Here is a 70154-nt window from a genome sequence, read left to right on the forward strand (position 1 = left end):
CATAAAGATGGGATCAGCAGAGAAAACTGACATGAAAAGATTAAATCTGAGAATGTGAGTGCAGGGAGAGTTGTGAGCTCTGGGAAGCCAGACATTTCCAAAACTGAGAGGCACTGATGGTGGGCCCTATGGGCTGTTTGAGAACTTACTGAGGGGAGGTAAGTGAGCTAGTTAGCTTGCACCTAACCACGTCCTTCTTGTTGGCAACTGCTTGCTTTTGCTGTTGTTCATTTGCTCAGTTGTTTCTGACTCTTTGCCACCCCATGGACTGGAGCATGCCAGGCTTTCCTGTCTATCACCAACCCCCGGAGCTTACTCAAATGCATGTCCAGCCAGTCGGTGATGCCATCCAACCATCTTATCCTATGTTATCCCCTTCTCCTCTTGCCTTCATTCTTTCCCAGCATTAGGGTCTTTTCCAGGGAGTCTGCTCTTCCCATCAGGTGACCAAAATATTGGAGCTTCAGCTTCAACATCAGTTTTTCCAAAGAATATTCAGGGTTGATTTCCTTTAGGATTGACTGGTTGGATCTCCTTGCAGTCCAGGGGACTCTCAAACATCTTCTCCAACACCACAGTTTGAAAGCATCAATTCTTCTGTGCTCAGTCTTCTTTATGATCCAACTCTCACATCCATACATGACTACTGGAAAAACTATAGGTTTGACTATAGGGACCTTTGTCAGCAAAGTAATGTCTCTGCTTTTTAATATGCTGTCTAGGTTGGTCATAGCTTTTCTTTCAAGGAGCAAGCAGGCTTTTTTACTTTCATAGCTGCAGTCACCATCTCAGTGATTTTGCAGCCCAAGGAAATAGTCTGGGTTTCCCTCGTAGCTGGGCTTTCCTCATAGCTGCAGGCAAGTAAAGAATCTGCCTGCCATGCAGGAGACCTGGGTTCCATTCCTGGGTCAGGAAGATCCCCTGAAAAAGGAAATGGTAACCCACTCCAGTATTCTTGCTTGGAGAATCCCATGGACAGAGGAGCCTGGCAGGCTACAGTGCATGGGGTGGCAAGAGTCAGACATGACTCACTGACTGAAACACCACCACTGTTTTCTTTGTTTCCCCATTTATTTGCCATGAAGTGATGGGACTAGATGCCATGATCTTCATTTTTTGAATGTTGAGTTTTAAGCTTTACAACTCTCTTCTTTCACCTTCATCAAGAAGCTCATTATTTCCTCTTTGCTTTCTACCATAAGGGTGGTGTCATCTGCACATCTGAGGTTATTGATATTTCTCCCAGCAATCTTAATTCCAGCTTGTGCTTCATCCAGTCTGGCATTTTGCATGAGGTACTCTGCTTAGAAGTTAAATAATCAGGGTAACAATATATTATATACAGGGTGGCAGCTGCTATCAATATGCATTTTCTTTTAGGTTCTTCACACATGGCACTAGTGGCAAAGAACCTGCTTGTCAATATAGGAGATGAAAGAGACCCAGTTTCTATCCTGGGTCTAGAAGATCCCTGGAGGGCATGGCAACCCACTCCAGTATTCTTGCCTGGAGAATCTCACAGACAGAGGACCCTGGTGGGCCACAGTCCATAGGGTCGCAAAGAGCTGGACATGACTGAAATGACGTAGCACATACATACAGGTCAGCACACACAGAAGTTACTCTTAGATGGCAATTTGTTCCAGCCATTTTCCTTGGGGCTTGGTAGCCTAACCATAATCCTATAGGCTTTTGTTCCAAGTATATTTTGATAATTCTGTTTCTTCAAAATTAGAGAAGTTCAACAAAAATTCTGACCAAAGTGATGCTATTCCCCAGAAAATAAAATTCTGTTCTTCTCCTCATAGTATGCATTGTTCACAAATACCAACAGCTTTCGCTACAAAATTCAGACGCTCTCTCTCCATATATGTATATTAAGGATCTGCCATGTACAGGGAAGACTCCCACCCCAGGCTGCATCTCACAGAGATTTTTTACAGTTTCAGGATGCAGAGAAAACAAGATTCTCTCTCTGCCCCCAAGAAATCTTGATGCCTTTCTTTCCTCCATTCACTGAGATGTCCAAATAATTCAGTTATAAAACAACCAAGGAAAGCTGGGGTTTTATTTTATTCATTCATTAATTTATTTTTGGCTGCACTGGGTCTTCGTTGCTGCACCACTCTAGTTGCAGTGAGCAGGGGCTACTCTTTGTTGGGGTGCTCTGACTTCTCATTGCAGTGGCTTCTCTTGTTTCAGAGCACAGACTCTAAGGCACAAAAGTTTCAGTAGTTGTGGTGCATGGGCTTAGTTGCCTGGCAGCATGTGGAATCTCCCCAACCAGAGATCAAATCCATGTCATCTGCCTTGGCAGACAGACACTTGTCTACTGAGATATCAGGGAAATCCAAGAATAGGCGTTTTGAATTGTGTTCTCTACCTTGGTATCCTTCCAAAGGATTCCTTTCACCATATTTCTACCATGAATATAAGTGGCCTTTGCATGAAGTAAGCTTAAATTGGATTGTACTCATTAGACATTTTAACTCCCAGGCTATCAAAAGCCTTTATTAATGACCTTCCATAGAGTGACTTAGTAACAATGATAATCATGAACATCTCTGTTTACTGAACACAGACTGGATGAGCAGGAGTGTCGGCACTTTTTGCCCACTACCGCAAGTAAGCTTCATAGGAAATGTGAAGTTCACTGCTTTTTTCCAAATTTTTAGCTTGGTAGATTCAGGGCTGGGCTTGGGAGAGGAAATTGTGACATCCATGCTGTGAATAATTGGTAGATTCCCTCAGTTGAAAGGTTCAGAAGGCCCCCTGTGTTGTCAGACAACCTAAGTTGTTAGGATAGACAGACTGACAGACTTCACGTGCTATCAGTGAAAACGAGTAAATAGCAGAGTCCAAACTGAGGATGTTTGTATGAGAGCCCAGCTTCTGTGAGATCCAAGGAGGTAGAAGTAGTCCAAGTGTTGGAGTATTCTAGAAACTATAAAAGCCCAGCCCTCTCCCTTCCCCCTGAGTAGAGTGTAACATCCTCTGTTCACCTCCACACAGAGCCTATTTGCTCAGGAGACACACTCTGTGTCAAGGAGAAGGGAGCCTATGTGTACAGAGGTACCATCCTTCCTACCCCAGTTCTGGGCCAGTAGGACTTCAAGAGTCTGGTGAGGAGCCTAGGTTTAGCATTTTTGTTGCTTCTCCTCATGGCCTTATTTGCTGCACAGGTCAGAGCAGCCCCTTGAGCCCATCAGGGAGTTGTTCTGTCCTGATCCCCCAGTCAAAGGATCCCAAGTGAGATTCCAAAACATCTGCTTCTGGCTCCCTGCTCTGGTGTTTAGAATGTTTCTTTCTGTGCATCCAGTTCCCTCTCCCAGCATTAGCCAGCTCAGAGCCCTCTCTCTCTGCAGCCTACCTTCTCCTCTCCTAGAACCTGGAGGATGGCTACAATGTTGAGACATCCTTCCACTGAAACCAGCAGTAATCAAGGAAATCCTCTCAAATTCCTCTGGGTTATTTGGAGTTTTATGACTAACCCCAAGGCATAGTCAGTTTGCATTGCTCTTCTGGATCTGTTAGGCACCTAGGAATGCTGGAGGCAACTCCACCTGGGTTACAGAGGAGGACCCTCACTCCTCTGCTCTTCCTAGAGGTAACAGCTTTTTGGAGACCCTTGGGACCAGTTCCCTGCAGAGGCCTTCTCCTCTGTGGCTCTCTTCTTCCAGCACTGGAGCTGACAAAGTTTTTCTCAGGTCCAAAAAGTCTTTTACTCTCCCAACTCAGATCTCTTCTTGCCCTGAAAGGCCTTGCCCTTTTTGCTTTTTTAAAAGGCCAGGTGTCTGGGTTGGTGGTCCTTGCCCCATGTAGTGCTCAACAGGCTTTTGTCCCACTTTAGATCCATTATCATCTTGCTGTAAACAAGGAGCTGTTTCTTTTTCAGTTCAATCACTCAATCGTGTGTGACTCTTTGCCACTCCCGGGACTGCAGCATGCCAGGCTTCCCTGTCTATCACCAACTCCCAGAGCATACTCAAACTCATATCCGTTGAGTCAGTGATGCCATCCAACCATCTCATCCTCTGTCATCCCCTTCTCCTCCCACGTTCAATCTTTCCTAGCATAAAGGTCTTTTCCAATGAGTCAGTTCTTTGCATCAGGTGGCCAAATTTTTAGAGCTTCAGCATCAGAACTTCCAATGAGTATTCAGGACTGATTTCCTTTAGGTTGGACAGGTTGGATCTCCTTGAAGTCCAAGGGACTCTCAAGAGTCTTCTCCAACACCACAGTTCAAAAGCATCAATTCTTCAGTGCTCAGCTTTCTTTATAGTCCAACTTTCACATTCACACATGATCACTGGAAAACCCATAGCTTTGACTAGATGGATCTTTGTTGGCAAAGTACCATCTCTGCCTTTTCATATGCTGTCTAGGTTGATCATAGCTTTTCTTTCAAGGAACAAACAAGCTCTTTTACTTTCATGGCTGCAGTCACCATCTGCAGTGATTTTGGAGCCCAAGAAAATAAAATCTGTCACTGTTTCCATTCTTTCCCCATCTATTTGCCATGAAATGATGGGAATAGACGCTATGACCTTAGTTTCCTGAACACTGAGGTTTCTAAAATCCACATGAATCAGCCAGAGGTGTACATCTATTCCCTCCTTTTTGAGCCTCCTTCCCATCACCCTCCCCATCCCACCCCTCTCGATTGATACAGAGCCCCTATTTGAGTTTCCTGAGCCATACAGCAAATTCCCATTGGATATCTATTTTACATATGGTAATGTAAGTTTCCATGTTATTCTTTTCATATGTCTCTCCCTCTCCTCTCCTCTCTGTATGTCCATAAGTCTGTTCTCTATGTGTTTCTCCATTGCTGCCCTGTAAATAAATTATTCAGTCCCATTTTTCTAGATTCCACATATGTGCATTAGAATGTGATATGTATCTTTCTCTTTCTGACTCACTTCGCTCTGTATAATAGGTTCTAGGTTCATCCACCTCATTAGAACTGACTCAAATGCATTCCTTTTCATGGCTGAGTAATATTCCATTGTGTATATGTACCACAACTTCTTTATCCATTCATCTTTTGATGGGCATCTAGGTTGCTTCCATGTTCTAGCTATTGTAAATAGTGCTGCAAAGAACAATGGGATACATGTGTCTCCTTCAATTTTGGTTTCCTCAGGGTAAATGTCTAGGAGTGGAATTGCTGGGTCATATGGTGGTTTTATTCCTAGTGTTTTAAGGAATCTCCATACCATCTTCCATAGTGGCTGTATCAATTTACATTCCCACCAACAGTGCAAGAGTGTTCCCTTTTCTCCATACCCTCTCCAGCAATTCTGACCAGTGTGGGGTGACATCTCATTGTAGTTTTGATTTGCATTTCTCTAATAATGAGTGATGTTGAGTATCTTTTCATGTGTTTATTGGCCATATGTATATCTTCCTTGGAGAAATGTCTGTTTAGGTTTTTTTCCCCCACTTTTTAATTGTGTTGTTTTCCTGGTATTGAGTTGTATAAGCTGCTTGCATATTTCAGAAATTAATCCTTTGTCAGTTGTTTCATTTGCTATTATTTTCTTCCATTCTGTGGTCTGTCTTTTCACCTTGCTTATAGTTTCATTTGCTGTGCAAAAGCTTTTAAGCTTAATCAAGTCCCACTTGTTTACTTTTGTTTTTATTTCCATTACTCTAGGAGGTGGGTCAGAGAGGATCTTGCTTTGATTTATGTCATCAAGTGTTCTACTTATGTTTTCCTCTAAGAGTTTTATAGTTTCTGGTCTTACATATAGGTCTTTAATCCATTTTGAGTTTATCTTTGTGTATGGCATTAAAAGTGTTCTAATTTCATTCTTTTACATGTAGCTGTCCAGTTTTCCCAGCCCCATTTATTGAAGAGGCTGTCTTTGTCCCATTGTATATTCTCGCCTCCTTTGCCAAAAATAAGGTACCCATAGGTGCATGGATTTATTTCTGGGCTTTCTATTTTGTTCCATTGGTCTATATTTCTGTTTTTGTGCCAGTACCATACAGTCTTGATGACTTTAGCTTTGTAGTATAATCTGAATCAGTAAGGTTGATTCCTCCAGCTCCATTCTTCTTTCTCAAGACTGCTGTGGCTATTCTGGATCTTTTGTGTTTCCATATGAATTGTGAAATTTTTTGTTCTAGTTCTGTGAAAAATGTAATTTGGTAATTTGGTAATTTGATAGGGATCACATTGAATCTGTAGATTGTATTTGGTAGTACAGTCATTTTCACAATATTGATTCTTCCTACTCATGGACATGGAATATCTCTTCATCTGTTTAGGTCATCTTTGATTTCTTTCATCAGTGCCTTATAATTTTCTGTGTACAGTTCTTTTGTCTCCTTGGCTAAGTTTATTCCTAGATTTTAATTATTTTTGTTGCAATGGCGCATGGGCTCGAGCCTTTAATTGCTTTTTCTGATTTTTTATTGTTAGTATATAGAAATGGAAGTGATTTCTGTGTATTGATTTTGTATCCTGTAACTTTGCTAAATTCACTGACTAGCTCTAGTAATTTTCTGATACTATCTTTAGAGTTTTCTATGTGCAGTATCGGGAGCTGACTGTGGCTCAGATCATGAACAATGTTTTTGTTATTGCCAAACTCAGACTTACATTGAAGAAAGTAGGGAAAACCTCTAGACCATTCAGGTATGACCAAAATCAAATCCCTTATGATTATACAGTGAAAGTGAGAAATAGATTTAAGGGACTAGATCTGATAGACAGAGTGCCTGATGAACTATGGATGGAGGTTTGTGACATTGTACAGGAGACAGGGATCAAGACCTTCCCCAAGAAAAAGAAATGCAAAAAAGCAAAATGGCTGTCTGAGAAGGCCTTAAAAATAGCTGTGGAAAGAAGAGAAGCAAAAAGCAAAGGAGAAAAGGAAAGATATAAGCATCTGAATGCAGAGTTCCAAAGAACAGCAAGGAGAGATAAGAAAGCCTTCCTCAGTGATCAATGCAGAAAAAAAAAAAAAAAGAGAGGAAAACAACAGAATGGGAAAGACTAGAGATCTCTTCAAGAAAATTAGAGATACCAAGGGAACATTTCATGCAAAGATGGGCTCGATAAGGACAGAAATGGTGTGGACCTAACAGAAGCAGAAGATATTAAGAAGAGGTGGCAAGAATACACGGAAGAACTGTACAAAAAAGATCTTCTCAACCCAGATAATCAAGATGGTGTGATCACTCACCTAGAGCTGGACATCCTGGAATGCAAAGTCAAGTGGGCCTTAGAAAGCATCACTGTGAACAAAGCTAGTGGAAGTGATGGAATTCCAGTTGAGCTATTTCAAATCCTGGAAGACGATGTTGTGAAAGTGCTGCACTCAATATTCCAGCAAATTTGGATAACTCAGCAATGGCCACAGGACTGGAAAAGGTCAGTTTTCATTCCAATCCCAAAGAAAGGCAATGCAAAAGAATGCTCAAACTACCGCCCAATTGCACTCATCTCACACGCTAGTAAAGTAATGCTCAAAATTCTCCAAGCCAGGCTTCAGCAATACATGAACCATGAATTTCCAGATGTTCAAGCTGGTTTCAGAAAAGGCAGAGGAACCAGAGATCAAATTGTCAACATCCGCTGGATCACGGAAAAAGCAAGAGAGTTCCAGAAAAACATCTATTTCTGCTTTATTGACTATGCCAAAGCCTTTGACTGTGTGGATCACAATAAACTGTGGAAAATTATGAAAGAGATGGGAATACCAGATCACCTGACCTGCCTCTTGAGAAACCTATATGCAGGTTAGGAAGCAACAGTTAGAACTGGGCATGGAACAACAGACTGGTTCCAAATAGGAAAAGGAGTACGTCAAGGCTGTATATTGTCACCCTGCTTATTTAACTTATATGCAGAGTACATCACGATAAATCCTGGGCTGGAAGAAGCACAAGCTGGAATCAAGATTGTCAGGAGAAAAATCAGTAAGCTCAGATATGCAGATGACACCACCCTTATGGCAGATAGTGAAGAGGAACTAAAAAGCCTCTTGTTGAAAGTGAAAGGGGAGAGTGAAAAAGTTGACTTTAAGCTCAACATTCAGAAAACTAAGATCATGGCATCTGGTCCCATCACTTCATTGGAAATAGATGGGGAAACAGTGGAAACAGTGGCTGACTTTATGTTTTTTGGCTCCAAATTAACCGCAGATGGTGATTGCAGTCATGAAATTAAAAGACTGTTACTCCTTGGAAGGAAAGATATGATCAACCTAGATAGCATATTAAAAAGCAGAGACATTACTATGACAACAACGGTCCATCTAGTCAAGGCTATGGTTTTTCCAGTGGTCATGTATGGATGTGAGAGTTGGACTGTGAAGAAAGCTGAGGGCCAAAGAAATGATGCTTTTGAACTGTGGTGTTGGAGAAGACTCTTAAGAATCCCTTGGACTGCAAGCAGATCCAACCAGTCCATTCTAAAGGAGATCAGTCCTGGGTGTTCATTGGAAGGACTGATGCTAAAGCTGAAACTCCAATACTTTGGCCACCCCGTGTGAAGAGTTGACTCATTGGAACTCACTGGATGCTGGGAGGGATTGGGGGCACGAGGAGAAGGGGACGACAGAGGATGAGATGGCTGAATGGCATCACTGACTCGATGGACATAAGTTTGAGTGAACTCCAGGAGTTGGTGATGGGCAGGGAGGCCTGGCATGCTGTGATTCATGGGATTTCAAAGAGTCAGACACAACTGAGTGAGTGAACTGAACTCACCTGAACTGATGTGCAGCATCATGTCATCTGCAAACAGTGAGAATTTTACTTTTTTCCGATCTGGATTTCTTTTATTTCTTTTTCTTCTCTGCTGTAACTAGGACTTCCAAAACTATGTTGAATAATAGTAGTGAGAGTGGACATCCTTGTCTTATTCTTGATCTTAGAGGGAATGCTTTAAGTATTTATTATTGAAGATGATGTTTGCTGTAGGCTTATCTTCTATGGCCTTTACTCTGTTGAGGTAGGTTCCTGCTATGCCCATTTTTTGAAGAGTTTTCATCATAAATGTGTACTGAATTTTGTCAAAGTCTTTTCCCCTACATCTATTGAGATGATCATATGGTTTTAATCTTTCAATTTGTTAATATGGTGTATCACATTGGTTGATTTGCATATATTGAAGAATCCTTGCATCCCTAGAATAAACCTAACTTGATCATGGTGCATGAACTTTTTGATGTGTTGCTGAATTCTGTTTGCTAAGATTTTGTTGAGGATTTTTGCATCTATGTTCATCAGTGATATTGGCTTGTAGTTTCTTTTTTTGTGTTGTCTTTGGTTTTGCTATCAGGGTGATGGTGGCCTCATAGAATGTATTTGGAAGTGTTCCTTCTTTTTCAATTTTTTGAAAGAGTTTTAGAAGGATAGGAATTAGCTCTTCTCTAAAGCTTTGATAGAATTCTCCTGTGAAGCCATCTGGTCCTGGGCTTTTGTTTTTTGGGAGATTAAAAAAAAATCACAGCTGCAATTTCAGTGCTTGTAATTTGGTTGTTCATAATTTAGATTTCTTCCTGGTTTAGTCTTGAAAGATTGAACTTTTCTAAGAATCTGTCCATTTCTTCCAGGTTATCCATTTTATTACCATATAGTTGTTCATAATAGTCTCATAATCCTTTGTGCTTCTGCATGATCTTTTGTAACTTTCCTTTTTCATTTCTGATTTTGTTAATTTGATTCTTCTCTCTTTTTTCCTTGATGAGTCTGTCTAAAGGTTTGTCAGTTTTGTTTATCTTCTCAAAGAACCAGCTTTTAGTTTTATCAATCTTTACTTTTATTTCTTTTTCATTTATTTCTGCTTGGATCTTTATGATTTCTTTTCCACTACTAATTTTGGGGTGTGTGTGTGTGTGTGTTTTGTCGTTGTTCTTTTTCCAGTTGTTTTAGGTGTAAAGTTATGTTGTCTGTTCGATGTATTTTTTTTCTTGATATAGGATTGTATTGCTATAAATTTCCCCCTTAGAACTGCTTTTGCTGCATACCATAGGTTTTGAGTTGTCGTGTTTTCATTGTCATTTGTTTCTAGAATTTTTTACATTTCCCTTTTGATTTCTTTAGTAACCTGTTGGTTATTTAGAAACGTATTGTTTAGTCTCCATGTATTTGTGTTTCTTACACTATTTTTCTTATAATTGATATCTAGTCTCATAGAGTTGTTGTCGGAGAAGATGCTTGATATGATTTCAATTTTCTTAAATTTACTGAGATTTGATTTGTGAACCAAGATGTGGTCTGTCCTGAAGAATGTTCCATGCACACTTGAGAAGGTGTATTTTTCTGCATTTGTATGGAATGTCCTGAAGATATCAATGAGAGCTATCTCATGTAATGTATCATTTAAGATTTGTGTTTCCTTATTAATTTTCTGTTTTGATGATCTGTCCACTGGTGTGAGAGGGGTGTTAAAATATCGTACTATTATTGTGTTACTGTCAAATTCTCCTTTTATGTCTGTTAATGTTTGTCTTATGTATTGAGGTGCTCCTATGTTGAGCGCAAAGGTGTTTACAATTGTTATGTCTTCCTCTTGGATTGATTCCTTGATCATTATGTAGTGTCCTTCCTTATCACTTGTATTCTTTATTTTAAGGTCTATTTTGTCTGATATGAGGATTGCTACTCCAGCTTTCTTTTGCTTCTCATTTGCATGAAATATATCTTTCCATCCTCTCAGTTTCAGTCTATATGTGTCTTTAGGTTTGAAGTGGGTTTCTTATAGACAGCATATATATGGGTCTTGTTTTTGTATCCATTCAGCCAGTCTGTGTTTTGGTTGGAGAATTTAATCCATTTATATTTATAGTAATTATTGATATATATGTTCCTATTGCCATTTTCTTAATTGCTTGGGATTGATTTTGTAGATTTTGTTTTCTTCTCTTGTTTTTCTTCACTATATAAGCCCCTTTAAGCCTGTGTTGTAAAGCTGGTTTGGTGGTACTGAATTCTCTTCACTTTTGTTTTTCTGAAAAAAATTTTATTTCTCCATCAATTTTGAGTGAGAGCCTTGCTGGGTAGTGTAATCTTGGTTGTATATTTTTTCCCTTTCAGTACTTTAAATATGTCCTGCCATTTCCTTCTGGCCTGCAGAGTTTCTGATGAAAGAACAACTGTTAAACATATGGAGTTTCCCTTGTATGTTGCTTGTTGCTTTTCCTTTGCTGCTTTTAATATTCTTTCTTTGTGTTGAGTCTTTGCTAGTTTGATTAGTATATGTCTTGGTGTGTTTCTCCATCGGTTTATCCTGCATGGAACTCTTTGTGCCTCTTGGATTTGATTGACTATTTCCTTTACCATTTTGGAGAAATTTTCAACTATAATATCTTCATAAACTTTTCATACCTTTTATTTATTTTTTCTTTTTCTGGAACCCCTATAATTTGAATGTTGGTGCATTTGATATTGTCCCGGAGGTCTCTGAGACTATTCTTAGTTGTTTTCATTCTTTTAACTTTATTCTGCTCTTCAGAAGTTATTTCCACCATTTTATCTTCTAGCTCACTGATTTGTTCTTCTGTCTCAGATATTCTATTGATTCCTTCTAGAGTATTTTTAATTTCAGTAATTGTGTTTGTCTCTGCATGCTTAGTTTTTAATTCTTCTAGATCTTTGCTAATTGATACTTGCATTCTCTCCATTTTACTTTCAAGGTTTTTGATCATCTTTACTCTCATTATTCTGAATTCTTTTTCAGTAATTTGCCTATTTCCCCTCCATTATTTGGATTTCTGTGTTTCTAGTTTGTTCCTTCATTTGTGTAGTATTTCTGTGCCTTTTCTTCATTATTATTTTTTTAAACTTACTGTGTTTGAGGTCTCCTTTTCCCAGGCTTCAGAGTTGAATTTTTCTTCCGTTTGGTTTCGGCTCTTTTAAGTTTGGTCCAGTGGTTTGTATAAGCTTTGTATAGAGTGAGATTTGTGCTGAGTTTTTTTTTTTTTTTTGGATGTTTCTTTGTTTTACCTCTGATTGGCAAGGCTGAGTGAGGTGGTTATCCTGTCTGCTGATGATTGGTTTTGTATTTTTGCTTTGTTTGTTGTTTAGATAAGGTGTCCTGCACAGTGTGCTACTGGTGGTTGGGTGCTTGGATGCAGGGTCTTATATTCAAGTGGTTTCCTTTGTGTGAGTTCTCACTATCTGATACTCCCTAGGGTTAGTTCTCTGGTAGTCTAGGGTCTTGGAGTCAGTGCTTCCACTCTAAAGGCGCAGGGCTAGATTTCTGTTCAGGAATGAAGATTCCACAAGTGGTTTGTTATGGCATTTAGTGAGATTAAAACAAATAACCAAAAAAGAGAAAACAAAGATGAACCCCAGACAAATGGCAGTTACAAAACCAGGCACATAATAACTAAAATAATGGAATATACACATATACATATATACTTATAGCAAAGTCAAAACAGTCCAACAAAAATAAAGTACAGTAGATTGACCCAGTGGACAAAGGAAATAAAAAATTATATTTACCATTTAAGAACAAAACTAACTAAAGCATGAACTGGAAAACAAAATTGAAGTGAGATGCCAAGTGGGCAATAAAGCAATGAAAACAAAACTAACAAACATGTTGAGAGGAAAAGAAAGAAAGTAAGGAAAGAAAGAAAGATTAGACATGTAAAGTTAAATAGAGGTAGATGAAGATTTATATACATTAAAGGTTACCTGAAAGGGAAAAATAGTAGGAAAGGCAAACAAAAGAATGAATATGGAAAAAATGTAATAGGTTTTAAAAAATAAATTATTAAAAAGAGAAAAGAAAAACGAACAGAAAGAAAAACATGAAAAAAAGAAAAACTCCATAGAACTGCAAGAGCCCAAAGTAGGGGCAGAATTTTATAACAATAATAAAAGTGTGACTGAATATACACATATACATATATACCCATAAGGAAAATGAAAACAGACCAACAAAAATATAGTACAATAGATTGACCCAGTGAACAAAGGAAACCAAAAATTATATCTACCAGTTAAGAACAAAAGTAACCAAAGCACAAACCAGAAAACAAAACTAAAGCAAGGTGTCAATTGGGGAATAATGTAATGAAAATAAAACTAACAAATGTGTTAAGAGGGAAGGAAAGAAAGTAAAGAAAGAAAGGATATGCAAAGTTAAACAGAGGTAGATAAAAAGATTTATACACATGAAAGATTAACTGCAAGGGGAAAAGAACAGTAGGAAAAGCAAACAAAGGAATAGATATAGGAAGAATAATAATAGGTTTAAAATTAAAAAAAAAAGAAAATAGAGATAAAAAAGGAAAACTCCACAGAACTGCAAAAGCCCAACGTAGAGGCAGAGGTTTATAATAACAATTAAAAAATGTGACTGAGAAAAGAAAAGAAAAAAAAAGCTCAAAAGCTTAATTAGATTACATAGTGCCAAGAAAATGGACAACTACATCAGACAGCAGGGAAAAAAGGATGAAAAAAAGAAAAAAGTCCAAAAGAATCTACAGAAAAAGTCAAAACTTGAGTCACTGCTGTCAGAGTCCTTTCTCTCACTGGGAGTCACAGTCCACCTTAACTTCCTAGGATGCCCTCCAACACTGTGCTATTCTCTGGACCAGCTGTGGGGGCAGCTTAGATTCTAATCTGGTCCTATTCCTATGTGTTCTTGGCTCCAATGTCCACAGCTATCAGAACTAGTGTGTTTTCTCTTGTAGGAGCTCTCAATGTCCTTTTATACATTCCATAGACAGAGTCTGCCTAGTTGATCATGTGGATTTAATCTGTAGCTTGCATAGCTGGTTTTTCCTGTGGTCATGTATGGATGTGAGAGTTGGACTGTAAGAAGGGTGAGTGCCGAAGAATTGATGCTTTTGAACTGTGGTGTTGGAGAAGACTCTTGAGAGTCCCTTGGACTGCAAGGAGATCCAACCAGTCCATTCTGGAGATCAGCCCTGGGATTTCTTTGGAAGGAGTGATGCTAAAGCTGAAACTCCAGTACTTTGGCCACCTCATGCAAAAAGTTGACTCATTAGAAAAGACTCTGATGCTGGGAGGGATTGGGGGCAGGAGGAGAAGGGGACGACAGAGGATGAAATGGCTGGATGGCATCACTGACTTGATGGATGTGAATCTGAGTGAACTCCGGGAGTTGGTGATGGACAGGGAGGCCTGGCGTCCTGTGATTCATGGGATCGCAAAGAGTCAGACACGACTGAGTGACTGAACTGAACTGAACTTGCATAGCTGGTGGGAAAGTTTTAGATCTTCTTCCTTAGCCACACTGCCCCTGGGTTTCAATTGTGGTTTTATTTCCACCTCTGCATGTGGTTTTGCTCCTGAGCCTGTCCTGGAGGACTTGGGTTTACCTCTTGGGTCGCATGGGTTCTGGCAGCACCAGGTACTCAGGGGAGTTGGTGGCTAGGGAAGCAGGAAATATAGTGCTCTAGAAGGCTATGACAACCAGTATTGGCCCATACGCTCCAGGATGCTTACCTGGATAACGCCCCTGACAGAGAAGCCTTGTAGGCCACAGCCTACAAGGTCGCAAAGAGCTGGACACCATCAAAGCGACCCCACATTCATAAACGCAAGATTTTTTTTGCTTTTGACAGCTTTGCCCCAGTGAGAGTTGAGCATGAAGGGAGTGCAGCTGCTTGGCTTGCAGAGACCCTATCGGTGTCAAGTGTGTAGGGATGCAGATTGCCTCCTCTGCAGGAGTTATGGCCCTATCAGAGTCTTTTTTCAAGCCTTTTGTAGCTGGTGATCAGAAGGCCTCTTTGGCCAGTCTTTCTCTGTAGCTTTGTTATCTGTTCAGGCACTCAAATCAGGCACTTAATGGGGCATCCTGGGTGGGGTCCTGCTGTGTAGTTCAGTGCGTCAGGCATTTGATGGGCCAGCCTCTCTATTGTTCAACTCTGGTTGCTGGTGGCTCCACCCCCTACACATGACTCAGCAGTATTGCCTTGCTTCCAAGGCTGCCTGACTTTCCTACAAGGGGTTTTCCACCACAATCTCCTCCCTCACAGCCCCTTGACCTGCCTCTCCACAGTCAACAGCAGCCCTTGCCTTGCTATTGTTCCATAATCCCTAAACTCCAGCTCCCAGCCACCATGCCTTCTAGGAGACTGGCGTCCCTGTCTGGGGTATGCATGGCTGTGGCAAGGACTGTTTGAGTCTCATTCCATTTAGGCTGCCACAGATCAACTGTTTCACTCTCAGCCTTAAATATTTCTTCTCTGACTCGGACAGTTGCCCTGATGTGGGGATCGAACTCCTGCTTCAGTTCCCCCACCTGCCGAGGGCAGGTCCAGTCCTACTAATACTCTTTTTTCCCCCCTAGTTCCTTCATCCTACCGAGTTTTGCGTCGTTCTTGCTAAGAGTCAGATATGACTGAGCGACTTCACTTTCACTTTTCACTTCCATGCATTGGAGAAGGAAATGGCAACCCATTCCAGTGTTCTTGCCTGGAGAATCCAAGGGACTCAGGAGCCTGGTGGGCTGCCATCTATGGGGTTGCATAGAGTCGGACACAACTGAAGCGACTTAGCAGCAGCAGCAGCAGCAGCATATATTCTTTTCCAATGATCAATTACTCCTGTTCGCTCTCAGCTGGTGTTCTGCATGCACTTCTGTGTCTGAAGATGTATTCTTGATGTATCCGTGTAGAGAGATGTACTCCATGTCCACCTACTCCTCTGCCATCTTGTTCTCTCCTAATCCCAATTCTTATTCTTTTCCCGTCCTTTCTGTTAACTATAATTTTTTTTTCTAGATCTGTGACTCTATTTCTGTTTTGTAAATAAGTTCATTTGTACCATTTTTAAAAGGTCCCACATGTAGGCAATATCATATGACATTTGTCTTTTTACGTGGCTTACTCAGCCTGACAATATCTGGATCCATCCAAGTTGCTGCAACTGGCATTATTTCATTCTTTTTTATAACTGACTAACATTTCATTGCGTATATGTACCACATCTTCTTTATCTATTCCTCTGTTGATGAACACTTAGGTTGCTTCTGTGTCTTGGCTTTGGTAAACAGCGTTACAATGAACATTGTGGTGGATTATGTAATAGTTTTCTCCAGTATATATCCAGGGGGATTGCTAGATCATATAGTAGCTTTATTTTGAGCTTTTCAAGGAACAGCCATACTGTTCTCTATAGTAATTGAACCAATTTACATTCCTACCAACAGTGTAGGAGGGTTCCTTTTAATTCATACCTCTCTAGCATTTATTACCTGTAGATATTTTTATGATGGTATTCTGATGATGTGACTGCCTCACATATATACCTCATTATAGTTTTGATTTGCATTTCTTCAGTAATTAGTGATTTTGAGCATCTTTTCATGTCTTTTTTGGCCATCTATATGTCATCTTTGAAGAAATGTCTATTTAGATCTTCTGCCCATTTTATAATTGAGTGGTTCATCTTTTTTTTTTTTTCAATACACATATGTTGAGCTGCATGAACTTTTTGTACATTTTGGAGATTAATCCTTTGCTAGTTACTTCATTTGAAAACATCTTCTCCCATTCTGTGCATTATCTTTCTGCTTTGGTTCCCTTGCTGTGCCAGAACTTTTTTTTTTTTTTTTTTTCAAGAACATTGAAGTTTAATTAGGTCCCATTTGTTTATTTTTGCTTTTACTTTCATTACTCACCAAGTGAATCCAAAAAGATCTTGCTGCTATCTGTGTCAGAGGGTATTCTGCTGTTTTTCTCCAAGAGTTTTATAGTAGCCAGACTTATATTTATAGTATCTGGGCTTCCCTGGTATCTGGTAAAAAATCTGCCTGTAATGCAGAAAACCCAGGTTCGATCTCTGGGTCAGGAAGATCCCCTGGAGAAGGAAATGGCAACCCACTCCAATATTCTTGCCTGGGAAACTCCATAGACAAAGGAGCCTGGTGTGCTGCAGTCCACGGGTCACAAAGACTTGGGCACGACTGAACGACAAACGGTTTTGGCCTTAACACTTTGGACTTAACATTTAGTTCTTTAATCCATTTTGAGTTTATTATTGTGTTTGATGTTAGTGCATGCTTAAATTTTATTCTTTTTATGCTGTCCAGTTTTCCCAGCACAATTATTGAAGAGAGTGTCTTTTATTCCATTGTATATTCTTGCCTTCTTTGCCATAGATTAGGTGACCACTGATGCGTGGGTTTGCCACTGCACTTTCTATACTGCTTCATTGTGCTATATTTCTTTCTTTGGTTCAGTGCTAAAACGTTTTATTTACTGTAGCTTTGTTGTGAAGTCTGAAGTCAAGAGGCCAGATGTGCACATCTCCATTTTTCTTTCTCCAGGTTGCTATGGGTATTCATGGCCTTTTTGTTTCCATACAAATTGTAAAATTTTTGTTTCTATTTCTGTGAAATATATGATTGGTAATTTGATAGGAATTGCACTGAATCTATAGGTTTCTTTGGGTAGCATAATCATTTGACAATGTTCACGCTTCCAAAAAAGTCCGTGGTCTATCTGCATCTGTGCGTGTAATTTTTGAAATCTTTCATCAGTATCTTATAGTTTTCTGAGTACAGAACTTTTGCCTTCTTATATAGGCTTATTCCCAGATATATTTATGCAGTGCTAAATGGGATCAATTCCATAGTTTGTTTCCCTGATATACAATTGTTAATGTATAGGAATGCAACAGATTTCTGTGTATTAATTTTGTATTCTCAAGTTTTTCCAAATTCCCTGATGAGTTCTACTTGTTTTCAGGTACCATCCTTATGAGTGAGTATGAATATACTATGTCATCTGCAAACACTGAGAGTTTCACTCCGTCTTTAACAAACTGGATTTATATTTTGTTCTGACAGCCATAGCCAGGATTTCCAAAATAATGTCAAATAATGAGAGAGTGCATATCTGGCCTAATTTCTGATATTTGAGGAAATGCTACCAGTTTTCCACCATTAAGAATGATATTTGCTGTGAGTCTGACTTATATTTCGTTCATTATGCTAAGATAAGTTCCCTTTATGCCCACATTTGAGAGAGATTTTATCATAAAACAAAAAACTGTATGCAAGTTGTTAACTTCTTATTCCTTTTTAATATTATTGATTTGAGTCCATGACTTTTATACTGAGTATGGCTTAAAATTTGCAGTTTCATTATTCTATAAGTTTTAACATAAATGAACTTACTTGAAGGAACATAAAGATTCATGACTTAGAAAATGAAATCATGGTTTCTGAGAGTCTTTGTGGGGGTATGTGTGTGTCTTGGCAGGGTGCGTGTTTGTGAAGGAGGAATGGTGGGGCCTCGAGAGAAGTCATGGACACACCAGTGTGTTTAGACTGGATAACCACCAGGAACCTATCGTATAGCTCATGGAGCTCTGCTCAATGGTTTGTGACAGCCTGGATTGGAGGGCTGATCTGGGAAGAATGGCTACTTGGGTTATTTATAATGAATCCCTTGGCTGTTGAACTGAAACTATGGCAACATGGTTAAGAGGCCATATCCCAACATAGAATGATTCCGGGCTTAAACAGACCAATCTTTGTAGTAGAGAACTTGTCAAGAATAAGGAGATCCTCCAGGTAACCCAAGACGAAGGAAATCGGAAATGAGAGTGGATAAATGCACAGATTTCACTTACTGATTATGTGGTAGAGCCAGAAAATAACAGAACCTCACAGGGCAAATCTAAAAAATAAAAAGGAATTAAATGAAATAAAGAAAGACTCGCGGAAAATTTACTACTGTCCTCCCTGACATAATTTACTGGGTTCAGTACAGGCCTCAATGGTCTCAAGTAACTTATCAAAAAAGAACGTGGCACCGTGTTGTCCATGGTACAAAACATGACTATTCTCAGAGTTCCTTTATTCTGTGTGGAACATCTCCTTTGTGTGTGTGTGTGTGTGTGTCTGCGATCACACACGTGTGTGTGTGTGGGTGTGTGGGTGTGGGTGTGGGAACGGGTCAGGTCAAGTGAGGGCATGTTGGTGTGTGTTGGCTTCATCACTTAGTCGTGTCCGACTCTTTGGAACTCCAAGGACTCTAGCCCACCAGGCTCCTCTGTCCATGGAATTTCCCAGGCAAGGCCACTTTAGTGGGTTGCCATTCCCTTGTCCAGGGGATCTTCCCAACCCAGGTGAGGAACCCAGGTCTCCCGCATGGCAGGCAGGTTCTTTACCAGCTGAGCCACAAGGGAAGCGTGACTGTCTATATGTCAGTTCTAATGGTAGAATTCAGTCAGTGTTTGGGAAGTGAATGGTGAATGGATAAAGGATCCTTGATTACCCGGTCACCCCATCAATCTCTGCTCCCGGAATCAACTAATAGAAATGACGATCCAAGCGGGATCCATCCAATGAGAGCTCTATAGGCTAGTCAGGTGCCCGTTTCTGATTGGCTAAGCAGTGGGCCAGAGGGATGATGGGAATGGAAAGTCCTTTTCTGGCTCTGGAGTCACAGAAGGGTTCTCCGCTGTGTCTACGTCTGAGCGCCCTGCAAGCCACCGCAGAGCTGTACGTTACTACCCTCAGATAAGGACGTCCTTTCCTTACTTAAGGTAAGCTAATGTTGAAGGGTAGCGTGTGCCTCTGGATGGCAAGGAGAGTTTTCCAAACAACCATTTCTTTCCCAGGAACGCATTTCAGGGTTTGATTTTGCCTCTCGAGGCAGTTTTACCTGAATCTCGTCACCTTTTCATCAGTGATGTAGCGGGAAGCATTTTAAATGTCTTCACCGAGCAGATGTTATTCCTGAACTACCTCAGTCTGGGATTGTGGTTCTTTTCATGAAATGTCAAATGCATACTGAGCACACAATTGGCATTCGTGTGTCGGCTCCTCAGTACGAGTGAGACGCGTGTTGCAAGCAGGCAGAGAGATAGCACTTTGTCCCCCGCTGGGCCCTGTCTAGTGTTGCATGGCTACGTGCCTCACTTGCAGCCCTGCTAGTGCAGTGAGCTTGGCCCTTGAGTGCGTTGCGTGAAAGGGCCGGGAGACGGTGTAAGGTGTGCTCCTGCATTGTCTAAAGTGCATCCCTTGCTCCCTGGCAGCTTCCACAGGAGTCGTCTTGGAGGAGAGTCAGGATGAGTGGCCAGACGCCCCCCAGACTCGTTGACCTGGCCGGAAGCCACCTGCTGAGGGCCGATGACTTGGACTTTCCTACTCTAGAGAGTCTGCCCACGGAGCTCTTCCCGCCCCTCTTCCTGGAAGCCTTTACCGGATATCGGACCGAGACCCTCAAAGCCATGGTGCAAACCTGGCCCTTTGTCCGCCTGCCTCTGGGGGCCCTGATTGAACTGCCTCATGTGGGGCCCCTGCAAGCCGTGCTGGAAGCACTTGATGTTCTGCTTGCCCAGAAGGTTCGATCCAGGTGAGTCTGTCATGGGAGCCTGGTAAAATCCTGGGAGACCCAAGGAAGACAGCTGGGGAGAGAGAAGGTAGATGGAACGGGATGGATCAGAGGGTTCTGAAGGGAGCAATGAAGAAGCCTTGGTTGGCTGTGAGAAATACCTTCTGGTAGCGTAGGGGTGCCTTAAACGAAGGGGAGCCTTGTAGAATATTCCCCACCTCTTCCCAATCATGCTTAGACTTAGTAGAGTGGGCAATCAGACAGGAAACGAGGGCAAAGGGGGATGGAGGAAAGTGAGGCAGACAAGAAGAGGGCAGCGCAGCTGGTGACGTCAGCAAGATGACGTTACAGCACAGGTGGGGAGTCTGTTTTCCAAATGGGAGGCTGTTGTTTTCTGGTTTTTTGTTTGTTTGCTCGCTTCCTTCCTTCCTTCCTTCCTTCCTTCCTTCCTTTCTTTCTTTTTTCTTTTTTCTGTTTCTTGTGACTGTGTGGATTTTAGTCCATCCTTGTCAATCTCCTTCTTCTCCCAGGAGGTGCAAACTGCGGGTGCTAGACTTACGAAACACTGGCCAGAGCTTCTGGAGCATGTGGTCTGGAGCCAGCAGTTATGGGTGCTCAGGCTCACGAATGGCAGCAGTGGCTGAGCCCAGGTCAACGACAAAGCAGCCCTCGACTCCACTGAAGGTCTTTATAGACCTGTGCCTGAAGAAAAGGACCCTGGACAACTTCCTCACCTACTTCCTTAGGTGGGTGGAGCAGAGAAAGACTTCCGTCCACCTATGTTGCAAGAAGCTGAAGATCGTCTCAATGCCGATGGACAATATCGTGAAGGTCCTGAGCATGGTGCAGCTGGACTGTATCCAGGAGGTGCAAGTGAGTTGCACCTGGAATCTGTCCACCCTGGCCACGTTTGCTCCTTTGCTGGGTGAGATGAGTAACTTGCAGGGACTCCGTCTCTCCCACGTCCACGTGTCTGCCTTCAAGAAGCAGGAGCACGATCACGTTGTGCAAATTACCTCCCAGTTCCGGAGGCTGGGCCACCTCCGGGATCTCCATCTGGAGTCTCCTTCCTTCCTTGAAGGCTGCCTGGACCAGATGCTCAGGTGAGTGTGGACCACTGGCTAGGTAACATCAAACACAACATCGGAACGTCCAAAGGACCGTCTCTCCCGTTGCTCTCTCCTGAGGTGAGCTGTCCCACAACCCGGCAAATCAAGGGAGGGGGTGAAACTGATCGAGTGGCGCCTGTGAGGAGCTAGAGAGTATAATCTGGGGTGTTCACATCCCAGAGTTGGTCATTTCCTCTTAACTTGGAGGCATCCATGGTATCATGGTAGAAATAGGTAAGCGAACAGGACACTGAAGTGGGGAAACGACAGCAGAGCAGAGCCTGCCTCAAGAGAAGCTCTCTGCTCCCCAGGTCGGTGCCCTCAGTGAACCCTGTTGTAAATCCCCTGTCTGCAAGAGATTGTGTTGTGCTCTAAAGTTGGTTCCTTAGGCACGTCTCCCTAGAGCCTCACCTGGCCAGACATGTAGGATCTGGAGCTCCACCTCGGGCGGAAGGAAGCCTTACCCCAAACCATGTTTAGATCTCATGTCCCCAGGCTAATATTCAGTGATGTCCACACTCGATGGAGATGCCCTAGGGCTCTCCTCACAGCACGTTCTTGCGATCCCATGATCTTCACTCAGCCTCAGAAGGAAGTGGAGTACGTTGTACTCCGCCTGACAGATGAGGAGAGAGTGTCTTTGAGGTACTCTGAAGGGATTCGGTGCCACAGTGAGGCTGACAGCCCTCAGACTAGAACGAGACGGGGCAAGTCAGCGTGTGGCCCCTCAGCGGGTGGTCAGACTAACATTAGTCTTTGTAGAAACCTTTGGTCTATCAGCTGTATGCAACCTGGCACTCGGTTCCCAAGAACTAATTGCTCGGTTTCTCCCCCAGGTGCCTGAAGTCGCCCTTGGACAGCCTGTCAATAACCAAGTGCTGGCTTAGAGACTCAGACTTGACCCACCTGTCCCAGAGCCCAGACATCAGTCAGCTCAAGAGCCTGGATCTCAGCGGTGTCAGCATGACTGACTTTCGGCCTGAGCTCCTCCAAGTTCTGCTGGAGAAAGTCGCAGCCACCCTCCAGGACCTGGACTTAGATGTGTGTGGGATCACGGACTCCCAGCTGGAGGCCTGCCTGCCTGCCCTGAGCCGCTGCTCCCAGCTCAGGTCCGTCAGCCTGTGTGGGAACCTCCTGTCCACGGCCGGCATGGAGAAGCTGCTGCGACACACCGCTGTGCTGCCCTGTTTAAGGCAAGAGCGTTATCCTGCCCCTCAGGAGAGTTACAGACCTCGGGGTGTGCTCCTGGAGGCGAGACTCGCCCAGCTTCGGGCTCAGCTGTTGGAGATTCTGAGAGACTTGGGACATCCCAGGATCATCTGGATAAGCCTCAGCCCCTGTCCTCGCTGTGGTGAGGATGTATGCCATCACATGGAGCCCATTGTATACAGCTGTCCCGCCCCTGCCTAGGGGTTTGCTCTCTTGTGTGCACCTTGCAACTGAAATCTAGAACCTGGGGACATGATGAAGGGAACACAGACCCAGCGTGCCAGACATCTGTTCAACGCCAATGGGAAAAGGAAACGTGGCAGGAGGGCGGCAGAGGGTCGTGGTGGTGGTGCAAGCTTGCAGGGGGCAGCGATAGACTCTGGGAGGGGATGGGACTTTCATGTACAGGTGCTTTTAGAATCTGATATGAACCTGTGTGCGTCCACGTGGGAGACCCACGTGGACGAGTTGCTCCTGCGGAGAGGGTGGTAAAGAAATCGCCAGGGAATATCGTAAGACATCCCTCGTATGTGGACTCCTAAAGGAAGTGACACAAATGAACTTACTTGCAGAAACGGGAAGACTCACGACTTAGAATGTGAACTCATGGTTTGTGTGTGTGTTTGTGGGTGGGGGGCGGGGGCCGGGGGCCGTGGGTGTGTGGGAGGAAAGGTTGGGCCTCGAGGGAATCATGGACACACCAGTGTGTTTAGACTGGATAGCCACCGGGAACCTATGGTATAGCTCATGGAGCTCTGCTCAATGGTTTGTGCCAGCCTGGATTGGAGGGCTGATCTGGGGAGAATGGCTGCGTGGGTTGTCTATACTGAATCCCTTGGCTGTTGACCTGAAACTATGGCAACACGGTTAAGTGGCTATATCCCAAGGCAGAATGCTTCCAGTCTTAAACAAACCAATCTTTGTAGCAGAGAACTTGTCAAGAATAAGGAGATCCTCCAGGTAACCCAAGACGAAGGAAATCGGAAATGAGAGTGGATAAATGCACAGATTTCACTTACTGATTATGTGGTAGAGCCAGAAAATGACAGGACCTTATAAAGCAAATCTACACCAATCAAAAGGAATTAAATGAAATAAAGAAAGACTCATGGAAAGTCTACTGCTGTCCTCCCTGATATAATATCCTGGGTTCAGTTCAGGCCTCAATGGTCTCAAGTCACTTATTCACAAAGAAGAACATGGCACCGTGTTGTCCACGGTATAAAACATGACTATTCTCAGAGTTCCTTTATTCTGTGTGGAACATCTCCTTTGTGTGTGTGTGTGTGTGTGTGTGTGTGTGTGTGTGTGTGTGTCTGCGATCACACACGTGTGTGTGTGTGGGTGTGTGGGTGTGGGTGTGGGAATGGGCCAGGTCAAGTGAGGGCATGTTGGCGTGTGTTGGCTTCGTCACTTAGTCATGTCCGACTCTTTGGAACCCCAAGGACTCTAGCCCACCAGGCTCCTCTGTCCATGGAATTTCCCAGGCAAGGCCACTTTAGTGGGTTGCCATTCCCTTGTCCAGGGGATCTTCCCAACCCAGGTGAGGAACCCAGGTCTCCCGCATGGCAGGCAGGTTCTTTACCAGCTGAGCCACAAGGGAAGCGTGACTGTCTATATGTCAGTTCTAATGGTAGAATTCAGTCAGTGTTTGGGAAGTGAATGGTGAATGGATAAAGGATCCTTGATTACCCGGTCACCCCATCAATCTCTGCTCCCGGAATCAACTAATAGAAATGACGATCCAAGCGGGATCCATCCAATGAGAGCTCTATAGGCTAGTCAGGTGCCCGTTTCTGATTGGCTAAGCAGTGGGCCAGAGGGATGATGGGAATGGAAAGTCCTTTTCTGGCTCTGGAGTCACAGAAGGGTTCTCCGCTGTGTCTACGTCTGAGCGCCCTGCAAGCCACCGCAGAGCTGTACGTTACTACCCTCAGATAAGGACGTCCTTTCCTTACTTAAGGTAAGCTAATGTTGAAGGGTAGCGTGTGCCTCTGGATGGCAAGGAGAGTTTTCCAAACAACCATTTCTTTCCCAGGAACGCATTTCAGGGTTTGATTTTGCCTCTCGAGGCAGTTTTACCTGAATCTCGTCACCTTTTCATCAGTGATGTAGCGGGAAGCATTTTAAATGTCTTCACCGAGCAGATGTTATTCCTGAACTACCTCAGTCTGGGATTGTGGTTCTTTTCATGAAATGTCAAATGCATACTGAGCACACAATTGGCATTCGTGTGTCGGCTCCTCAGTACGAGTGAGACGCGTGTTGCAAGCAGGCAGAGAGATAGCACTTTGTCCCCCGCTGGGCCCTGTCTAGTGTTGCATGGCTACGTGCCTCACTTGCAGCCCTGCTAGTGCAGTGAGCTTGGCCCTTGAGTGCGTTGCGTGAAAGGGCCGGGAGACGGTGTAAGGTGTGCTCCTGCATTGTCTAAAGTGCATCCCTTGCTCCCTGGCAGCTTCCACAGGAGTCGTCTTGGAGGAGAGTCAGGATGAGTGGCCAGACGCCCCCCAGACTCGTTGACCTGGCCGGAAGCCACCTGCTGAGGGCCGATGACTTGGACTTTCCTACTCTAGAGAGTCTGCCCACGGAGCTCTTCCCGCCCCTCTTCCTGGAAGCCTTTACCGGATATCGGACCGAGACCCTCAAAGCCATGGTGCAAACCTGGCCCTTTGTCCGCCTGCCTCTGGGGGCCCTGATTGAACTGCCTCATGTGGGGCCCCTGCAAGCCGTGCTGGAAGCACTTGATGTTCTGCTTGCCCAGAAGGTTCGATCCAGGTGAGTCTGTCATGGGAGCCTGGTAAAATCCTGGGAGACCCAAGGAAGACAGCTGGGGAGAGAGAAGGTAGATGGAACGGGATGGATCAGAGGGTTCTGAAGGGAGCAATGAAGAAGCCTTGGTTGGCTGTGAGAAATACCTTCTGGTAGCGTAGGGGTGCCTTAAACGAAGGGGAGCCTTGTAGAATATTCCCCACCTCTTCCCAATCATGCTTAGACTTAGTAGAGTGGGCAATCAGACAGGAAACGAGGGCAAAGGGGGATGGAGGAAAGTGAGGCAGACAAGAAGAGGGCAGCGCAGCTGGTGACGTCAGCAAGATGACGTTACAGCACAGGTGGGGAGTCTGTTTTCCAAATGGGAGGCTGTTGTTTTCTGGTTTTTTGTTTGTTTGCTCGCTTCCTTCCTTCCTTCCTTCCTTCCTTCCTTCCTTTCTTTCTTTTTTCTTTTTTCTGTTTCTTGTGACTGTGTGGATTTTAGTCCATCCTTGTCAATCTCCTTCTTCTCCCAGGAGGTGCAAACTGCGGGTGCTAGACTTACGAAACACTGGCCAGAGCTTCTGGAGCATGTGGTCTGGAGCCAGCAGTTATGGGTGCTCAGGCTCACGAATGGCAGCAGTGGCTGAGCCCAGGTCAACGACAAAGCAGCCCTCGACTCCACTGAAGGTCTTTATAGACCTGTGCCTGAAGAAAAGGACCCTGGACAACTTCCTCACCTACTTCCTTAGGTGGGTGGAGCAGAGAAAGACTTCCGTCCACCTATGTTGCAAGAAGCTGAAGATCGTCTCAATGCCGATGGACAATATCGTGAAGGTCCTGAGCATGGTGCAGCTGGACTGTATCCAGGAGGTGCAAGTGAGTTGCACCTGGAATCTGTCCACCCTGGCCACGTTTGCTCCTTTGCTGGGTGAGATGAGTAACTTGCAGGGACTCCGTCTCTCCCACGTCCACGTGTCTGCCTTCAAGAAGCAGGAGCACGATCACGTTGTGCAAATTACCTCCCAGTTCCGGAGGCTGGGCCACCTCCGGGATCTCCATCTGGAGTCTCCTTCCTTCCTTGAAGGCTGCCTGGACCAGATGCTCAGGTGAGTGTGGACCACTGGCTAGGTAACATCAAACACAACATCGGAACGTCCAAAGGACCGTCTCTCCCGTTGCTCTCTCCTGAGGTGAGCTGTCCCACAACCCGGCAAATCAAGGGAGGGGGTGAAACTGATCGAGTGGCGCCTGTGAGGAGCTAGAGAGTATAATCTGGGGTGTTCACATCCCAGAGTTGGTCATTTCCTCTTAACTTGGAGGCATCCATGGTATCATGGTAGAAATAGGTAAGCGAACAGGACACTGAAGTGGGGAAACGACAGCAGAGCAGAGCCTGCCTCAAGAGAAGCTCTCTGCTCCCCAGGTCGGTGCCCTCAGTGAACCCTGTTGTAAATCCCCTGTCTGCAAGAGATTGTGTTGTGCTCTAAAGTTGGTTCCTTAGGCACGTCTCCCTAGAGCCTCACCTGGCCAGACATGTAGGATCTGGAGCTCCACCTCGGGCGGAAGGAAGCCTTACCCCAAACCATGTTTAGATCTCATGTCCCCAGGCTAATATTCAGTGATGTCCACACTCGATGGAGATGCCCTAGGGCTCTCCTCACAGCACGTTCTTGCGATCCCATGATCTTCACTCAGCCTCAGAAGGAAGTGGAGTACGTTGTACTCCGCCTGACAGATGAGGAGAGAGTGTCTTTGAGGTACTCTGAAGGGATTCGGTGCCACAGTGAGGCTGACAGCCCTCAGACTAGAACGAGACGGGGCAAGTCAGCGTGTGGCCCCTCAGCGGGTGGTCAGACTAACATTAGTCTTTGTAGAAACCTTTGGTCTATCAGCTGTATGCAACCTGGCACTCGGTTCCCAAGAACTAATTGCTCGGTTTCTCCCCCAGGTGCCTGAAGTCGCCCTTGGACAGCCTGTCAATAACCAAGTGCTGGCTTAGAGACTCAGACTTGACCCACCTGTCCCAGAGCCCAGACATCAGTCAGCTCAAGAGCCTGGATCTCAGCGGTGTCAGCATGACTGACTTTCGGCCTGAGCTCCTCCAAGTTCTGCTGGAGAAAGTCGCAGCCACCCTCCAGGACCTGGACTTAGATGTGTGTGGGATCACGGACTCCCAGCTGGAGGCCTGCCTGCCTGCCCTGAGCCGCTGCTCCCAGCTCAGGTCCGTCAGCCTGTGTGGGAACCTCCTGTCCACGGCCGGCATGGAGAAGCTGCTGCGACACACCGCTGTGCTGCCCTGTTTAAGGCAAGAGCGTTATCCTGCCCCTCAGGAGAGTTACAGACCTCGGGGTGTGCTCCTGGAGGCGAGACTCGCCCAGCTTCGGGCTCAGCTGTTGGAGATTCTGAGAGACTTGGGACATCCCAGGATCATCTGGATAAGCCTCAGCCCCTGTCCTCGCTGTGGTGAGGATGTATGCCATCACATGGAGCCCATTGTATACAGCTGTCCCGCCCCTGCCTAGGGGTTTGCTCTCTTGTGTGCACCTTGCAACTGAAATCTAGAACCTGGGGACATGATGAAGGGAACACAGACCCAGCGTGCCAGACATCTGTTCAACGCCAATGGGAAAAGGAAACGTGGCAGGAGGGCGGCAGAGGGTCGTGGTGGTGGTGCAAGCTTGCAGGGGGCAGCGATAGACTCTGGGAGGGGATGGGACTTTCATGTACAGGTGCTTTTAGAATCTGATATGAACCTGTGTGCGTCCACGTGGGAGACCCACGTGGACGAGTTGCTCCTGCGGAGAGGGTGGTAAAGAAATCGCCAGGGAATATCGTAAGACATCCCTCGTATGTGGACTCCTAAAGGAAGTGACACAAATGAACTTACTTGCAGAAACGGGAAGACTCACGACTTAGAATGTGAACTCATGGTTTGTGTGTGTGTTTGTGGGTGGGGGGCGGGGGCCGGGGGCCGTGGGTGTGTGGGAGGAAAGGTTGGGCCTCGAGGGAATCATGGACACACCAGTGTGTTTAGACTGGATAGCCACCGGGAACCTATGGTATAGCTCATGGAGCTCTGCTCAATGGTTTGTGCCAGCCTGGATTGGAGGGCTGATCTGGGGAGAATGGCTGCGTGGGTTGTCTATACTGAATCCCTTGGCTGTTGACCTGAAACTATGGCAACACGGTTAAGTGGCTATATCCCAAGGCAGAATGCTTCCAGTCTTAAACAAACCAATCTTTGTAGCAGAGAACTTGTCAAGAATAAGGAGATCCTCCAGGTAACCCAAGACGAAGGAAATCGGAAATGAGAGTGGATAAATGCACAGATTTCACTTACTGATTATGTGGTAGAGCCAGAAAATGACAGGACCTTATAAAGCAAATCTACACCAATCAAAAGGAATTAAATGAAATAAAGAAAGACTCATGGAAAGTCTACTGCTGTCCTCCCTGATATAATATCCTGGGTTCAGTTCAGGCCTCAATGGTCTCAAGTCACTTATTCACAAAGAAGAACATGGCACCGTGTTGTCCACGGTATAAAACATGACTATTCTCAGAGTTCCTTTATTCTGTGTGGAACATCTCCTTTGTGTGTGTGTGTGTGTGTGTGTGTGTGTGTGTGTGTGTGTGTCTGCGATCACACACGTGTGTGTGTGTGGGTGTGTGGGTGTGGGTGTGGGAATGGGCCAGGTCAAGTGAGGGCATGTTGGCGTGTGTTGGCTTCGTCACTTAGTCATGTCCGACTCTTTGGAACCCCAAGGACTCTAGCCCACCAGGCTCCTCTGTCCATGGAATTTCCCAGGCAAGGCCACTTTAGTGGGTTGCCATTCCCTTGTCCAGGGGATCTTCCCAACCCAGGTGAGGAACCCAGGTCTCCCGCATGGCAGGCAGGTTCTTTACCAGCTGAGCCACAAGGGAAGCGTGACTGTCTATATGTCAGTTCTAATGGTAGAATTCAGTCAGTGTTTGGGAAGTGAATGGTGAATGGATAAAGGATCCTTGATTACCCGGTCACCCCATCAATCTCTGCTCCCGGAATCAACTAATAGAAATGACGATCCAAGCGGGATCCATCCAATGAGAGCTCTATAGGCTAGTCAGGTGCCCGTTTCTGATTGGCTAAGCAGTGGGCCAGAGGGATGATGGGAATGGAAAGTCCTTTTCTGGCTCTGGAGTCACAGAAGGGTTCTCCGCTGTGTCTACGTCTGAGCGCCCTGCAAGCCACCGCAGAGCTGTACGTTACTACCCTCAGATAAGGACGTCCTTTCCTTACTTAAGGTAAGCTAATGTTGAAGGGTAGCGTGTGCCTCTGGATGGCAAGGAGAGTTTTCCAAACAACCATTTCTTTCCCAGGAACGCATTTCAGGGTTTGATTTTGCCTCTCGAGGCAGTTTTACCTGAATCTCGTCACCTTTTCATCAGTGATGTAGCGGGAAGCATTTTAAATGTCTTCACCGAGCAGATGTTATTCCTGAACTACCTCAGTCTGGGATTGTGGTTCTTTTCATGAAATGTCAAATGCATACTGAGCACACAATTGGCATTCGTGTGTCGGCTCCTCAGTACGAGTGAGACGCGTGTTGCAAGCAGGCAGAGAGATAGCACTTTGTCCCCCGCTGGGCCCTGTCTAGTGTTGCATGGCTACGTGCCTCACTTGCAGCCCTGCTAGTGCAGTGAGCTTGGCCCTTGAGTGCGTTGCGTGAAAGGGCCGGGAGACGGTGTAAGGTGTGCTCCTGCATTGTCTAAAGTGCATCCCTTGCTCCCTGGCAGCTTCCACAGGAGTCGTCTTGGAGGAGAGTCAGGATGAGTGGCCAGACGCCCCCCAGACTCGTTGACCTGGCCGGAAGCCACCTGCTGAGGGCCGATGACTTGGACTTTCCTACTCTAGAGAGTCTGCCCACGGAGCTCTTCCCGCCCCTCTTCCTGGAAGCCTTTACCGGATATCGGACCGAGACCCTCAAAGCCATGGTGCAAACCTGGCCCTTTGTCCGCCTGCCTCTGGGGGCCCTGATTGAACTGCCTCATGTGGGGCCCCTGCAAGCCGTGCTGGAAGCACTTGATGTTCTGCTTGCCCAGAAGGTTCGATCCAGGTGAGTCTGTCATGGGAGCCTGGTAAAATCCTGGGAGACCCAAGGAAGACAGCTGGGGAGAGAGAAGGTAGATGGAACGGGATGGATCAGAGGGTTCTGAAGGGAGCAATGAAGAAGCCTTGGTTGGCTGTGAGAAATACCTTCTGGTAGCGTAGGGGTGCCTTAAACGAAGGGGAGCCTTGTAGAATATTCCCCACCTCTTCCCAATCATGCTGAGACTTAGTAGAGTGGGCAATCAGACAGGAAACGAGGGCAAAGGGGGATGGAGGAAAGTGAGGCAGACAAGAAGAGGGCAGCGCAGCTGGTGACGTCAGCAAGATGACGTTACAGCACAGGTGGGGAGTCTGTTTTCCAAATGGGAGGCTGTTGTTTTCTGGTTTTTTGTTTGTTTGCTCGCTTCCTTCCTTCCTTCCTTCCTTCCTTCCTTCCTTTCTTTCTTTTTTCTTTTTTCTGTTTCTTGTGACTGTGTGGATTTTAGTCCATCCTTGTCAATCTCCTTCTTCTCCCAGGAGGTGCAAACTGCGGGTGCTAGACTTACGAAACACTGGCCAGAGCTTCTGGAGCATGTGGTCTGGAGCCAGCAGTTATGGGTGCTCAGGCTCACGAATGGCAGCAGTGGCTGAGCCCAGGTCAACGACAAAGCAGCCCTCGACTCCACTGAAGGTCTTTATAGACCTGTGCCTGAAGAAAAGGACCCTGGACAACTTCCTCACCTACTTCCTTAGGTGGGTGGAGCAGAGAAAGACTTCCGTCCACCTATGTTGCAAGAAGCTGAAGATCGTCTCAATGCCGATGGACAATATCGTGAAGGTCCTGAGCATGGTGCAGCTGGACTGTATCCAGGAGGTGCAAGTGAGTTGCACCTGGAATCTGTCCACCCTGGCCACGTTTGCTCCTTTGCTGGGTGAGATGAGTAACTTGCAGGGACTCCGTCTCTCCCACGTCCACGTGTCTGCCTTCAAGAAGCAGGAGCACGATCACGTTGTGCAAATTACCTCCCAGTTCCGGAGGCTGGGCCACCTCCGGGATCTCCATCTGGAGTCTCCTTCCTTCCTTGAAGGCTGCCTGGACCAGATGCTCAGGTGAGTGTGGACCACTGGCTAGGTAACATCAAACACAACATCGGAACGTCCAAAGGACCGTCTCTCCCGTTGCTCTCTCCTGAGGTGAGCTGTCCCACAACCCGGCAAATCAAGGGAGGGGGTGAAACTGATCGAGTGGCGCCTGTGAGGAGCTAGAGAGTATAATCTGGGGTGTTCACATCCCAGAGTTGGTCATTTCCTCTTAACTTGGAGGCATCCATGGTATCATGGTAGAAATAGGTAAGCGAACAGGACACTGAAGTGGGGAAACGACAGCAGAGCAGAGCCTGCCTCAAGAGAAGCTCTCTGCTCCCCAGGTCGGTGCCCTCAGTGAACCCTGTTGTAAATCCCCTGTCTGCAAGAGATTGTGTTGTGCTCTAAAGTTGGTTCCTTAGGCACGTCTCCCTAGAGCCTCACCTGGCCAGACATGTAGGATCTGGAGCTCCACCTCGGGCGGAAGGAAGCCTTACCCCAAACCATGTTTAGATCTCATGTCCCCAGGCTAATATTCAGTGATGTCCACACTCGATGGAGATGCCCTAGGGCTCTCCTCACAGCACGTTCTTGCGATCCCATGATCTTCACTCAGCCTCAGAAGGAAGTGGAGTACGTTGTACTCCGCCTGACAGATGAGGAGAGAGTGTCTTTGAGGTACTCTGAAGGGATTCGGTGCCACAGTGAGGCTGACAGCCCTCAGACTAGAACGAGACGGGGCAAGTCAGCGTGTGGCCCCTCAGCGGGTGGTCAGACTAACATTAGTCTTTGTAGAAACCTTTGGTCTATCAGCTGTATGCAACCTGGCACTCGGTTCCCAAGAACTAATTGCTCGGTTTCTCCCCCAGGTGCCTGAAGTCGCCCTTGGACAGCCTGTCAATAACCAAGTGCTGGCTTAGAGACTCAGACTTGACCCACCTGTCCCAGAGCCCAGACATCAGTCAGCTCAAGAGCCTGGATCTCAGCGGTGTCAGCATGACTGACTTTCGGCCTGAGCTCCTCCAAGTTCTGCTGGAGAAAGTCGCAGCCACCCTCCAGGACCTGGACTTAGATGTGTGTGGGATCACGGACTCCCAGCTGGAGGCCTGCCTGCCTGCCCTGAGCCGCTGCTCCCAGCTCAGGTCCGTCAGCCTGTGTGGGAACCTCCTGTCCACGGCCGGCATGGAGAAGCTGCTGCGACACACCGCTGTGCTGCCCTGTTTAAGGCAAGAGCGTTATCCTGCCCCTCAGGAGAGTTACAGACCTCGGGGTGTGCTCCTGGAGGCGAGACTCGCCCAGCTTCGGGCTCAGCTGTTGGAGATTCTGAGAGACTTGGGACATCCCAGGATCATCTGGATAAGCCTCAGCCCCTGTCCTCGCTGTGGTGAGGATGTATGCCATCACATGGAGCCCATTGTATACAGCTGTCCCGCCCCTGCCTAGGGGTTTGCTCTCTTGTGTGCACCTTGCAACTGAAATCTAGAACCTGGGGACATGATGAAGGGAACACAGACCCAGCGTGCCAGACATCTGTTCAACGCCAATGGGAAAAGGAAACGTGGCAGGAGGGCGGCAGAGGGTCGTGGTGGTGGTGCAAGCTTGCAGGGGGCAGCGATAGACTCTGGGAGGGGATGGGACTTTCATGTACAGGTGCTTTTAGAATCTGATATGAACCTGTGTGCGTCCACGTGGGAGACCCACGTGGACGAGTTGCTCCTGCGGAGAGGGTGGTAAAGAAATCGCCAGGGAATATCGTAAGACATCCCTCGTATGTGGACTCCTAAAGGAAGTGACACAAATGAACTTACTTGCAGAAACGGGAAGACTCACGACTTAGAATGTGAACTCATGGTTTGTGTGTGTGTTTGTGGGTGGGGGGCGGGGGCCGGGGGCCGTGGGTGTGTGGGAGGAAAGGTTGGGCCTCGAGGGAATCATGGACACACCAGTGTGTTTAGACTGGATAGCCACCGGGAACCTATGGTATAGCTCATGGAGCTCTGCTCAATGGTTTGTGCCAGCCTGGATTGGAGGGCTGATCTGGGGAGAATGGCTGCGTGGGTTGTCTATACTGAATCCCTTGGCTGTTGACCTGAAACTATGGCAACACGGTTAAGTGGCTATATCCCAAGGCAGAATGCTTCCAGTCTTAAACAAACCAATCTTTGTAGCAGAGAACTTGTCAAGAATAAGGAGATCCTCCAGGTAACCCAAGACGAAGGAAATCGGAAATGAGAGTGGATAAATGCACAGATTTCACTTACTGATTATGTGGTAGAGCCAGAAAATGACAGGACCTTATAAAGCAAATCTACACCAATCAAAAGGAATTAAATGAAATAAAGAAAGACTCATGGAAAGTCTACTGCTGTCCTCCCTGATATAATATCCTGGGTTCAGTTCAGGCCTCAATGGTCTCAAGTCACTTATTCACAAAGAAGAACATGGCACCGTGTTGTCCACGGTATAAAACATGACTATTCTCAGAGTTCCTTTATTCTGTGTGGAACATCTCCTTTGTGTGTGTGTGTGTGTGTGTGTGTGTGTGTGTGTGTGTGTGTCTGCGATCACACACGTGTGTGTGTGTGGGTGTGTGGGTGTGGGTGTGGGAATGGGCCAGGTCAAGTGAGGGCATGTTGGCGTGTGTTGGCTTCGTCACTTAGTCATGTCCGACTCTTTGGAACCCCAAGGACTCTAGCCCACCAGGCTCCTCTGTCCATGGAATTTCCCAGGCAAGGCCACTTTAGTGGGTTGCCATTCCCTTGTCCAGGGGATCTTCCCAACCCAGGTGAGGAACCCAGGTCTCCCGCATGGCAGGCAGGTTCTTTACCAGCTGAGCCACAAGGGAAGCGTGACTGTCTATATGTCAGTTCTAATGGTAGAATTCAGTCAGTGTTTGGGAAGTGAATGGTGAATGGATAAAGGATCCTTGATTACCCGGTCACCCCATCAATCTCTGCTCCCGGAATCAACTAATAGAAATGACGATCCAAGCGGGATCCATCCAATGAGAGCTCTATAGGCTAGTCAGGTGCCCGTTTCTGATTGGCTAAGCAGTGGGCCAGAGGGATGATGGGAATGGAAAGTCCTTTTCTGGCTCTGGAGTCACAGAAGGGTTCTCCGCTGTGTCTACGTCTGAGCGCCCTGCAAGCCACCGCAGAGCTGTACGTTACTACCCTCAGATAAGGACGTCCTTTCCTTACTTAAGGTAAGCTAATGTTGAAGGGTAGCGTGTGCCTCTGGATGGCAAGGAGAGTTTTCCAAACAACCATTTCTTTCCCAGGAACGCATTTCAGGGTTTGATTTTGCCTCTCGAGGCAGTTTTACCTGAATCTCGTCACCTTTTCATCAGTGATGTAGCGGGAAGCATTTTAAATGTCTTCACCGAGCAGATGTTATTCCTGAACTACCTCAGTCTGGGATTGTGGTTCTTTTCATGAAATGTCAAATGCATACTGAGCACACAATTGGCATTCGTGTGTCGGCTCCTCAGTACGAGTGAGACGCGTGTTGCAAGCAGGCAGAGAGATAGCACTTTGTCCCCCGCTGGGCCCTGTCTAGTGTTGCATGGCTACGTGCCTCACTTGCAGCCCTGCTAGTGCAGTGAGCTTGGCCCTTGAGTGCGTTGCGTGAAAGGGCCGGGAGACGGTGTAAGGTGTGCTCCTGCATTGTCTAAAGTGCATCCCTTGCTCCCTGGCAGCTTCCACAGGAGTCGTCTTGGAGGAGAGTCAGGATGAGTGGCCAGACGCCCCCCAGACTCGTTGACCTGGCCGGAAGCCACCTGCTGAGGGCCGATGACTTGGACTTTCCTACTCTAGAGAGTCTGCCCACGGAGCTCTTCCCGCCCCTCTTCCTGGAAGCCTTTACCGGATATCGGACCGAGACCCTCAAAGCCATGGTGCAAACCTGGCCCTTTGTCCGCCTGCCTCTGGGGGCCCTGATTGAACTGCCTCATGTGGGGCCCCTGCAAGCCGTGCTGGAAGCACTTGATGTTCTGCTTGCCCAGAAGGTTCGATCCAGGTGAGTCTGTCATGGGAGCCTGGTAAAATCCTGGGAGACCCAAGGAAGACAGCTGGGGAGAGAGAAGGTAGATGGAACGGGATGGATCAGAGGGTTCTGAAGGGAGCAATGAAGAAGCCTTGGTTGGCTGTGAGAAATACCTTCTGGTAGCGTAGGGGTGCCTTAAACGAAGGGGAGCCTTGTAGAATATTCCCCACCTCTTCCCAATCATGCTTAGACTTAGTAGAGTGGGCAATCAGACAGGAAACGAGGGCAAAGGGGGATGGAGGAAAGTGAGGCAGACAAGAAGAGGGCAGCGCAGCTGGTGACGTCAGCAAGATGACGTTACAGCACAGGTGGGGAGTCTGTTTTCCAAATGGGAGGCTGTTGTTTTCTGGTTTTTTGTTTGTTTGCTCGCTTCCTTCCTTCCTTCCTTCCTTCCTTCCTTCCTTTCTTTCTTTTTTCTTTTTTCTGTTTCTTGTGACTGTGTGGATTTTAGTCCATCCTTGTCAATCTCCTTCTTCTCCCAGGAGGTGCAAACTGCGGGTGCTAGACTTACGAAACACTGGCCAGAGCTTCTGGAGCATGTGGTCTGGAGCCAGCAGTTATGGGTGCTCAGGCTCACGAATGGCAGCAGTGGCTGAGCCCAGGTCAACGACAAAGCAGCCCTCGACTCCACTGAAGGTCTTTATAGACCTGTGCCTGAAGAAAAGGACCCTGGACAACTTCCTCACCTACTTCCTTAGGTGGGTGGAGCAGAGAAAGACTTCCGTCCACCTATGTTGCAAGAAGCTGAAGATCGTCTCAATGCCGATGGACAATATCGTGAAGGTCCTGAGCATGGTGCAGCTGGACTGTATCCAGGAGGTGCAAGTGAGTTGCACCTGGAATCTGTCCACCCTGGCCACGTTTGCTCCTTTGCTGGGTGAGATGAGTAACTTGCAGGGACTCCGTCTCTCCCACGTCCACGTGTCTGCCTTCAAGAAGCAGGAGCACGATCACGTTGTGCAAATTACCTCCCAGTTCCGGAGGCTGGGCCACCTCCGGGATCTCCATCTGGAGTCTCCTTCCTTCCTTGAAGGCTGCCTGGACCAGATGCTCAGGTGAGTGTGGACCACTGGCTAGGTAACATCAAACACAACATCGGAACGTCCAAAGGACCGTCTCTCCCGTTGCTCTCTCCTGAGGTGAGCTGTCCCACAACCCGGCAAATCAAGGGAGGGGGTGAAACTGATCGAGTGGCGCCTGTGAGGAGCTAGAGAGTATAATCTGGGGTGTTCACATCCCAGAGTTGGTCATTTCCTCTTAACTTGGAGGCATCCATGGTATCATGGTAGAAATAGGTAAGCGAACAGGACACTGAAGTGGGGAAACGACAGCAGAGCAGAGCCTGCCTCAAGAGAAGCTCTCTGCTCCCCAGGTCGGTGCCCTCAGTGAACCCTGTTGTAAATCCCCTGTCTGCAAGAGATTGTGTTGTGCTCTAAAGTTGGTTCCTTAGGCACGTCTCCCTAGAGCCTCACCTGGCCAGACATGTAGGATCTGGAGCTCCACCTCGGGCGGAAGGAAGCCTTACCCCAAACCATGTTTAGATCTCATGTCCCCAGGCTAATATTCAGTGATGTCCACACTCGATGGAGATGCCCTAGGGCTCTCCTCACAGCACGTTCTTGCGATCCCATGATCTTCACTCAGCCTCAGAAGGAAGTGGAGTACGTTGTACTCCGCCTGACAGATGAGGAGAGAGTGTCTTTGAGGTACTCTGAAGGGATTCGGTGCCACAGTGAGGCTGACAGCCCTCAGACTAGAACGAGACGGGGCAAGTCAGCGTGTGGCCCCTCAGCGGGTGGTCAGACTAACATTAGTCTTTGTAGAAACCTTTGGTCTATCAGCTGTATGCAACCTGGCACTCGGTTCCCAAGAACTAATTGCTCGGTTTCTCCCCCAGGTGCCTGAAGTCGCCCTTGGACAGCCTGTCAATAACCAAGTGCTGGCTTAGAGACTCAGACTTGACCCACCTGTCCCAGAGCCCAGACATCAGTCAGCTCAAGAGCCTGGATCTCAGCGGTGTCAGCATGACTGACTTTCGGCCTGAGCTCCTCCAAGTTCTGCTGGAGAAAGTCGCAGCCACCCTCCAGGACCTGGACTTAGATGTGTGTGGGATCACGGACTCCCAGCTGGAGGCCTGCCTGCCTGCCCTGAGCCGCTGCTCCCAGCTCAGGTCCGTCAGCCTGTGTGGGAACCTCCTGTCCACGGCCGGCATGGAGAAGCTGCTGCGACACACCGCTGTGCTGCCCTGTTTAAGGCAAGAGCGTTATCCTGCCCCTCAGGAGAGTTACAGACCTCGGGGTGTGCTCCTGGAGGCGAGACTCGCCCAGCTTCGGGCTCAGCTGTTGGAGATTCTGAGAGACTTGGGACATCCCAGGATCATCTGGATAAGCCTCAGCCCCTGTCCTCGCTGTGGTGAGGATGTATGCCATCACATGGAGCCCATTGTATACAGCTGTCCCGCCCCTGCCTAGGGGTTTGCTCTCTTGTGTGCACCTTGCAACTGAAATCTAGAACCTGGGGACATGATGAAGGGAACACAGACCCAGCGTGCCAGACATCTGTTCAACGCCAATGGGAAAAGGAAACGTGGCAGGAGGGCGGCAGAGGGTCGTGGTGGTGGTGCAAGCTTGCAGGGGGCAGCGATAGACTCTGGGAGGGGATGGGACTTTCATGTACAGGTGCTTTTAGAATCTGATATGAACCTGTGTGCGTCCACGTGGGAGACCCACGTGGACGAGTTGCTCCTGCGGAGAGGGTGGTAAAGAAATCGCCAGGGAATATCGTAAGACATCCCTCGTATGTGGACTCCTAAAGGAAGTGACACAAATGAACTTACTTGCAGAAACGGGAAGACTCACGACTTAGAATGTGAACTCATGGTTTGTGTGTGTGTTTGTGGGTGGGGGGCGGGGGCCGGGGGCCGTGGGTGTGTGGGAGGAAAGGTTGGGCCTCGAGGGAATCATGGACACACCAGTGTGTTTAGACTGGATAGCCACCGGGAACCTATGGTATAGCTCATGGAGCTCTGCTCAATGGTTTGTGCCAGCCTGGATTGGAGGGCTGATCTGGGGAGAATGGCTGCGTGGGTTGTCTATACTGAATCCCTTGGCTGTTGACCTGAAACTATGGCAACACGGTTAAGTGGCTATATCCCAAGGCAGAATGCTTCCAGTCTTAAACAAACCAATCTTTGTAGCAGAGAACTTGTCAAGAATAAGGAGATCCTCCAGGTAACCCAAGACGAAGGAAATCGGAAATGAGAGTGGATAAATGCACAGATTTCACTTACTGATTATGTGGTAGAGCCAGAAAATGACAGGACCTTATAAAGCAAATCTACACCAATCAAAAGGAATTAAATGAAATAAAGAAAGACTCGTGGAAAGTCTACTGCTGTCCTCCCTGATATAATATCCTGGGTTCAGTTCAGGCCTCAATGGTCTCAAGTCACTTATTCACAAAGAAGAACATGGCACCGTGTTGTCCACGGTATAAAACATGACTATTCTCAGAGTTCCTTTATTCTGTGTGGAACATCTCCTTTGTGTGTGTGTGTGTGTGTGTGTGTGTGTGTGTGTGTGTGTGTGTGTGTGTGTGTGTGTCTGCGATCACACACGTGTGTGTGTGTGGGTGTGTGGGTGTGGGTGTGGGAATGGGCCAGGTCAAGTGAGGGCATGTTGGCGTGTGTTGGCTTCGTCACTTAGTCATGTCCGACTCTTTGGAACCCCAAGGACTCTAGCCCACCAGGCTCCTCTGTCCATGGAATTTCCCAGGCAAGGCCACTTTAGTGGGTTGCCATTCCCTTGTCCAGGGGATCTTCCCAACCCAGGTGAGGAACCCAGGTCTCCCGCATGGCAGGCAGGTTCTTTACCAGCTGAGCCACAAGGGAAGCGTGACTGTCTATATGTCAGTTCTAATGGTAGAATTCAGTCAGTGTTTGGGAAGTGAATGGTGAATGGATAAAGGATCCTTGATTACCCGGTCACCCCATCAATCTCTGCTCCCGGAATCAACTAATAGAAATGACGATCCAAGCGGGATCCATCCAATGAGAGCTCTATAGGCTAGTCAGGTGCCCGTTTCTGATTGGCTAAGCAGTGGGCCAGAGGGATGATGGGAATGGAAAGTCCTTTTCTGGCTCTGGAGTCACAGAAGGGTTCTCCGCTGTGTCTACGTCTGAGCGCCCTGCAAGCCACCGCAGAGCTGTACGTTACTACCCTCAGATAAGGACGTCCTTTCCTTACTTAAGGTAAGCTAATGTTGAAGGGTAGCGTGTGCCTCTGGATGGCAAGGAGAGTTTTCCAAACAACCATTTCTTTCCCAGGAACGCATTTCAGGGTTTGATTTTGCCTCTCGAGGCAGTTTTACCTGAATCTCGTCACCTTTTCATCAGTGATGTAGCGGGAAGCATTTTAAATGTCTTCACCGAGCAGATGTTATTCCTGAACTACCTCAGTCTGGGATTGTGGTTCTTTTCATGAAATGTCAAATGCATACTGAGCACACAATTGGCATTCGTGTGTCGGCTCCTCAGTACGAGTGAGACGCGTGTTGCAAGCAGGCAGAGAGATAGCACTTTGTCCCCCGCTGGGCCCTGTCTAGTGTTGCATGGCTACGTGCCTCACTTGCAGCCCTGCTAGTGCAGTGAGCTTGGCCCTTGAGTGCGTTGCGTGAAAGGGCCGGGAGACGGTGTAAGGTGTGCTCCTGCATTGTCTAAAGTGCATCCCTTGCTCCCTGGCAGCTTCCACAGGAGTCGTCTTGGAGGAGAGTCAGGATGAGTGGCCAGACGCCCCCCAGACTCGTTGACCTGGCCGGAAGCCACCTGCTGAGGGCCGATGACTTGGACTTTCCTACTCTAGAGAGTCTGCCCACGGAGCTCTTCCCGCCCCTCTTCCTGGAAGCCTTTACCGGATATCGGACCGAGACCCTCAAAGCCATGGTGCAAACCTGGCCCTTTGTCCGCCTGCCTCTGGGGGCCCTGATTGAACTGCCTCATGTGGGGCCCCTGCAAGCCGTGCTGGAAGCACTTGATGTTCTGCTTGCCCAGAAGGTTCGATCCAGGTGAGTCTGTCATGGGAGCCTGGTAAAATCCTGGGAGACCCAAGGAAGACAGCTGGGGAGAGAGAAGGTAGATGGAACGGGATGGATCAGAGGGTTCTGAAGGGAGCAATGAAGAAGCCTTGGTTGGCTGTGAGAAATACCTTCTGGTAGCGTAGGGGTGCCTTAAACGAAGGGGAGCCTTGTAGAATATTCCCCACCTCTTCCCAATCATGCTTAGACTTAGTAGAGTGGGCAATCAGACAGGAAACGAGGGCAAAGGGGGATGGAGGAAAGTGAGGCAGACAAGAAGAGGGCAGCGCAGCTGGTGACGTCAGCAAGATGACGTTACAGCACAGGTGGGGAGTCTGTTTTCCAAATGGGAGGCTGTTGTTTTCTGGTTTTTTGTTTGTTTGCTCGCTTCCTTCCTTCCTTCCTTCCTTCCTTCCTTCCTTCCTTTCTTTCTTTTTTCTTTTTTCTGTTTCTTGTGACTGTGTGGATTTTAGTCCATCCTTGTCAATCTCCTTCTTCTCCCAGGAGGTGCAAACTGCGGGTGCTAGACTTACGAAACACTGGCCAGAGCTTCTGGAGCATGTGGTCTGGAGCCAGCAGTTATGGGTGCTCAGGCTCACGAATGGCAGCAGTGGCTGAGCCCAGGTCAACGACAAAGCAGCCCTCGACTCCACTGAAGGTCTTTATAGACCTGTGCCTGAAGAAAAGGACCCTGGACAACTTCCTCACCTACTTCCTTAGGTGGGTGGAGCAGAGAAAGACTTCCGTCCACCTATGTTGCAAGAAGCTGAAGATCGTCTCAATGCCGATGGACAATATCGTGAAGGTCCTGAGCATGGTGCAGCTGGACTGTATCCAGGAGGTGCAAGTGAGTTGCACCTGGAATCTGTCCACCCTGGCCACGTTTGCTCCTTTGCTGGGTGAGATGAGTAACTTGCAGGGACTCCGTCTCTCCCACGTCCACGTGTCTGCCTTCAAGAAGCAGGAGCACGATCACGTTGTGCAAATTACCTCCCAGTTCCGGAGGCTGGGCCACCTCCGGGATCTCCATCTGGAGTCTCCTTCCTTCCTTGAAGGCTGCCTGGACCAGATGCTCAGGTGAGTGTGGACCACTGGCTAGGTAACATCAAACACAACATCGGAACGTCCAAAGGACCGTCTCTCCCGTTGCTCTCTCCTGAGGTGAGCTGTCCCACAACCCGGCAAATCAAGGGAGGGGGTGAAACTGATCGAGTGGCGCCTGTGAGGAGCTAGAGAGTATAATCTGGGGTGTTCACATCCCAGAGTTGGTCATTTCCTCTTAACTTGGAGGCATCCATGGTATCATGGTAGAAATAGGTAAGCGAACAGGACACTGAAGTGGGGAAACGACAGCAGAGCAGAGCCTGCCTCAAGAGAAGCTCTCTGCTCCCCAGGTCGGAGCCCTCAGTGAACCCTGTTGTAAATCCCCTGTCTGCAAGAGATTGTGTTGTGCTCTAAAGTTGGTTCCTTAGGCACGTCTCCCTAGAGCCTCACCTGGCCAGACATGTAGGATCTGGAGCTCCACCTCGGGCGGAAGGAAGCCTTACCCCAAACCATGTTTAGATCTCATGTCCCCAGGCTAATATTCAGTGATGTCCACACTCGATGGAGATGCCCTAGGGCTCTCCTCACAGCACGTTCTTGCGATCCCATGATCTTCACTCAGCCTCAGAAGGAAGTGGAGTACGTTGTACTCCGCCTGACAGATGAGGAGAGAGTGTCTTTGAGGTACTCTGAAGGGATTCGGTGCCACAGTGAGGCTGACAGCCCTCAGACTAGAACGAGACGGGGCAAGTCAGCGTGTGGCCCCTCAGCGGGTGGTCAGACTAACATTAGTCTTTGTAGAAACCTTTGGTCTATCAGCTGTATGCAACCTGGCACTCTGTTCCCAAGAACTAATTGGAACATATATGACTATTCTCAGAGTTTCTTTATTCTGTCTGGAATATCTCCTTTGTGTATGTGTGTGTTTGTGTAAATTAATTTATTTTCTTTATATGAAGTGAAATCACTGAGTCGTGTCTGACTCCTTTCCCCCCATGAACTGTAGCGTACTACAGTCCTGTTTCCATGGGATTTTCCTGTCATGTGTACTGGAGTGGGTTGCGCTTTCCTTCTCTATGGGATATTCCTGACCCAGGGATCGAACCCAGGTCCTCCTCCCTTTAATTACCCTCCAGTTAATTTATTTCCTTTAACTGGAGGCTAATTGCTTTACAATATTATAGTGGTTTTTGCCATATATTTCCATGAATCAACCATGGATATTCATGTTTTCCCCATCCTGAACCACCCTCCCACCTACCCCACCATCCCATCCCTCAGGGTCATCCCAATGCACTGACCCTGAGTGCCCTGTCTCATGCATGGAACCTGGACTGGCAATCTATGTCACATATGGTAATATACATGTTTCAACGCTATTCTCTCAAATCATCCCACCCTCACCTTTTCCTACAAAGTCCAAAAATCTGCTCTTTACATCTGTGTATTTTTCTGTCTTGCATAAAGGGTCATCATTACCATCTTTCTGAATTCCATATATATGTGTTAGTATACTGTATTGATGTTTTTCTTTCTGGCTTACTTCAATCTATATAGTAGCTTCCAGTTTCATCCTCCTTATTAGAACTGATTCAAATGTATTTTTTTCAGTATTTGAGTAATATTCCATTGTGTATATATACAACAGCTTTCTTACCCATTCATCTTCTGATGGACATCTAGGTTGCTTCCATGTCCTGGCTATTATAAACAGTGCTGCGATGAACATTGGGGAAAATATGGCTCTTTCAATTCTTGTTTCCTCAGTGTGTATGCACAGCAGAGGGATTGCTGTGTCCTATGGCAGTTCTATTTCCAGTTTTTTAAGGAATCTCCCCACTGTTCTCCATAGTGGCTGTACTAATTTGCATTCCCACCAACAGTAAGAGGGTTCCCTTTTCTTCACACCCTCTCCAGTATCTATTGCTTCTAGACTTTTTGATCGCAGTGTTTTGACTGACGTGAAATGGTACCTCATTGTGGTTTTGATTTGCATTTCTCTGATAATGAGTGATGTTGAGCATCTTTTCATGTGTTTGTTAGCCATCTGTATGTCTTCTTTGCAGAAATGTCTATTTAGTTCTTTGGCCCATTTTTTGATTGGGTCGTTTATTTTTCTGGAATTGAGCTGCAGGAGCTGCCTGTTTATTTTTGAGATTAATTCTTTGTCAGTTGTTTCATTTGCTATTACCTACTCCCATTCTGAAGGCTGTCTTTTTGCCTTGCTTATAGTTTCCTTCACTGTGAAAAAGCTGATGGTGTTTTTAAATGACCTGACTAATTAGATATTTTATTTTATTTTTTAATTTAAATTTATTTATTTTAATTGGAGGCTAATTACTTTACAATATTGTATTGGTTTTGCCTTACATCAACATGAATCCGGCACAGGTGTACGCATGTTCCTCATCCTGAACCCCCTCCGACCTCCCTCCCCGTACCATCCCTGTGGGTCATCCCAGTGCACCAGCCTCAAGAATCCTGTATCCTGCATCGAACCTGGACTAGTGATTCATTTCTTATATGATATTATACATGTTTCAATGCCATTCTCCCAAGTCATCCCACCCTCTCCCTTTCCCAAAGAGTCCAAAAGACTGTTCTATATATCTGTGTCTCTTTTGCTGTCTTGCATACAGGGTTATAGTTACCATCTTTCTAAATTCCATATATATGTGTTAGTATACTGTATTGGTGTTTTCCTTTCTGGCTTACTTCAGTCTGTATAATAGGCTCCAGTTTCATCCACCTCATTAGAACTGATTCAAATGTATTCTTTTTAATGGCTGAGTAATACTCCATTGTGTATATGTACCACAGGTTTCTTATCCACTCATCTGCTGATGGACATCTAGGTTGCTTCTATGTCCTGGCTATTATAAACAGTGATGCGATGAACATTGGGTTACACGTGTCTCTTTCAATTCTGGTTTCCTTGGTGTGTATGCCCAGCAGTGGGATTGCTGGGTCATAAGGCAGTTCTATTTCCAGTTGTTTTAATGAATCTCCACACTGTTCTCCATAGTGGCTGTACTAGTTTGCATTCCCACCAACAGTAAGAGGGTTCCCATTTCTTCACACCTTCTCCAGCATTTATTGCTTGTAGACTTTTGGATAGCAGCCATTCTGACTGGCATGAAATGGTACCTCATTGTTGTTTTGATTTGCATTTATCTGATAATGAGTGATGTTGAGCATCTTTTCATGTGTTTGTTATCCATTTGTATGTCTTCTTTGGAGAAATGTCTGTTTAGTTCTTTGGCCCATTTTTTGGTATTTTTCTGGAATTGAGCTTCAGGAGTTGCTTGTATATTTTTGAGATTAGTTGTTTGTCAGTTGCTTCATTTGCTATTGTTTTCTCCCATTCTGAAAGCTGTCTTTTCACCTTGTTTATAGTTTCCTTTGTTGTGCAGAAGCTTTTAAGTTTAACTAGGTCCCATTTGTTTATTTTTGCTTTTATTTCCAATATTCTGGGAGGTGGGTCATAGAGGATCCTGCTGTGATTTATGTTGGAGAGTGTTTTGCCTATGTTCTCCTCTAGGAGTTTTATAGTTTCTGTTCTTACGTTTAGATCTTTAATCCATTTTGAGTTTATTTTCGTGTGCAGTGTTAGAAAGTGTTCTAGTTTCATTCTTTTACAAGTGGTTGACCAGTTTTCCCAGCACCGCTTGTTAAAAGAGATTGTCTTTACTCCATTGTATATTCTTGCCTCCTTTGTCAAAGATAAGGTGTCCATAGGTGTGTGGATTTATCTCTGGACTTTCTATTTTGTTCCATTGATCTATATTTCTGTCTTTGTGGTAGTAACATACTGTCTTGATGACTGTGGCTTTGCAGTAGAGCCTGAAGTCAGGCAGGTTGATTCCTCCAGTTCCATTCTTCTTTCTCAAGATTGCTTTGGCTATTCGAGGTTTTTTGTATTTCCATACAAATTGTGAAATTATTTTTTCTAGCTCTGTGAAAAATACCGCTGGTAGCTTGATAGGGATTGCATTGAATCTGTAGATTGCTTTGGTTAGTATGCTCATTTTCACTATATTGATTCTTCCAATCCATGAACATGGTATATTTCTCCATCTATTAGTGTCCTCTTTGATTTCTTTCATCAGTGTTTTATAGTTTTCTATATATAGGTCTTTAGTTTCTTTAGGTAGATACATTCCTAAGTATTTTATTCTTTTTGTTGCAATGGTGAATGGAATTGTTTCCTTACTTTTTCTTTCTGTTTTCTCATTATTAATGTATAGGAATGCAAGGGATTTCTGTGTGTTGATTTTATATCCTTCAACTTTACTATATTCATTGATTAGCTCTAGTAATTTTCTGGTGGAGTCTTTAGTGTTTTCTATGTAGAGAATCATGTCATCTGAAAACAGTGAGAGTTTTACTTCTTCTTTTCCAATTTGGATTCCTTTTATTTCTTTTTCTGCTCTGATTGTTGTGGCCAAAACTTCCAGAACTATGTTGAATAGTAGTGGTGAAAGTGGGCACCCTTGTCTTGTTCCTGACTTTAGGGGAAATGCTTTCAATTTTTCACCATTGAGGATAATGTTTGCTGTGGGTTTGTCATACTATTCCTGCCTTCTAGAGAGTTTTTATCATAAATGGATGTTGAATTTTGCCAAAGTCTTTCTCTGCATGCATTGAGATAATCATATGGCTTTTATTTTTCAATTTAATATGGTGTATTACATTGATTGATTTGAAGATATTAAAGAATCCTTGCATTCCTGTGATAAAGCCCACTTGGTCATGGTGTATGATCTTTTTAATATGTTATTGGATTCTGATTGCTAGAATTTTGTTAAGGATTTTTGCATCTATGTTCATCAGTGATATTGGCCTGTAGTTTTCTTTTCTTTTTGGCATCTTTGTCAGGTTTTGGTATTAGGGTAATGGTGGCCTCATAGAATGAGTTTGGAAGTTTAGCTTCCTCTGCAATATTCTGGAAGAGTTTGAGTAGGATAGGTGTTAGCTCTTCTCGAAATTTTTGGTAGAATTCAGCTGTGATGCCGTCTGGACCTGGGCTTTTGTTTGCTGGAAGATTTCTGATTACAGTTTCAATTTCCATACTTGTGATGGGTCTGTTAAGATTTTCTATTTCTTCCTGATTCAGTTTTGGAAATTTGTACTTTTCTAAGAATTTGTCCATTTCTTCCAGGTTTTCCATTTTCTTGGCATATAATTGATTTCAGTAGTCTCTTATGATCCTTTGCATTTCTGGGTTGTCTGTTGTGATCTTTCCATTTTCATTTCTAATTTTATTGATTTAATTTTTCTCCCTTTGTTTCTTGATAATTAAATACACACCGAGGAAACCAGAATTGAAAGAGACACATGTACCCCAATGTTCATCGCAGCACTGTTTATAATAGCCAGGACATGGAAACAACCTCGATGTCCATCAGCAGATGAATGGATAAGAAAGCTGTGGTACATATACACAATGGAGTATTACTCAGCTGTTAAAAAGAATTCATTTGAATCAGTTCTGATGAGATGGATGAAACTGGAGCCAATTATACAGAGTGAAGTAAGCCAGAAAGAAAAACACCAATACAGTATACTAACACATATATATGGAATTTAGGAAGATGGCAATGACGACCCTGTATGCAAGACAGGAAAAAGGACACAGATGTGTATAACGGACTTTTGGACTCAGAGGGAGAGGGAGAGGGTGGGATGATTTGGGAGAATGGGAATTCTAACATGTATACTGTCATGTAAGAATTGAATCGCCAGTCCATGTCTGACGTAGGGTGCAGCTTGCTTGGGGCTGGTGCATGGGGATGACACAGAGAGATGTTGTGGGGAGGGAGGTGGGAGGGGGGTTCATGTTTGGGAACGCATGTAAGAATTAAAGATGTTAAAATTTAAAAAAAATAAAAAATTAAAAAAAAAAAGAAAATCATCAGTTTGGAATTTTATTTATTCAAACTTAAAATGATTTTTATACACAAATATAATTCAAGTTAGGTGTATATCCTTCCTTTTACCAACCACTTTATTGGGAGTAACTGAGGATGGAGGCTGTGTTGATACACATGACCCTCCTCTTCCCATAGATTTAGGGCTCTAAATCATAGTTGGAATATTTTTCTGCAAATAAAGATTGGAGTGAGCTTTCAGGATCCTTGGTACTGACTTCCAGGTGAGACATGAATTAGGCAAAGCAGTGAATGTACCTGAATGGTCTCAGTTTAGTTCAGTTCAGTCATTCAGTCATGTCCGACTCTTTGCGACCCCATGAATTGCAGCACGCCAGGCCTCCCTGTCCGTCACTAACTCCCAGAGTTCACTCAGACACATGTCCATCAAGTTGGTGATGCCATCCAGCCATCTCATCCTCTGTCATCTCCTTTCCCTCTTGCCCCCAATCCCTCCCAGCATCAGAGTCTTTTCCAATGAGTCAACTCTTTGCATGAGGTGACCAAAGTACTGGAGTTTCAGCTTTAGCATCATTCCTTCCAAAGAACACCCAGGACTGATCTCCTTTAGAATGGACTGGTTGGATCTCCTTGCAGTCCAAGGGACTCTCAAGAGTCTTCTCTAACACCACAGTGGGCTAGTGGTTGCATTTTTCCTCATCAGTGCTTGTGAGATGCTTGTGCCAAATCCAGTAGGGAAAGAGGTACTGCTTTGTACCCCTGAGCCCACAGTGTAATATGGGCTGTTTTTCCTCATTTCCACCTTCTCCAGCTTCTTGTTGTGTGCTGTGTGATATCTCAAGAAAAAAAAAATTATGTGCCCGAAAATATCTCCTAGCTTCCTGTACACTCTTTCTATCCCATTTATGTGTGTCTGAGTCAATTCATGCCATTACAACCATATGCATTGAGGGACTTAAAGAAAGAAAATTTACATTTCCCAATTCTGGAGGTTGAAAGCTTGATATCAGAGAGGCAGTGAAGTTTGGTTGTGGAGGGAGCAAGCTTCCTAGTTTCCTCATTTGGTGTGGGAAGGGGGAGCACATGTCTCTTCATTTGATTCTTTTTTTTCTTTTTTCTTTTTTTTAACTTTATTTTACTTTACAATACTGTATTGGTTTTGCCATACATTGACATGAATCCATCACGGGTGTACATGTGATCCCAAACATGAACCCCCCTCCCACCTGCCTCCCCATAACATCCCTCTGGTTCATCCCCATGCACCAGCCCCAAGCATGCTGTATCCTGCATTGGATATAGACTGGTGATTTGATTCTTACATGATAGTATACATGTTTCAATGCCATTCTCCCAAATCATCCCACCCTCTCCCTCTCCCTCAGAGTCCAAAAGTCTGCTATACACATCTGTGTCTTTTTTGCTGTCTTGCATACAGGGTCATTATTGCCATCTTTCTATATTCCATATACATGTGTTAGTATACTGTATTGGTGTTTTTCTTTCTGGCTTACTTCACTCTGTATAATAGGCTCCAGTTTCATCCATCTCATCAGAACTGATTCAAATGTATTCTTTTTAATGGCTGAGTAATACTCCATTGTGTATATGTACCACAGCTTTCTTATCCATTCATCTGCTGATGGACATCTAGGTTGTTTCCATGTCCTGGCTATTATAAACAGTGCTGTGATGAACATTGGGGTACATGTGTCTCTTTCAATTCTGGTTTCCTCAGTGTGTATGCCCAGCAGTGGGATTGCTGGGTCATAAGGCAGTTCTATTTGCAATTTTTTAAGGAATCTCCACACTGTTTTCCATAGTGGTTGTACTAGTTTGCATTCCCACCAACAGTGTAAGAGGGTTCCCTTTTCTCCACATCCTCTCCAGCATTTATTGCTTGCAGATTTTTAGATTGCAGCCATTCTGACTGGTGTGAAGTGGTACCTCATTGTGGTTTTGATTTGCATTTCTCTAATAAGGAGTGATGTTGAGCATCTTTTCATGTGTTTGTTAGCCATCCGTATGTCTCCTTTGGAGAAATGTCTATTTAGTTCTTTGGCCCATTTTTTGATTGGGTTGTTTATTTTTCTGGAATTGAGCTGCATAAGTTGCCTGTATATTTTTGAGATTAGTTGTTTGTCAGTTGTTTCATTTGCTATTATTTTCCCCCATTCAGAAGGCTGTCTTTTCACCTTGCTTATATTTTCCTTTGTTAGCATCATAAGACACTACTATCAGCAATTATATGACAATAAAATGGACAACGTGGAAGAAGTGGACAAATTCTTAGAAAAGTACAATATTCCAAAACTGAACCAGGAAGAAATAGAAAATCTTAACAGACCCATCACAAGTATGGAAATTGAAACTGTAATCAGAAATCTTCCAGCAAGCAAAAGCCCAGGTCCAGATGGCTTCACAGCTGAATTCTACCAAAAAGTTCAAGAAGAGCTAACACCTATCCTACTCAAACTCTTCCAGAATATTGCAGAGGAAGCTAAACTTCCAAACTCATTCTATGAGGCCACCATCACCCTAATACCAAAACCTGACAAAGATACTACAAAAAAAGAAAACTACAGGCCAATATCACTGATGAACATAGATGCAAAAATCCTCAATAAAATTCTAGCAATCAGAATCCAACAACACAATAAAAAGATCATACACCATGACCAAGTGGGCTTTATCCCAGGGATGCAAGGATTCTTCAATATCCACAAATCAATCAATGTAATTCACCACATTAAAAAATTGAAAAATAAAAGCCATATGATTATCTCAATAGATGCAGAGAAGGCCTTTGACAAAATCCAACATCCATTAAAGATAAAAACTCTCCAGAAATCAGGAATAGAAGGAACATGCCTCAACATAATAAAAGCTATATATGACAAACCCACAGCAAACATTATCCTCAATGGTGAAAAATTGAAAGCATTTCCCCTAAAGTCAGGAACAAGACAAGGGTGCCCACTTCCACCACTACTATTCAACATAGTTCTGGAAGTTTTGGCCACAGCGATCAGAGCAGAAAAGAAATAAAAGGAATCCAAATTGGAAAAGAAGAAGTAAAACTCTCACTGTTTTCAGATGACATGATTCTCTACGTAGAAAACCCTAAAGACTCCACCAGAAAATTACTAGAGCTCATCAATGAATATAGTAAAGTTGCAGGATATAAAATCAACACACAGAAATCCCTTGCATTCCTATACACTAATAATGAGAAAGTAGAAAAAGAAACTAAGGAAACAATTCCATTCACCATTGCAACGAAAAGAATAAAATACTTAGGAATATATCTACCTAAAGAAACTAAAGACCTATATATAGAAAACTATAAAACACTGATGAAAGAAATCAAAGAGGACACTAATAGACGGAGAAATATACCATGTTCATGGATTGGAAGAATCAATATAGTGAAAATGAGCATACTAACCAAAGCAATCTACAGATTCAATGCAATCCCTATCAAGCTACCAGCGGTATTTTTCACAGAGCTAGAAAAAATAATTTCACAATTTGTATGGAAATACAAAAAACCTCGAATAGCCAAAGCAATCTTGAGAAAGAAGAATGGAACTGGAGGAATCAACCTGCCTGACTTCAGGCTCTACTGCAAAGCCACAGTCATCAAGACAGTATGTTACTACCACAAAGACAGAAATATAGATCAATGGAACAAAATAGAAAGTCCAGAGATAAATCCACACACCTATGGACACCTTATCTTTGACAAAGGAGGCAAGAATATACAATGGAGTAAAGACAATCTCTTTTAACAAGCGGTGCTGGGAAAACTGGTCAACCACTTGTAAAAGAATGAAACTAGAACACTTTCTAACACTGCACACGAAAATAAACTCAAAATGGATTAAAGATCTAAACGTAAGAACAAAAACTATAAAACTCCTAGAGGAGAACATAGGCAAAACACTCTCCAACATAAATCACAGCAGGATCCTCTATGATCCACCTCCCAGAATTCTGGAAATAAAAGCAAAAATAAACAAATGGGATCTAATTAAAATTAAAAGCTTCTTCATTTGATTCTAATGGCACTAAATGGCTCAAGGATCTTCAGCTTCATGATCTCATTCAAATCTAGTTATATCCTAAGGTAACTTCAACTTCCATCATCCTGGGGAGTAAAGCTTCAAGGTATGAATTTGTGGGGTGTGTGTGTGTGTGTGTGTGTGTGTGTGTGTGTGTGTGTGTGTGTGAAGTAGAGTAGGAGATAGGGAACGAATATTCAGTTCATAGAAACCCATCACCATGAAGACAAGACAAGATTACAGTGTGCCCATCAGTATTCTGGTGGTCATCCTTCTCTCTATGTTTTTTGCCACATCCACACCCAAGCTGCCTGCAAACAGCCAAGGCCATGACATCTCTTGTGTCTGTCCACCTATGTGTGTCCAACATGACTGCTCTGGTCAAGCCAGGATGCAGGTTGTGCCTTTTCCTTTCTCTCCATTCCTACTTCTCTGTCTAGCAACAAAATCACTTCCCAACAACCATCGCAGAGATTGAGAGAATATTACTCAGATGATGGAAATCTTACAAAATATTTCCTATTTATTCCAAGCCCCATGTGAACTGCCTGAGCCCTCCCTGCCCAGCATCAGTGACCTTCACCTGTTCCCAAGTTGGCCACACACTTCACTACATCAGTGTTTGCTCAGCCCACCCAGTGCCCCAACAAAATCCTCTCAACTAAAACCATTCTTTGTATGATCAAAAATTATTCAGGTTCCTGAACTTTTCCCAGGAGTGTCTGAAGGTTTTCACATAAAATTCACTTTGAATAAGAATTGTAACTCTGTTTAGGAAGAAACCACACTCTTAATATCAGGTCACCCACAAAATGTTACCAGAATTCCTCACTGTCCACTCTTGTTATCTGATAAGGTGTTCAGCAAGAAGATTGGTTTAGCCAGAATTCCTCCCAGAAGTGATATCATCTCTTTGGAATTTACCAGCCAGCAAAACCCTGCTTCTTGGTATTGAATCCATCCTTCACCTGTTGAATTGTGAATGAAGTCCATTTACATAACGGGGTATATTTTCCTGTATTGTATAGTTTTGAATAAAAGTTGACTTTACCACTGACACCTGTGTCTGTGTCTGAGTTTCTCTGTCACAGCTTCACAGGTGATTGCTTCTCAGGCAGGAAAGGTCCCCTGAATACCCTCCGTGTTCCCAATTCCTTGAATGGCCTACTTGGAATCTGGCTACATTTAAAGCTTCCATATCAGTCTTTGGGGGACTTTCCTGATAGCTCAGTTGGTAAAGAATCTGCCTGCAATGCAGGAGACCCCAGTTCAATTCCCGGGTTGGGGAGATCTGCTGGAGAAGGGATAGGCTGCCCAGTCCAGTATTCTTGGGCTTCACTTGTGGCTCAGCTGATAAAGAATCCACCTACAATGTGGGAGACCTGGGTTTGATCCCTGGGTTGGGAGATCCCCTGGAAAAGGGAAAGACTACCCACTCCAGTATTCTGGCCTGGTGAATTCATACAGTCCATGGGGTCTATACAGTCCATAGGGTCACAAAGAGTCGGACACGATGGAATGACTTTCACTTTTCACTATCAGTCCTTGCTCCTAGCATGTCCCACACTTCTGAAAACTGCCACATTATCGCGGCACAGTGTGAATCACCTGGAGATCTGTCACACTGTCAGAGCAAGAGCAAGCAAGCGGCTGCAGATACACTCCCAATTTTAAAGAGGACGATCTTTGAAGTCTTGGAATCACAGTCTGTGTTATATTGTTCCTGCTCCTCCTCCAAGTCTTCCCGGTTCATGCAGTGGTAAGGAACCTGCCTGTCAATACAGGAGACCCAAGAGACTTGGGTTTGATCCCTAAGTCATGAAATTCCCCTAGAAGAGGAAATGGCAACCTATTCCAGTATTCTTGCCTGGAAAATTGATGGACAGAGGAGCCTTTTGGGCTATACCCCTCAGGCATGACTGAACATGCATGCATGCACCCATTTCCTTCAAACCTACAGGTTCCTTTCTTTACCAGCCCACAAATAAAGAAGTGTCAAACAAGGAGTGTTATGAGTTTGCAGAAGACAGGCTTGAATGTCAGGAGAAACTGGAGGGACCTGCATTATCCCCATTTCACAGAAGAGAAAACTTAGACCCAGAGATATAACATGACTCCAAGTTCTCAAAACTTTTGTTACAGACCCTCAGTGAGTAATGTTCATTGAATGAATGACTGATGGGAGAATAGGAAAGAGAGGAAGGTTGGAGTGAACACACAGTGACAGCTGAGCTGGAGTCAGCTGGCCTCCTGACACCTCCTGCACCATCCATTCATCCCACAAGCATCTACTGAGCCATAGTCAAGCCAGACTCTGGCCTTCAGTCCAAAAGGAAAGGAATGTTAAGCAAACACTAATGTGAGAGTGTGACATCAGGGGGCAGGCTTGCAGAAGTGGGTACTTTGTAGGTCAGTGGGTCCTAAGGGAGTTCCCTGGGGATGTGCTGAAGTGAAGGGGCACATGGCAGCAGCAATGGGGTTATGAGGACATGACCTAATCAGGGACAGTTTCCTTGAAGAGGAAACATTTATGTTGAGACTAGAATGCTGAGGGGGACCATCCAGGTGCAGGGACAGCTGAGAGGGAGGACTGGATGATGCAGACTGTAGAAATGGCATGTGTTGGCACAGTTGGGAAGGAGCTTCAAGGGTTTGCTGAAGTCCCAGAAATATGGTGTATTAAGTCCAATAGCAGCTGTAACAAAAAAAAAAAAAAAATCTCCAGTGTCTTAAGGCAACACATGTGTATTCCCTAGGAGCTCTAGAAATGAGAAGTTCACAGGACATTCTGTGCTCCCTCTGGAGGCTCTAGGAGTGAGTTGTTTGCTTGTCTTCCAGGAAGCACCTGCATTCATTGGCTCCTGGCCTCTTCCTCCATTTCCAAAGCCAGCAATATAGCATCTTCTTTCCTTCCTGTCTCCCTCTCTGTAAGGACCCTGTGATTATATCTGGCTCACTAGATAATCAGCCTCATCTCCACATCTCAAAAAAGTTCATCACGACTGCAAAGTTCCCCCTGAATATAAAGGATCTAACTCACATATTCCAGGGATAAGGATATTTAGGGGATGGGCATGATCAATCTGCCTCCTGGAACCAGGCAGGAGTCCTCTGGCTTCGTACCTGTTCCATCACTTATACCTCAACCCTTATATTTCTTTCTGAACAGTGGAGAAGGTGGAGGACAATGGTTGGGGGTTGAGGTGTACTGAATGGATCCCAGTGCTCTATGAACTTACACACACGCACACACACACACACACACACACGCATGCACAGAGTCTAACGTTGACTGTTAACCCTGCACTAACTGGAAGTATGTGAGTCAGATTATTCAGCATTCAAACATAAGACTGAAAGTTTGCTACCAGGTTAACAATTGGGCTGCCTGACCAATAGCTCTAAAAGAGTGGAAATGAAGGTGGAACTGAGCCAGAGAGGACCTTCATCCTACATCCCTGTTTCCCTGGGACTCTCACAGTGAGGAAGCTCAGCCTCTTTGGCAGATGTGGTGAGGATTAAGGGAAGTGCTTATTCAAGCACTGATGTTGGTCTCACCCTCTGAGTTTCTGGATCAGTAGGTTTGGTGTGGGGCTCAAAATTCACCTATTAAAAAGTTCTCAGGGCTTCCCTGATAGTCCAATGGTTAAGAACCTGCCTTGCAATGCAGGGGACACTAATTCGACCCCTGGTCTGAGAAGTTCCCACCTTTCATTGACTACTACTGAGCCAGTGATCTAGAGCCAATGAATCATAACAACTGAAGCTGGATTGCTTAGAGCCTGTCTTCCACAGCAAGGAATGACACCACATAAATGGCAGGCACATCAAAAACTAGAGTGTAGCCCCGCCCTCTGCAGCTAGAAAAAGCCTGATAGCAGCAGTGGAGACCCGCCACAAAAAAATAAAATAAATGATAAAATATATGAATCTTTAAAAATGAAATTTTAAAAAGTTCTGAATTGATGTTAATGCTCCTGGTTGGGGGACAAGACATTGAGAGCCACTGTAGTAGGTGGAGCTACTCCATTGTTATTTTATCTGTACCGTGTTTGGAATAATAGATTCTTCAGATAAAACAATGTGGAAAACATCTGAGTCTCATGCTCCTTCCAACTTACTCCTGGAAGTGAAAAGCCTGTGACTCCAGGATTTTATTACAAAGCTCAAAGTGGGCAGAATGCTGCTGGCACAGTGCAGTATTTAAGAGCATTAACAAAAAGAACTTCCAGTTCCATGACTTACAGGCTGTGTGCCTTGGAAGAAGTTACTGCCCCTCTCTGAATCTCTCTCTCCTCTACTGAATGGGTACCATATTGGACTCAGATAAAAATACTAAGCCCAGAGTTTGGTGCAGAATAAATCCTCCATAAGTGGCAGGGCTATCTGACATTCAAAGACCATAAGCATTGAAATAGCCAAGGCCACAGGTACAACCAGAACCTGAGGCAGAGTCTCACATGCTAGCCATTCCCTCTTCCAAACTGTATTGTTTTGATTCTAGAAATAAGTACTTTAAGAGAAAACCCTGGGAACCAAGTTCAGCCCATTGACTGGTACAAACCTGGTGGTCAATTGGACAATTGTCTATAGTTGGCTACAGCTCAGGCTCCCAGGTGGCCCAGTGGTAAAGAATCTACCTGCAATGCAAAAGACTCAAGAGGCAGAGGTTCCATCCCTGGGTTTGAAAGATCCCTAGAATAGGAATGGCAACCTTCTCCAGTGTTCTTGCCTGAAAAATTCCATGGTCACGGGAGTCTGGCAGGTTACAGTCCATGGAGTGGCAAAGAGTCAGACACAGCTGAGCACACATGCACCTATATGACTTAGACTCAGGATTTCTCTGATTGGCACTAATCCATGGAGCAGATGTGAAAGGAAATCTAAATCAGACCTCTCCATCCAGCGACTTTCTATTCTTTCTTAGAAACCATGTGTGTGTACAGATGTAGGTATACAGACGCTAGGATAAGTCATGCCTAAATGGAAAGACTAAACCTTGTTGACCTACAAACCATTTGGAGGTTACTCCAAGGTCCCAGTTCTGGCCAGACATTACCTTGCTCACAGCTCAATTCAGACCCTGGGCCTCAGGATCTTTGTTTGAGATAGAGATTGTTTCTGAGGGTCCTGTGACACAGTAGGTACCCTGGGTGATTCCTGAGTCTGACTTTCCTGCTGGGTTATGTTTATCCTGGACTTGGACTCCCACAGCCACTAGAGAAGAAGCTTGGCTGCATGTGATTTCTGAAACCCAAGCCCCAAACCCACACTTGGGGGTCTTCTCACCCATTGTTCACTGCAGAGAAGAGTTTTCTTCTCTCTCTGGTATAAACCCAGGTCAAACTGTCTGGAATCTTCCTGCAAGAGACAGAAATCTCATATCCCCAGGGCCAGGTGGTGGGTGAGTTAAGGACTGTATGTGGGGGCCAGGGAGACCTGGAGGACAGGGGAGCTCACATCAGAGAAACTGTTTCTGAATTAATGCTGAGTGATGCCCTTTAAGAAGGTGCATCAGTGCTGCTACATGTTTCTTTTACTATTTTTTTTCCCCAAGAGACATTAGGGAATAAATTTTGAAATAAAATCTGATTATCTTCTTTCTGAATTACTTCACTCTATATGATAGACTCTAGTTCCATCCATATCTATGCATGTGGTACAGTTTTGTTCCTTTTTTAAGGCTGAGCAACATTCTGTCGTATATATGTCACATCTTCTTTAACCCCTCCTCCGCTGGTAGACATTTAGTTTACTTCCATGACCTGGCTATTGTAAATAGTGCTGCAATGAACAATGGGATGCATGTACCTTTTGGAATTATGGTTTTCCTTAGGGATATGTCCAGGAGCAAAATATATATGGAATCTAGAAAAAATAGTACAAATGGACTTACTTGTAAAGCAGAATAGAGACATAGATGTAGATAGCAAACATATGGACCACAAGGAAGACAATGGGAGGGATACATTGAGGGACTGGGATTAACATGGACACACTACTATGTATAAGATGGATAACTAATGAGAACCTACTGTATAACACAAGGGATAAAAAATGTACAGTTTGTTTGTTAGGATGTATATTACTTAACCTTAAAAATGCAACCAATGGATTGTAGCACAACAGGCTTCCCTGTCCGTCACCATCTCCTGGAGTTTGCTCAAACTCATGTCCATTGATTCAGTGATGCCATCCAACCATCTCTTTCTGTCACCCCCTTCTCCTCTTGCCCTCCATCTTTCTTTGCATCAGGGTCTTTTCCAGTGAATTGGGTCTTCATATCAGGTAGCCAAAATATTGGAGCTTCAGTCATCTTTTTGCTCTATGGAATGATTACCATATAATCTCTAACTCAGAAAAAAACGCTGAGCCTACAGTTTGGTGCAGAATAAATCCTCTGTAAATTAGAGGGCTGCAAGCATAATCAAGACAATATTGAAGGCCACATTTGATGGAGAGCCTCACATGCCAGCCATTTCCTCTTCCAAGTTGTGATGCTTATATTATGGAAGCCAACACTTTAAAAGCAAGCCTGGGTGTCTCTGCCTGGAGTTCAATCTATTGGCTGGGAAAAGCCTGTCCTCTGATGGCCAATTTGACAATCCTTTAACATTGGCTTTGGCTTCAGGATCAGGGTTTTTCTGATTGGCACTAACTCCAGGGAGCAGGAGTGAAAGAAAATCTAAATTAGATTTCCCCATCTGATGACTTTCTCTTTATTCTTGGAAATCTTCTGGGTCCTGTTGGTGATTGTAGGTTTAGGGATGCTCAGAGAATTCATGGCTGAATTGGAAGGCTAAGCCCTGTTGACCTGCAAACACTTTGAGGCTCACTGCCAGGTCCCATTAAATTTCTGGCAGCTCATTTCATGCTCTGGGCCTTGAGTGAGTTCTTTTTTTGAAAAATAGTTTTTTGGGGGGTTTTGTGACACTGTAGGTGCCCTGATTGCTCAAGAATCTGGCTTTTAATGTTGGAATTTGTTTAGTCTTAATATGGACTCCCATAGCCACTGGAGAAAAAGCTTGGGTATATTTGGTTCCTGAGACCCAGGACTCCAACTCCCACCTGGGAGTTAACAGCATCACCCCCAGCCCCCATTTCCCACTAAAGTTGTGGGAGAACAGAATTCTTCTCTCCCTGGTGCAAATCCCCAGTCTCAGATCCAATTGTCTGGGATCTTCCTGCAGGAGACAGGAGCCCCACATCCTTCAGGGCCAGCGGGGGGGTTAGTGAAGGATGACAGGTGAGTAGGGAGACCTGGAGTGCATGGGACCTCACATCAGTGCACTGCTTTTTAAAAAATTTTATTTATTTATTATTTTTTACTTTACAATATTGTATTGGTTTTGCCATACATCAACATGAATCCGCCACGGCTGTACACATGTTCAGTGCACTGCTTTTGAATGAATGCTGAGAGAAGGTCTTCAGGAAGGTGGGTTCAGTGTTGTTACATTTTTCTTTAAATATTTTCCCCCCAAGGGACACTGGAGAGTAAACTGTGGTGTAAAATACGATGTTCAGTCTCTGGTCACAAATTTTATTTAAAATCTTGTGTGTGATATATATGTGGCCCCCCTATAGTCTCTGGTTTGAGAAAACTGTTAAGCCTGAAACTGTAACCTGTCCCGCAATGACCCTTACAATATCAGAGGAGAAAATGCATGTCTTTGTTGTTCTAGACCTGAGACCTCCCTTGGTCTGTGGGCTTGGTTGGGATGTTGCTGGGGCTGGAATTGCCTCTGCACCCCCATGATTCTGCCACAACAAATAAAAAATTTAAATTTCATAAGAGACATTTAACATTAGCACTTGAGTGAGTATGTGTATGATTTTTTTTTTAATTTTAAAATCTTTAATTCTTACATGTGTTCCCAAACATGAACCCCCCTCCCACCTCCCTCCCCATAACATCTCTCTGGGTCATCCCCAAGCACCAGCTCCAAGCATGCTGTATCCTGCATCAGACATAGACTGGCGATTCAATTCTTACATGATAGTATACATGTTAGAATGATTTTATATGAATAGGATTTTGTTTCAGGTGCTATTCGGTACTTGATATTTCTTTTTACTTAAGGCTGTCACTATTTCAAATCTAATGTGACCTAATAGATTACTTATTTTATTTCCCCATACCTGCTCCTGCCTCATCCTTCCCAGTCTCAGGAACCCACAACATCCTTGTAAGAGCAAGGTGCTTCTGATTCTGCCCCCAGAACATTCTCATAGCTGTCCCGAGGACCACTCAAGTGCTGTCCCTCACCTCCTGCCTGGAGCAGCAAAGGGTCTCCTGCTGGTGTTCTGTTTCCTTGTTAACCCTCCCAACATGGTCCAGCAGCAACCAGGTGAACTGGGAAATGGGCAGCAAGTCATGTCTTTACCCTACTCACAAAATAAGTATCAAAGTGAGTCAAGTATTATCAATATAATATCAATGATTACTTAGAAAAGGGGCCAATGTGGTTATAGTTCTGCTCCAAGAGTCCAGAGAATATGCCTGGGGTTAATTGCCATCTCAGGTGCATCCTCTATGGGAAGAACTGCAAAGACAATCTTTACCGGTAGCAGCTGCTACATTGGGGACAAGGTTAGATGGGACTGATCCATGCTTATTTCACTTCTCACCCTAAGTTCGCAAAGAGTCAACAATGACCACCTTCACTGGCTCTCAGATGTGAAAATGTACTTCTTCATAGAACTAATTAGTCACATCTCCCTATGCTCACATTTTCAGATTTAGTCTTTGCAAGTCAGTTTGCTGTCCTGATCTCAACATTCTAGGAGGAAAACCCTCAAAGAAGACTGTCTCCTCAGCCACACCTGTTTATTTTCTAAATATTACCCAAAGAAAATCCTTTAATGTCTGTATTCCTCAGATAAAAAATAAAAAACATCCATGAGGCTGTTTGAGTCATTCACAGGGTCCCTTTAGGGATGACCACTACCACACTGCCCAGCAAGCACCCTTAGTTCTCACTAGGATCTTGACCAGATATCCTTTAGAAAAGTCAGGACTTAAGCCTGAACAGTCAACTGCATCTCCAATTGCACATTCCTTGCTCTCTGATTACACTCACAATCTGCTGTCTTTCCCATATAATCCCTAAAAGATAACTTGGAAGCAAAAGGAGTTAATTTCATTTCCTTTGGAAATGACACCCCTTCCTTTATGAAGCTTCTTAATTTTGATATTTAATCAATATATTTGGCCAAAGATCTCCCAACAATGATGTATTCAAGACACTGCTTTCAGTTTTGTTTTTTTGTATGATGTCAGAAACTCATAACCTTTCTTCTACTCAGAAACACAACTGTCCATTTTAACAAAATTCAATCCAATTGTATGGTATGAATCAAGGAATAAGTCCTGGATTCCTTGCCCCCCACTAAACCCCATTCTTTCTTTTTCAAGAATGGAGTCTTATTCAATCAATTCACCAGGAGATTGGCAGTAACCCAATCAGGATTAACCTGATGGGCACTCTGGAATCTAATCAGGTAGTGCCTTGTAATTGGAAGTTAACAGTTAGAAGGAGGGCAGATGTTGTTAAAAAGTTCTATAAAAGCCTGAAGCACCAACGAAGAGACGCAGAAGCTTTTCACTCTAGAGTCAATGCCTGTGTTCTCCACCAAGTTTGGTCTGAGCAGCCTGCAACCACACAGATCTGGTAAGTTACCAACTTCAGGGAAGAAAGTCTGCCAATGCCAGCATGTATGAAAGATGGAATGTAGTCTGACATGACAGGAAGAGTTTTCCTCTTTCTTTTCTTTTGGTTAAGCAAATTTTAGGCTTTCTTTTTGGCTCAAAGTGTAGCTTTGCCTTCATCCTAAACATTTGATTTTGGCTTTGGTTTATATCATTTAAATGTCTTATCAAGAAGTTTTTCTGGGTAATAAAAGACATCTAACTGTTTGAAATGCTATTTCTTGACATTTAAAGTTTTAATCTATGCACAAATGGCATTTCTTTTAAGGTATCTCTGTAATCCTTCCAATCAAAGTTAACTTTGGGAACTGAGGATGGAAGCTCAACTTCCACATGAACTTCTAACTCCATAATTTGGGCCCTATGTGATACTTTACATGTTTTCTCCTTTGAAAAAGGGAGTCAGCTTGTTCAATATCCTGATACAAGTGCACAACAGAGAAATACATTAAGCAAAGCAGTGGAAGGAAATGAATGACCTACTGGTTGCTTTTCTTCGTTCTTCATACTGGAGAGATTCTTGCTCAAGTGCCAGAAGGGGCAGATCTATGGCTTAATGCCTATCAAATCCAGACTGGAAGCCAGACAAACTGAGTTTCTTCCATTCTGGTTCATCATTTCCAAGGCAATGACTTTGGCTCTGATTTGATTTTCCTGAAGGATGGGGAGAGAGACCACCCTTATGGGTATGATTGACCTGAGAAGAATGCTTTGTTCCCTTGCATTTTCACAGGATTCTATTCCGAGAAGAGTCATGATGAGTGCTTATGACCCACTCAGACTTGTGAATTTGGCAGCAATGAGCCTAGTGAAAGATGAGGCCTTGGCCATCTGTTCTTTGGAGTATCTGCCCATGGAGCTCTACCCACCACTATTCATGGCCGCCTTTTCTGGAAGACACAGCGAGATCCTGAAGGCCATGGTGCAAGCCTGGCCCTTTGCCCGCCTGCCTCTAGGAGGCCTGATGCAGAAGCCTCACCAAGGAACCATACAGGCAGTGCTGGATGGTCTTGATGTCCTGTTGGCCCAGAAAGTTCACCCCAGGTGAGTCCAAACCAGGTAGCTTGGTAGGATCTTGGGTGTCCTGGAAGACACTGCTGGTGTCAGGGAGAGTGAATGACCAAGAGGTGGACCAGAGACTTCTGAAAATGCTCAGAAGCTTTGAGCATTGCTGAGATCACATTGGGAAATACCTTACAAAAGTATAATGAGAAGGATGGAAGAGGAAAAGGAGCTGGAGGAAAGTGAGCAAGAGAGGAAAGAGAAAAAACAGAAGGTGATATCAGGAATGTGATGTAAAAGCACAGATGGGAGGTTAGAATGTTGCCTAAATTCTGAAGCTGCAGTTTCATTCAGTGTGTATTTTAAAGAGTCCCACCTAATCTGTTTCCCCACAGGAGATGCAAACTGCGGGTGCTGGACTTGAGAAATACTGGCCAGGACTTCTGGAACATGTGGTCTGGAGACATGGACCATGTGCCCTCAAGCTCACTGATGGCACCAGTGGCTGAGGACATGTCAAGGACAAAGCACCCATTGACTCCCTTGGTGGTATACATAGAACTTTGTCTCAAGACAAAGACCTCGATCAAATTCCTCACCTACCTCCTCAGGTGGGTGGAGCAACGGAAAGCCTCCATGCACCTGTGCTGTAAGAAGATAAAAATTATTTCAAGGTCCAAGGAAAATATTAAGAAAATTCTCAGTATGGTGAAGCTGAACTGTGTACAGGAGGTAGAATTGAGTCTCACCCAGAAGCTGTCCACCCTGGCCAAGTTTGCTTCTCTCCTGGGCAAGATGAGAAATGTTCAGAGACTCCTTCTCTCCCAGATTCATGGGTCTGTTACTGAGGAACAGGACCATCAGGCTCTTCTGCAATTTACCTCTCAGATCCTCAGGCTGCAGTACCTCCGGGATCTCCGTATGGCAGGTCCATCTTTCCTCGAAGGCCGCCTGAATCAGATGCTCAGGTAGGGGACCAGCACTGGTTGACTAACAGTGAACAAAATAGTAAAATATCAAATGCATTGTCTCATTTGCTGCTCTACTGTGACCTGTGGTAACACATATGCAGAGCAATCAAGGTGTGAGAAAACCAGGATAGAAAGGTTAGCAAAGGGACATCTGGAAAGGGACATCAGGTTAGGAATCTACGAATAAGGGGGGCATAAATGTAGTGCGGACATGTATGTGATTTCTTTGGGAAAAGCTATCTCTGTTCAGATGACTTAAGCAAACAGGTTAGTGAAGGTGGCATTGACAGGGAAAAACCACATCAGACCTTAGCATTTCTAAAAAGAAACTCTGTCGTCACTAATCTGTGATCACAATGAGCTTGTCTTAAAGTCCCAGCCCTTAAAGGTGGTCTTGTGTTGCACGTAAGGTAATATTCTGGAAGTGCATGATTCTAAAGCTAATGGTAATGAAGCAGAAGCAAAAGGAGAGTGAACAATGATAGAAGGTTTGTAGATGATGCCCAGTTGGAAGTTGCTGAAGTTTGGCAGCCCCAGGGCAATGTATGGGGTTTTATTGTTTCTACATGTCTTCCAAGTGCTTGGCCTGGCCAGAGATACAGGCATCTGGAGCCCAAGCATTGACTGAAGGGATCTGAATTAAAAGCATATTTATCTCATCTCCCAGTACTAAAATTCAGTGGTGTTCACACTTGATGGTGACTGTCCCAGGCTCTCCTTTGAGCATTTCTAGTGCATTCCATTATCTTCATTCATGCTCCTAAGGAAGCGGAGTATGTTGTATTCTGCTTGACATATGAGGAAAAGGAGTTTTCAAGGTTTTTTGAGCTTGATCCAGTCACAAAATGAAAATCGCAGGACTTAGGTAAAATCAGACTGGACATTCTTGGTATTGAGTTTTATCAGATGGTAATAACAAGCTTGGCTTCAAGCCAAACATTTATCTCTCAAGTGGAGATCGCTTATCACCCTGGTTTTCCAGATCTAATTACTTGTTTTTCTTTTTTTCCCCTCCAGATGCCTGAAGACCTCCTTGTACAACATCTCAATAACCAACTGCCTGCTTACAGAATCAGACTTGACTCATCTGTCCCAGTGTTGGAACATCTGTCAGCTAAAGGGCCTGAATCTAAATGGTGTTACCTTGACCAACTTTCGTGCCGAGCTCCTTCAAGTTCTGCTGGAGAAAGTTGCAGGCACTCTTGAAGAGCTGGACTTAAACCTGTGTGGGATCATGGACTTCCACCTCATGGCCATCCTTCCTGTCCTGAGCAGCTGCTCCCAGCTCAGGGTCCTCAGCTTGTGTGGAAACCTCATCTCCATGACTGTCCTGGAGAGTCTCCTGCGTCATACTGATGGGTTGTCTGCTCTAAGTCTAGAGCTTTATCCTGCCCCTAGGGAGAGTTACAGCTCTCTGGGTATTCTTCACCAGGAGAGACTTGCCCAGCTAAAAGCTGAGCTTTGGGAGATCCTTACAGACTTGGGACGTCCCAGGAAGATTTGGGTTAGCCCGAGCCCCTGTCCTCACTGTGGTGAGGACATGTGTTATCACCTGAGTCCCAATGCATAAAACTGTAATACCCTGCCTGCTGCTTTGCTGCTGTCGCTTCAGTCGTGTCTGACTCTGTGTGACCCCATAGACAGCAGCTCACCTGGCTCCTCTGTCCCTGGGATTCTCCAGGAAAGAATACCTGGAGTGTGTGGCCATTTACTTCTTTCTCCAAATACCCTACCTAGGTGGTTTCTTCTATCAAAAACTTTCTTCTGGATGCTTGGAAACTGAAATCTAGAACATAGGTCCATTATGAAGGGAAAATGCACCCCTGGTTTCTGATATCTGCTCAGTGTGATTAAGAGAAGCAAATGTATCCAGCAGGGATGCATGATTCTAGAAGGATGTGTTGATTTGGGTAGTTGCTGGGGACTTTTAGAGACATATTTATAAAGTCAAATATGAACTTGAACTTCTGGATGATTCAGTTTGAGTTATTTCTGTATGCACCATTGTACAAATGATCAGAAATAAAGAGACCTTCATTGTAAATGAAAAAATGTTGTCCATGATATCATCATGCTTTCTGTGTTTACATCTCCGGCATCTCCAGTTACTGATGCGAGTGAAAAGCACTCCATAGACTATGATCTGAAACGCCATCATTCCCTTATTATTTTTTTCCTTTTGATTTCCTTACTTTCTTTTATTGGTTAATACAAGCAACAAAGGAAACATACTCAGTGTCCTCAACAACACATCCCAGTTGGGAACAAGATGGCAGAGGAGTAGATGGATGTAGAGTACATCTCTCTCTATGGGTACATCAAGAATACACTTTCAGACACAGAAGTGCTTGCAGAACTCCAGCTGAGAGAAGGCAGGAGTACCTGACCACTGGAAAAGAATATATAGAACCACGCAAAACTCAGTAGGATGAAGGAACTAGGGTGAAAAACTGGAGTGTTAGTAGGACTGGACCTGCCTTCAATGGGTGGGGGAACTGAAGCAGGGGTCTGATCCCCACACTGGGGCAATTGGCTTGATCAGAGGAGAAACATTTGAGGCCAAGAGTGAATAAGCTGATCTTTGACAGCCTAAATGGAATGAGAATCAAATAATCCTTGCCACAGCCCTATTTACCCCAGACAGAGATGCAGGTCACCTAGAAGGTGAAACAGCTAGGAGCTGGAGCTTAGGGATTGTGGAACAATCCCAGGGCAAGGGCTGCTGTTGACTGCTGGGAGACTGACAAAGGGGATGTGAGGGAGGAGATTGTGATGAGAAATGGCTGTGGAGGAAAGCCAGGCAGCCACTGAAACAAGAAAATACTGCTGAGTCATGCATAGAGAGTGGGGCCATCACCAAAGCCTCTCTCTCCCCACCTGTCAGCATTGGCAGCTGGACAATAGAGAGGCTGCCCATCAAGCGCCTGATGCATGGAACAACAGAGTAGGACTCTAGCCAGGGTGGCCACTTTATGTGCCTGAGGTGCTGAACAACAGAGAAGGACCCCAGGCAAGAGAACCTTCTAAGTGCCTGAACCAGTGGAGAAATAGAGAAAGACTAGCCTAAGAGGCCTGATCGCCAGCTGCCAGAGGCTCCAAAAGACTCTGTTAGGGCCATAAATCCTGCAGCTGAGGCAGTCCGTGTCCCTACACACTTGGCGCCGCCAGGGTTCCCATGACCCAAGCAGCTCTGCCACCTTCAAGCTCAGCCCTCACTGGGGCAGAGCTGCCATGAGTAAGAAAGGCCTTGCTTCTATATATGTGGCGTTGCTTCAGTCGTGTCCAACTCTTCACAACCCTGTGGACTGTGGCTTGCCAGGCTTCTTGGTCAGTGGGCTTCTCCAGGCAAGAATACTGGAGTGGGTTGCCTTACCCTTCTAGAGCACTATTTTTCCTGCTTCTCTAGCCACCACCTCCCCTGAGTACCTGGTGCTTCCAGGGCCCCTGCGACCCAAACACCTGCTCCACTCCCACACTTAACACTCACTGGGGCAGACCCAAGTCCTCCAGGACAGCCCCAGGAGCAAATCCCAGTGGACTACCCACATACAGAGGTGAAGATAAAACCACAGTTGAAACCCAGGGGCAGTGTGGCTAAGGAAGAGGACCCAAAACCTTCCCACCAGCTGTACAAGGTTAAATCCACGTGATCAACTAGGCAGATTCTGTCTATGGAATATATAAAAGGACATTGAGAGCTCCCACAAAAGGAAACACAGTAGTTCTGGCAGCTGTGGACAGTGGGGGCATGAACACACAGGAGTAGGACCAGATTAGAGTCTGAGCTGGCCCCACAGCATGTTCAGAGTCCAGCACAGTGTTGGAGGGCATCCTAGGGAGACAAGGTGGACTGTGACTCCCAGCGAGGGACAGGACACTGACAGCAAAAGCTCAAGAAAAACATTTATTAATCTTATATTTTGACTTTAGTTTCTTCTGAATTTTTCCCCTTTTCCCCCCCTCTGTTGTAGTTGTTGATTTTATTAGCACTATGAAATCTATTTAAGCTTTTGAGACTTTTTAAATCACACTTTTTGTTTCTGTTATAAACTTCTGCCTCTATGCTGCCCTTTTGTAGTTCTATAAAGTTTTCCTTTTGTACTTTTTTCCTTTTTTTAATTTAAAATTTTAAGCTTATTATTTTTCTACATTTATTCTTTCATTTGCTTTTCCTACTGTTCTTTTCCTCTTGCAGTTAATCATATATATATATATATATATATATATATATCTTCTTTGTCTACCTCTGTTTAACTTTACATTTCTATTCTTTTCTTCCTTTCTTTTTCTCACCATATTTGTTCATTTTGCTTTCATTGCTTTTTTATTTCCAATTTGGTATCTTGCTTTAGTTTTGTTTTCCAGCTTGTGTTTTAGTTAGCTTTGTTCTTAATTGATGGATATCATTTTTGGTTTTCTTTGTTCACTGGGTCAATCTATTGTACTTTATATTTGTTGGACTATTTGATTTTGCTTATGGGTATATATGTTTTGTGTATATTATTTTAATTATTAATTGCCTGATTTTGTAGTTGTTATTTGTCTTGGATTTGCCTTTGGTTTCTCATTTTGGGGTATTTGTTTTAAACCCACTTAATGTCATAACAGACCACCTGTGAAATTTCCATTCCTGGCCAGAGATCAAGCCCTGAGCCTTTGGTGTGGAAGTGCTGACTCCAAGACCCTAGAGTAACAGAGAAACACTAACCCTAGGTAGTATCAAATAGTGAGAACTCCCACAAAAGCAAACACTTGTATATAAGACTAAGTATCACCCAACTACCAGCAGCACCCTGTACAGGCCACCTCATCCAAACAACAAACAAGACAAAAATACAAACCCAATCATCAGCAGACAGGATTATCAGCTCACTCAGCTCTGTCCATCAGAGGGAAAAATAAAACTCACCTCCTCCCACTAGAATGTAAGCACAAAGTTATACCCTACATGCAGCTTACACAAACTATTGGGCCAATCTTAAGAGGGCATAAACCAAAAGAAAGAAAGAGTTCCGCCTTGAAAACTGGGAAAAGGAGACCTCAAAGACAATAAGTTTAAAAAAAATTGAAGAGACAAAGAAATACTGCACAAATGAAGGAACAAACTAGAAACACACAAGTCCAAATAAATGAAGATGAAATAGGCAAACTACCTTAAAGAGAATTCAGAATAATGATAGAAAAATGATCCAAAATCTTGAAAATAAAATGAAGAAAATGCAAGAATCAATTAACAAAGACCTAGAAGAATTAAAGGATAAACATGCAGAAACAAACAACACAATTACTGAAATTAAAAATACACTAGAAGGAATCAATAGCAGAATATCTGAAGCAGAAGAATGGATTAGTGAGCTGGAAGATAAAATGGTGTGGAAATAACTGCTGAAGAGCAGAATAAAGTAAAAAGAATGAATAGAACTGAGGATAGTCTCAGAGATCTCTGGAACAATCTTAAATGCACCAACATTCGAATTATAGGGGTCCCAGAAGAAGAAGAGAAAAAGAAAGCGTATGAGAGAATGTTTGAAGAGGTTAGTTGAGTTTGAGTAAGCTCTGGGAGTTGGTGATGGACAGGGAAGCCTGGTGTGCTGCAGTCCATTGGGTCACAAAGAGTCAGACATGAATGAGTGACTGAACTGAACTGATAGTTGAATATTCTCCCAACATGGGTAAGGAAATAGTTAATCAAGTCCAAGGGGTGAAAAGAGTCCCATACAGGATAAACCCAAAGAGAAACACACCAAGACAAATACTAATCAAACTAACAAAGATTAAACACCAAAAAAAGACTATTAAAAGCAGCAAGGGAAACCCCATATGTTTAACAGCTTATCTTTCAGCAGAAACTCTGCAGGCCAGAAGGGAATGGCAGGATATATTTGATGTATGGAAAAACCAATACAATATTGTAAGGTAACTAACCTCCAATTAAAATAAATAAATTTATATTAAAAATAAAAAAATAAAGTACTGAAAGGGAAAAATGTACGATGAAGATAACTCTACCTGGCAAGGATCTCATTCAAAACTGATGGAGAAACCAAAAGCTTTACAGAGAAGCAAAAATTAATAGAATTCAGTTCCACCAAATCAGCTTTACAACAAGTACTAAAGGGACTTATATAGTCAGGAAATACAAGAGAGGAAAAAGATCTACAAAAACAAACCCCAAACAATTAAGAAAATGGCAATAGGAACACAGATATATATATATATATATATATATATCTCACACAGTCAGTCAGTTTAGTCACTCAGTCATGTCCGACTCTTTGCAACCCTATGGACTGTAGCATGCCAGGCTTCCCTGTCCATCACCAACTCCTGAAGTCAACCATCTCTTCCTTGGTCGTCCCCTTCTCCTTCTGCCTTCAATCTTTCCCAGTATCAGGGTCTTTTCCAGTGAGTCAGTTCTTCACATCAGGTGGCCAAAGGATTGGAATTTTAGCTTCAGCATCAGTCCTTCCAATGAACATCCCGGATTGATTTTCTTCAGGATTGACTGGTTGGATCTCCTTGCAGTCCAAGGAACTCTCAAGAGTCTTCTATAACACCACAGTTCAAAAACATGAATTCTTCAGTGCTCAGTTTTCTTTATAGTCCAATTCTCACATCCCAACATGACTACTGGAAAAACCATAGCTTTGACTAGATGGACCTTTGTTGACAAAGTAATGTCTCTGCTTTTTATTTTTTTTAATTTAATTTTACTTTATTTTACTTTACAATACTGTATTGGTTTTGCCATACATTGACATGAATCCACCACAGGTGTACATGCTGTCTAGGTTGGTCATAGCTTTTCTTCCAAAGAGTGTCTTTTAATTTCAGGGCTGCAGTCA

General features: G+C 44.7%; 5 protein-coding genes across 5 annotated transcripts; all 5 read left to right on the top strand.

Annotated features, from left to right (window-relative positions):
* LOC108637741 (PRAME family member 8-like) lies at positions 20026 to 23101 on the top strand. The gene is made up of 4 exons (XM_018059952.1): positions 20026 to 20312; positions 20822 to 21394; positions 22237 to 22751; positions 22851 to 23101. The coding sequence occupies exons 1-4, from the start codon at positions 20026 to 20028 to the stop codon at positions 23099 to 23101; spliced, it is 1626 nt and encodes a 541-aa protein (XP_017915441.1).
* LOC108637742 (PRAME family member 8-like) lies at positions 25098 to 28173 on the top strand. Its single transcript, XM_018059953.1, has 4 exons — positions 25098 to 25384; positions 25894 to 26466; positions 27309 to 27823; positions 27923 to 28173. The coding sequence occupies exons 1-4, from the start codon at positions 25098 to 25100 to the stop codon at positions 28171 to 28173; spliced, it is 1626 nt and encodes a 541-aa protein (XP_017915442.1).
* LOC108637743 (PRAME family member 8-like) lies at positions 30170 to 33245 on the top strand. The gene is made up of 4 exons (XM_018059954.1): positions 30170 to 30456; positions 30966 to 31538; positions 32381 to 32895; positions 32995 to 33245. Exons 1-4 carry the CDS (start codon positions 30170 to 30172, stop codon positions 33243 to 33245), a joined length of 1626 nt encoding a protein of 541 aa, XP_017915443.1.
* Positions 35242 to 38317, top strand: LOC108637744 (PRAME family member 8-like). The gene is made up of 4 exons (XM_018059955.1): positions 35242 to 35528; positions 36038 to 36610; positions 37453 to 37967; positions 38067 to 38317. The coding sequence occupies exons 1-4, from the start codon at positions 35242 to 35244 to the stop codon at positions 38315 to 38317; spliced, it is 1626 nt and encodes a 541-aa protein (XP_017915444.1).
* On the top strand, positions 62094 to 64879 carry LOC102176812 (PRAME family member 12-like). Its single transcript, XM_013970313.1, has 4 exons — positions 62094 to 62380; positions 62734 to 62887; positions 63167 to 63306; positions 64327 to 64879. The coding sequence occupies exons 1-4, from the start codon at positions 62094 to 62096 to the stop codon at positions 64877 to 64879; spliced, it is 1134 nt and encodes a 377-aa protein (XP_013825767.1).

This window comes from Capra hircus, chromosome 16 (genome assembly GCF_001704415.2).
Source record: "Capra hircus breed San Clemente chromosome 16, ASM170441v1, whole genome shotgun sequence".
Taxonomy (NCBI): domain Eukaryota; kingdom Metazoa; phylum Chordata; class Mammalia; order Artiodactyla; family Bovidae; genus Capra; species Capra hircus.

Bases quoted from the DNA above. Each gene is read 5' to 3' on its own strand.
- LOC102176812 (XM_013970313.1), top strand. From the start codon at position 62,094: ATGAGTGCTTATGACCCACTCAGACTTGTGAATTTGGCAGCAATGAGC. The intron at 62,381-62,733 runs GTGAGTCCAAAC...GTTTCCCCACAG, and splicing joins GCCCAGAAAGTTCACCCCAG to GAGATGCAAACTGCGGGTGC. The intron at 63,307-64,326 runs GTAGGGGACCAG...TTTCCCCTCCAG, and splicing joins CGCCTGAATCAGATGCTCAG to ATGCCTGAAGACCTCCTTGT.
- LOC108637743 (XM_018059954.1), top strand. From the start codon at position 30,170: ATGAGTGGCCAGACGCCCCCCAGACTCGTTGACCTGGCCGGAAGCCAC. The intron at 30,457-30,965 runs GTGAGTCTGTCA...TTCTTCTCCCAG, and splicing joins GCCCAGAAGGTTCGATCCAG to GAGGTGCAAACTGCGGGTGC. The intron at 32,896-32,994 runs GTGAGGATGTAT...ACTGAAATCTAG, and splicing joins CAGCCCCTGTCCTCGCTGTG to AACCTGGGGACATGATGAAG.
- LOC108637742 (XM_018059953.1), top strand. From the start codon at position 25,098: ATGAGTGGCCAGACGCCCCCCAGACTCGTTGACCTGGCCGGAAGCCAC. The intron at 26,467-27,308 runs GTGAGTGTGGAC...TTTCTCCCCCAG, and splicing joins TGCCTGGACCAGATGCTCAG to GTGCCTGAAGTCGCCCTTGG. The intron at 27,824-27,922 runs GTGAGGATGTAT...ACTGAAATCTAG, and splicing joins CAGCCCCTGTCCTCGCTGTG to AACCTGGGGACATGATGAAG.
- LOC108637741 (XM_018059952.1), top strand. From the start codon at position 20,026: ATGAGTGGCCAGACGCCCCCCAGACTCGTTGACCTGGCCGGAAGCCAC. The intron at 21,395-22,236 runs GTGAGTGTGGAC...TTTCTCCCCCAG, and splicing joins TGCCTGGACCAGATGCTCAG to GTGCCTGAAGTCGCCCTTGG. The intron at 22,752-22,850 runs GTGAGGATGTAT...ACTGAAATCTAG, and splicing joins CAGCCCCTGTCCTCGCTGTG to AACCTGGGGACATGATGAAG.
- LOC108637744 (XM_018059955.1), top strand. From the start codon at position 35,242: ATGAGTGGCCAGACGCCCCCCAGACTCGTTGACCTGGCCGGAAGCCAC. The intron at 36,611-37,452 runs GTGAGTGTGGAC...TTTCTCCCCCAG, and splicing joins TGCCTGGACCAGATGCTCAG to GTGCCTGAAGTCGCCCTTGG. The intron at 37,968-38,066 runs GTGAGGATGTAT...ACTGAAATCTAG, and splicing joins CAGCCCCTGTCCTCGCTGTG to AACCTGGGGACATGATGAAG.